The 72089-nt window shown below is 38.5% G+C and overlaps 3 protein-coding genes and 1 long non-coding RNA gene across 6 annotated transcripts in view; 1 reads left to right on the forward strand and 3 right to left on the reverse strand.

The window, feature by feature from the left end:
• Nucleotides 1-8959: 8959 nt before the first annotated feature.
• LOC123758290 (diacylglycerol kinase kappa) lies at nucleotides 8960-22250 on the reverse strand. 2 transcript variants are annotated; one of them, XM_069322588.1, is made up of 4 exons: nucleotides 22148-22250; nucleotides 13538-13750; nucleotides 10960-11172; nucleotides 8960-10262 (listed from the first exon to the last, which is right to left on the reverse strand). In XM_069322588.1, exons 1-4 carry the CDS (start codon nucleotides 22161-22163, stop codon nucleotides 10111-10113), a joined length of 594 nt encoding a protein of 197 aa, XP_069178689.1. In that variant the 5' UTR covers nucleotides 22164-22250; the 3' UTR covers nucleotides 8960-10110. The 2 variants fall into 2 exon arrangements, with proteins under 2 accessions (XP_069178689.1, XP_069178690.1); XM_069322589.1 differs by having other exon boundaries at nucleotides 13583-13750; nucleotides 22148-22248.
• Nucleotides 22251-27689: 5439 nt separating this feature from the next.
• On the reverse strand, nucleotides 27690-30182 carry LOC138363431 (uncharacterized). The gene is made up of 3 exons (XR_011228075.1): nucleotides 29413-30182; nucleotides 29142-29270; nucleotides 27690-28761 (listed from the first exon to the last, which is right to left on the reverse strand). It is a non-coding gene; the product is annotated as an uncharacterized lncRNA (long non-coding RNA).
• Nucleotides 30183-36406: 6224 nt separating this feature from the next.
• LOC123758291 (alpha-ketoglutarate-dependent dioxygenase alkB homolog 6) lies at nucleotides 36407-43219 on the reverse strand. 2 transcript variants are annotated; one of them, XM_069322590.1, is made up of 5 exons: nucleotides 43024-43219; nucleotides 41528-41580; nucleotides 39030-39206; nucleotides 38076-38180; nucleotides 36407-36861 (listed from the first exon to the last, which is right to left on the reverse strand). In XM_069322590.1, the coding sequence occupies exons 2-5, from the start codon at nucleotides 41558-41560 to the stop codon at nucleotides 36487-36489; spliced, it is 690 nt and encodes a 229-aa protein (XP_069178691.1). In that variant the 5' UTR covers nucleotides 41561-41580; nucleotides 43024-43219; the 3' UTR covers nucleotides 36407-36486. The 2 variants fall into 2 exon arrangements, with proteins under 2 accessions (XP_069178691.1, XP_045598451.1); XM_045742495.2 differs by lacking the exon at nucleotides 43024-43219 and adding an exon at nucleotides 42804-43017.
• Nucleotides 43220-48128: 4909 nt separating this feature from the next.
• The window catches only part of LOC123758292 (CD109 antigen), a 40605-nt gene continuing 16644 nt past the window's right edge, over nucleotides 48129-72089 (forward strand). The window contains exons 1-23 of the mRNA XM_045742497.2: nucleotides 48129-48581; nucleotides 50790-50970; nucleotides 52017-52185; nucleotides 52479-52549; nucleotides 53263-53445; nucleotides 54480-54653; nucleotides 55442-55666; nucleotides 56286-56408; nucleotides 58471-58692; nucleotides 58781-58924; nucleotides 59074-59178; nucleotides 59492-59692; nucleotides 60591-60778; nucleotides 61717-61880; nucleotides 62498-62614; nucleotides 63790-63903; nucleotides 65711-65829; nucleotides 66556-66621; nucleotides 67470-67634; nucleotides 68009-68140; nucleotides 68898-69098; nucleotides 69938-70173; nucleotides 71244-71436. Of these exons, the coding sequence (XP_045598453.1) occupies nucleotides 48406-48581; nucleotides 50790-50970; nucleotides 52017-52185; nucleotides 52479-52549; nucleotides 53263-53445; nucleotides 54480-54653; nucleotides 55442-55666; nucleotides 56286-56408; nucleotides 58471-58692; nucleotides 58781-58924; nucleotides 59074-59178; nucleotides 59492-59692; nucleotides 60591-60778; nucleotides 61717-61880; nucleotides 62498-62614; nucleotides 63790-63903; nucleotides 65711-65829; nucleotides 66556-66621; nucleotides 67470-67634; nucleotides 68009-68140; nucleotides 68898-69098; nucleotides 69938-70173; nucleotides 71244-71436 (3669 nt within the window). The 5' untranslated portion in view covers nucleotides 48129-48405. The remainder of the gene's footprint in view (nucleotides 48582-50789; nucleotides 50971-52016; nucleotides 52186-52478; nucleotides 52550-53262; nucleotides 53446-54479; nucleotides 54654-55441; nucleotides 55667-56285; nucleotides 56409-58470; nucleotides 58693-58780; nucleotides 58925-59073; nucleotides 59179-59491; nucleotides 59693-60590; nucleotides 60779-61716; nucleotides 61881-62497; nucleotides 62615-63789; nucleotides 63904-65710; nucleotides 65830-66555; nucleotides 66622-67469; nucleotides 67635-68008; nucleotides 68141-68897; nucleotides 69099-69937; nucleotides 70174-71243; nucleotides 71437-72089) is intronic.

Consider the following 72089-nt stretch of genomic DNA (forward strand, 5'->3'; position numbering starts at 1 on the left):
ATTTTTATGCATTTTTTTTATAAAGAACTGTGTTTGCTAGGCTGTCATTTAGAACCGGCATTATGCTTCAATGGTAGTAAACTTTAAAACTTTAACTATTGAAATGTGTTTCGAACAAACCTTGGTACCAAACTGGAAGTTCTGTTTTTATATTACTTTTAGGAAAGCAATACTGTAATTCACATTCAGATTATCAGTTTACAGTCTATGGCAATAAAGTGCAAAGACAAAGCACAAAGATGCAAAAAGGAAAAAAAAAAAGGACAGTGATAAGAATATTAACAAGTGTACATAGAATACTTTTAGTGAGTGTTATTGTTAAGAATCATTATTTCAACATCTATGTCTCCAGGTGGTTATAACTTTCACACATTTCAGTATCTTTCATCTGTGTGCCAAAGGTCACGTGTACGTTTTTACAACTGAGTGGAATAAATGAATGATATTTTACTGTTGGGTATGTTAGTGGGGGGAACAACTTTAGATAGGATTTTTACATTATAAAATAATAATGGGCATATTTATAGGAACAAACTACCTCTGACAGTGATTTGGAAATCTACTTGTAAGACAAAAATAACTGGAACTTGTATGTATAATACCCAAGTATACAGGGACTACTGTAATAGTCTCAATTTTTTAGAAAAAGTGAAGTTGTCCTGATTTGGTAACTTCTTGTTAACATAGTTATTGAATAAAGCATTTTAGGAGAAATTATTTTGATACTGAAACTCATATCATAATCCAATGATATTTTTGTTTCATCATAATTTGAATATATGCAGTGAGATGTTTCTCTTCAAGATATTTTTGAAGATATTATTTCATCTTCAAATATTTATGTTCATTACTTTTGGGGAGTTGGGAAGGGGCATTTTGATGTGCTATACTAAATATTTATTAAATTCCTTTTCTTATTTACTTACTTTTCAGTTTTTATTAGCCAATGATTCAAAATGTGTTGTATGAATGTTTTGACATGGTTTAGTTAGAGGTCTGCTAAAATATATTTTCCCTGATGTAAAGCTTTAAAAGCATTTCTGAATCCCATAGGTGCCTCATGATGAAGACTACTAAATTACCTGCTTAAATAATTACAATCTTAGCTCCCTTGTATTTTGTGAAAGCATATTTTGCCACTTTATGTCTTGGCACCTCAGGTAACGTTACTGTTCGTCAGCTCATGATGGAATGAGTAAAAAGGTTCTTTAAAGTTATAATTGTGTGAATATGTCGTGGGCCAATTTCAGCATGTTACGTAATTTTTACCAAGTGTAATTGATACAACTGTTACATTACAATATTTCATCATAATTTAAATTTCATCATATACTATTACATTACAATTATATTTAGCATGCATTCCACAAGGATGGCCAATTATTCAATGAGTGGGAGCAATGAATACTATTACTTGATAGAAGTTGAACTGTTGACTTGACAAGTATACAAATAGTTTATAAAATTAAGTTATTAAAGTGAACTTGCACCATTTTCTGAAAAATCTTTCAATATGCTATTATTGTTAGTTGTTTTGGTTGAAAATTAAGAAAATTACATTTAAAGTTAATGCTTTTCATTTAAAGATATGTTAAAGATGAAATTTAATTGTTATTTACCTAGCATTTTAAGGTGTTCGAGTTCTGAAACATTTTTACTAATTCTATTGTGAGAGTCAAACATTAATAAAAACAAAATACTGAACAGGGGATATGAGGTCACAAGGGATTAAAACGTCTTTGAATTAGGTTCTATTTTTACTTTTAGTCATTACTTGTATTTCACTTTTTTTTACTGTACTTATTAATTTAAGTCAATACAAAATAGGTTTTAGCAAAAAAATGTTGAATAATGCATGGATAGTTATTGTGAGTCAGTTCTTTGTAATTTAACTTTAATTCCTGTAACATATTGTAATTTTATAAGGAGTACTGCATAGTAATTTTGGCTGCTATATAAATATATGTGCTACTCTGGTGTTGAACATGAAGGCCATCCTGGACAGTGCCAGCTCTTGCAAAGGATACTTTCACCCCCCCTTAACTCCCTCCCACTTACACTTTTCTCTCTCATTTTTTATCTAACTCATATTTGAACATCAGAGCATCTGTGTTTATCTCATATTCTGCCTCACATACTTTCTTCCGCACAACTCTATTTCTTAAATTCTAGCTTGTTTTTTCTGGCTATATCTCATCTCTGAAGTTTGCATAGCATTTTGTATAGCATTTTTTCTGTCTCCCTCTCTGCATTTCAGTCATTCACGTACCTACTGTATTTGCCTTTTAGGATGTAAATTATATTTGTGTTCATTTTTTAGGTTTTAAATTTTTATAAAATTTTCAAGAGCTAGCTAGGGACTGCATTATAAGAGATGGTAAATGTAATATATGTCCTGTTAACTCATTTAAATAATAAAAAAAGATATGTTTGCCACAATTAAAAATGCAATGATGGAGTTTGTATTATTTGCCTTTTTGCCACATCTACCATGTACAGTAATTACATTCAGTGTCATATTTGAAAGATGGTTCAACATGAAATAGCATGAGCAAGGTTATATTGGTTGCTTCCCTAAACCATAACCATGGGTTCATCTAAATCATTGTTAGCATTGTGCATCAGGCCGGAATCAACTTTGGGCCCCCCACCAAGAGAAGTAACTTTTCCAATGATTTTGTCCTCTAGTCCAGGAGTGAGGAACAAAGTGAAGAGCATAATTCAATAAACCATCCAGAAAAATCATTTGCTATGATATCAAAGAACACATCAAAACACTCAACACCTACCCAAATAATTATTGAGGCACGAGTCCCCAAAGCACTGTGGTAACACACTTGGCCGGCACTCGTATCCTGGCCTGGGAGGATTGACTAGGTGCCAATCCTCAGCTGTATGCCTCACCCAGCTCTTTAGCTGTTCACCCAGCAATGAATGGGTACCTGGTTGTTAAATATAGGTCGTATTAACCGTAAATTTAAGATTAAGGACCTGTCCATAATGCTGTGTGTATGTTAGTTGCTTTACAAGAATGTAAGAACTTTTGTGTGTATATATATATATATATATATATATATATATATATATATATATATATATATATATATATATATATATATATATATATATATATATATATATATATATATATATTATTAAATATGACCGAAAAAGTAAGATTAATAATTCTAACACGAATTTTCTCAATCTTTCGTACATTACGCTTCACTGTTGGAGGTAAATCAAAAATCACTTCTCCAAAATTCATTTTTATTTCTAGTCTGACGCGACACGGGCGCGTTTCGTAAAACTTATTACATTTTCAAAGACTTCACAAATACACAACTGATTAGAACTTGCGTTTCCCTGATTTTATATCTACATTTGAGTGAGGTGGGAATTAAGGGTGATGTGGCATTACATTTGAGTGAGGTGGGAAGGGTGATGTGGCATTAACACAAGACAGAACACTAGGGGATATTAATAGGGTATTAAAAGTATCAACACAAGACAGAACAGAAACAATGGGTATTGAATAGAAGTGTTTGTAGAAAGCACTTATATATATATATATATATATATATATATATATATATATATATATATATATATATATATATATATATATATATATATATATATATATATATATAATGTGACGGTAACGCGTTGGTGTTCGGCTGTTCAAAGCTAGGGGTATGGCCTCGTCACATAGTATTAAAAAAAAATAGAAAATCTGGAACTTCGTCTGTGGTAAGATAAGGAGAAGACACACAAAACACAAGTAAACTTTAACAATGAAATTTTAATTACGTTAAATAAACAAAACATGAATAAAATGGACAAACAAATTCGTATAATAAAATCAATCAAAATAATAAGAATAAGTAAATGACACAATGAAAAGTTACGTTAAGACAAGTGAGCAAAATAACAAGAAGTGCAATATACAAAAAATGAGAGGTGCTGGAATATTGGCTTTAAGCTATCACCTCTCTTAGTACACGTACGCCAAAGCTTACGTCTAGCAGGGAGAAGTGTTAACTGTGTGAAAGCACGGAATATTCTGAGGACTGAGGTCGTGGCGGCCCCAGACATCAAGTAGTATGGGGGGGGTGAGTGCAGTTGCAGCCAGACCGGCAACCAATCAGCAAGGAGCCGGCAGTAAGACAGGTAGTTTGGCGGTTTGAGTCTGAGCAGGTGTCCCTGGCTGCATACGTTTTGCGCTCTGGCAAACCTTGGAGATGTTGTCGTTGTTGGACATTTCTTCCATAGTAGTTTTATATATTTGTTGCGACGTATTTGTGGAGGGAAGAGCAGGCTCAATCTCTTGAAGGAGATTATCGTCACAATATATATATATATATATATGTCGTACCTAATAGCCAGAATGCACTTCTATGCCTACTATTCAAGGCCCGATTTGCCTAATAAGCCAAGTTTTCATGAATTAATTGTTTTTCGACTACCTAACCTACCTAAAGTAACCTAACCTAACTTTTTCGGCTACCTAACCTAACCTAACCTATAAAGATAGGTTAGGTTAGGTTAGGAAGGGTTGGTTAGGTTCGGTCATATATCTACGTTATTTTTAACTCCAATAAAAAAAAGTTGACCTCATACATAATGAAATGGGTAGCTTTATCATTTCATAAGAAAAAAATTAAAGAAAATATATTAATTCATGAAAACTTGGCTTATTAGGCAAATCAGGCCTTGCATAGTAGGCTGAGAATTGCTTTCTGGCTACTAGGTACGACATATATATATATATATATATATATATATATATATATATATATATATATATATATATATATATATATATATATATATATATATATATATATATATATATATGTATATATATATATATATATATATATATATATATATATGTCGTACCTAGTAGCCAGAACTCACTTCTCAGCCTACTATGCAAGGCCCGATTTGCCTAATAAGCTTAGTTTTCATGAATTAATGTTTTTTCGACTACCTAACCTACCTAACCTAACCTAACCTAACGTTTTCGGCTACCTAACCTAACCTAACCTATAAAGATAGGTTAGGTTAGGTTAGGTAGGGTTGGTTAGGTTCGGTCATATATCTACGTTAATTTTAACTCCAATAAAAAAAAATTGACCCCATACATAATGAAATGGGTAGCTTTATCATTTCATAAGAAAAAAATTAGAGAAAATATATTAATTCAGTAAAACTTGGCTTATTAGGCAAATCAGGCCTTGCATAGTAGGCTGAGAAGTGAGTTCTGGCTACTAGGTACGACATATATATATATATATATATGTCGTACCTAGTAGCCAGAACTCACTTCTTAGCCTACTATGCAAGGCCCGATTTGCCTAATAAGCCAAGTTTTCATGAATGAATTGCTTTTCGACTACCTAACCTACCTAACCTAACCTAACCTAACTTTTTCGGCTACCTAACCTAACCTAAACTATAAAGATAGGTTAGGTTAGGTTAGGTAGGGTTGGTTAGGTTTGGTCATATATCTACGTTAATTTTAAATCCAATAAAAAAAAATTGACCTCTTATATAATGAAATGGGTTGCTTTATCATTTCATAAGAAAAAAATTAGAGAAAATATATTAATTCATGAAAACTTGGCTTATTAGGCAAATCGGGCCTTGCATTGTAGGCTGAGAAGTGAGTTCTGGCTACTAGGTACGACATATATATATATATATATATATATATATATATATATATATATATATATGTCGTACCTAGTAGCCAGAACTCACTTCTCAGCCTACTATTCAAGGCCCGATTTGCCTAATAAGCCAAGTTTTCCTGAATTAATATATTTACTATAATTTTTTTCTTATGAAATGATAAAGCAACCCTTTTCTCTATGTATGAGGTCAATTTTTTTTTATTGGAGTTAAAATTAATGTAGATATATGACCGAACCTAACCAACCCTACCTAACCTAACCTAACCTATATTTATAGGTAAGGTTAGGTTAGGTAGCCAAAAAAAGCTAGGTTAGGTTAGGTTAGGTAGGTTAGGTAGACGAAAAAACATTAATTCATGAAAACTTGGCTTATTAGGCAAATCGGGCCTTGAATAGTAGGCTGAGAAGTGCGTTCTGGCTACTAGGTACGACATATATATATATATATATATAAAATATATATAAAATTGGGAAAATATCCCAATTACTGAAAACGGCGAGGGGTCATATTTTGCCCAAACCCCCCTGCAGTTTTCAAAATATCAGAAATGTCGGAAATTTGACTCTTGAGCGTGATTTTTCAGCCGAATTATGACTCTCTGCACCTATTTTCATTTTCAAATTACGACTTTTTATATCGAAAAATCCCAATTACTGAAAACGGCGATGGGTCATATTTTGCCCAAACCTCCCTGCAGTTTTCAAAATATCTGAAATGTCGAAAATTTGACTCCTGAGCCTGATTTTTGAGCCGAATTGTGACTCTCTGCACCTATTTTCATTTTCAAATTACGGCTTTTTATACCGAAATTATGCCAATTACTGAAAACAACGATGGGTCTTTTTTTGCCCAAACCCCCCCTGCAGTTTTCAAAATATCTGAAATGTCGGAAATTTGACTCCTGAGTGTGATTTTTTAGCTGAATTCTGACTCTCTGGACCTATTTTCATTTTCATATTAAGAATTTTTATATCGAAAATTTGTCAATTAATGAAAACGGCGATGGGTCATATTTTGCCCAAACCCCCCTGCAGTTTTCAAGATATCTGAAATGTCGATTATTTGATTCCTGAGCGTGATTTTTGAGCCGAATTCTGACTCTCTGCACCTATTTTCATTTTCAAATGACGAACTTTTATACCGAAAATATCCTAATTACTGAAATCAGCGATGGGTCATATTTTGCCCAAACCCCCCTGCAGTTTTCAAAATATAGGAAATGTCGGGAATTTGACTCCTGAGCGTGTTTTTTTAACCGAATTCTGACTCTTTGCACCTATTTTCCTTTTCAAATTACGACTATTTATATCGAAATTATGCCAATTACTTAAAACGGCGATGGGTCATATTTTGCCCAAACCCCCTTGCAGTTTTCAAAATATCTGAAATGTCGGAAATTTGACTCCTGGGCGTGATTTTTTCCCCCGAATTCTGACTCTCTGCACCTATTTTAATTTTAAATTTACGACTTTTTATACTGAAAATATGCCAATTACTTAAAATGGAGATGAGTCATATTTTGCCCAAACCCCCCTGCAGTTTTCAAAATATCTGAAATGCCGGAAATTTTATTTCTAAGTGTGATTTTTGAGCCGAACTCTGACTTTCTGAACTTATTTTTTTTTTCAAATTACGACTTTTTATACCGAAAATATCCCAATTACTATAATCAGCGATGGGTCATATTTTGCCGAAACCCCCCTGCAGTTTTCAAAATATCTGAAACGTCGGAAATTTGATTCCTGAACGTGAATTTAGAACCGAATTCTGACTCTCTGCACGTATTTTCATTTTCAAATTACAGTTTTTTATACCGAAAATATGCCAATTAATGAAAACGGCGATGTGTCATATTTTGCCCAAACCCCTCTGCAGTTTTCAAAATATCTGAAACGTCGGAAATTTGATTCCTGAACGTGAATTTAGAACCGAATTCTGACTCTCTGCACGTATTTTCATTTTCAAATTACGAATTTTTATACCGAAAATATGTCAATTACTAAAAACGGCGAAGGTCATATTTTGCCCAACCCCCCTCCCCCCTGCAGTTTTCAAAATATCTGATATGTCGGAAATTTGACTCCTGAACGTGATTTTTGAGCCAAATTCTAACTCTCTGCACCTATTTTCATTTTCAATTTACGACTTTTTATACTGAAAATATGCCAATTACTGAAAATGGAGATGGGTCATATTTTGCCCAAACCCCCCTTGAAGTTTTCAAAATATCTGAAATGTCGGAAATTTGACTCCTGAACGTTATTTTTTAGCCAAATTCTGACTCTCTGCACCTATTTTCATTTTCAAATTACGAATTTTTATACCGAAAATATGCTAATTACTTAAAACAGCGATGGGTCATATTTTGCCCAAACCCCCCTGCAGTTTTTAAAACATCTGAAATGTCGGAAATTTGACTCTTGGGCGTGATTTTTAGCCGAATTCTGACTCTCTGCACCTATTTTCATTTTCAAATTACGACTTTAAATTACGACATGAAAACTGCAGGGAGGGGGGGGGGTTGGTAAATTGTGACCCAGCGCCGTTTTCAGTAATTGGCATATTTTTGGTACAAAAAATCGTAATTTCAAACTGCAAATATGTGCAGTGAGACAGAATTCGGCTCGAAAATAACGCTCATGAGTCACATTTGCGATATTTGCGATATTTTGAAAACTCCAGGGGGGTTTTGGGCAAAATATGACCCCCCATCGCTGTTGTCAGTAAATGGTATATTTTCGGTATAAAATATCGTAATTTCAAACTGCAAATATGTGCAGTGAGCGTGAATTCGGCTCAAAAATGACGCTCAGGAGTCAAATTTCCGACATTTCAGATATTTTGTAAACTGCAGGGTGGGTTTGGGTGAAATGAGACCCATCGCCGTTTTCACTAATTGGTATATTTTCGGTATAAAAAATCGTAATTTCAAACTCCTAATATGTATTCATGAAACCTTACGTAACGTAAAGTAACATAACGTCATTCTCTCCAAAACGACTCTATATTTCAATTGGAGGGTAAATCTCCCAAGACACAAGTTATTCGATAGAACTGAGGACTTGAGGTAAGGTCTATTAAGGACCTTCCCGAAACGCTATGCGTGTTAGTGACTTTGCAAGAGTGTAAAAAATCACTCTGTGTAATCTCACAAACCCATTGTACCTTCTTACAAATAAAATATTTTTAGTAGTGGTATTATTAAGTGTAATATCTGAAAAAAATTAAGAAATCTTAGGAAAGTGAAACAATCATGTTTATTTTAGATGGTATTATTTTTTTATCAAAGTTCTCCTTCACTTTACAGATAAAGTATTTGAGAGTATTATGAATAGAAAGAAAGAGGTGTCCTCTTTCTCAGTTATCATTATCATTACTGATATCTCAGACACATCAGCAGTATTACTGAAAAAGTCATAGATATGATCAGATCGTGAAAAAAAAATAATAACGTGGCGTGAGGATCCTCAGCGACCACTGACGATTCAGTCTTTACATCAAGATGGACTGGGCACGCTGACCCCGTGGACCAGCGTCCGCGGGGTCGGCGTCCGGCCCCGCGAACCAGCGTCCGCGGGGTCGGCATCCGGCCCCGCGAACCAGCGTCCGTGGGGTCGGCGTCCGGCCTTGCAGACCAGCGTCCGGGTCTTGCTCGACGCACCAGACTGGGCCACCCTGGCCCCAAGGATCTCCCCGCCACCTCTATAAGACAGCTTGTGGTGTAGTATTTAAGCTGAAGTGGCTGTCCACGCACACGCGACGGAATGACACTACGCCACGGCGGCTGGGGTTACCGTGGGGGCGTACTTGTCTATACACGCCAGCGATGTGAGGTCAGCTGAGTTGGGGCGAGCCGGCACTAACACACACACCCTCACAAAAGTACACATACAACACCAATACGTACATGCACAAGTATGCACACAGAAGGAGGACACTATTGGAGGATACAGACACAAAGATAGCGACAGTGTGCATCGCTTAACATATATACCAAAAGAAGAGAATCTGATATTAAAGGAATAGTTATGTTAATAATAATTACAAATTAACCGAAGATAATAGATGCTAATTTATGATGATGATCTTATTTTAAAAAAATGGCGCCCACAATTTGCAATCTTTTATGACGAAGGAGCTCCTGATGGAGGAGTGTGAGTGATGGCGTTGTCTTGAACGTGAAAGACAAGAGGTCTTGAGAAAAGGTATCCCGGTTTTGTCCCTTTTCTTCCCTATTAAGAGCAACATGACTTGCTGGTGACCGTGAGGCGTTGAAGGTGACCGTACGGGCGCCATGATGACGCAAGCACAACTGTGGCAGCAGTCAGATAGTTTTCCCTCTACAACACAGGATGATCTGTTTGGATGACTCGTTCAGCTGATAGCAGGAGTTGGGGGACTGGTTCTTTACTTCATGTAGGTCTTCTGAGAGAGCTCAAAGTTCCTGATAGACTTCCGGACGTCGTCGAGGAGCGAGGCGGTGCGGGTGTCGGGCACGGTGCGGCGGATCACGTTGCTGCGGATGCCGCGCTCAGCGAAGGCCATGCGGCGGGGCACATCTGTGGACACACGTTACTTATTATTTACCTGATATGCATATTACGACACGAGTTTAAAATTTACATTATACCTGTATCTTTATTACACTTTTAGAGTAGACTTTTGTCTATGAAGATGGATTGTGGACCAGAATAATTACTCTCAATTAGTCAATCTAGGAATCTCATTCTTGTATATGCAGTTTAAACGTGTCGAACACGAGTTGAAGGGTCACATATGCTGAGTTTTGTTCCTTCAGGTGAGACCTGCAAATATTCGGGTGGTTCCTCTATAGAAAATCATATCTAGTTTTGTTTATTAACTTGTGCCGTGTTCTACAGTATACTGCTGTTCAACGTCCAGTGAGACATGATATGAGATAGTGTGAGCCAATCGGACATGAACAAGAGAAAGTTCCGCGATATCTGCAATGTGTGAGATATGACTCCTACCGTTATGTTGGGATAATGAATATGAAGCACTAGAGTATTATGATTATCATTCATGGCTTATTAAGCCGAGTAACACAGAGAAATATCAACTGATTATTAGTTTCCTTGTGAAAACAAAACATTTTATTCTAACTTTGCTAGCAGTAAGAATCATTAGGGTCGGCTGTGGTAGATTCTTTCACAAAGAACATAATTGTTGGTTTAAGAGAGACATGAGAGACGAGGTACAGAAGGACACCGGTGAAAGAGAGCAACATGAACTCACCACCAGACTTGGTGTCCATATACTTGACGAGCGAGCTGTAGTAATTGTCCCCGTAGTCCCAGTTGTAGTCGTAGAAGCGGGGCTTGCGCCTGTTCCAGTGCACGAAGAACTTGGGCTTCTTCTTAGGCGCTGGAGGCGGTTCAAGGGCCTCTTCACCTTCCAGGGGAGCCTCGCCCTCAGCAGGGGCGGGTGCCTCTTCAACTGGGGCAGCTTCTGCGGGTAGGTAGTCAGAGATTAGTAGCTGAAGGATGCCATTCACAGTATCCATGGGGGCCTCCTCAAATATACAAAACCAAATAACCTCACACTAAAGCTGCATTAATACATATACAATGGGATGATCTGTTATGAAGCCTTAATCTGTGGAGGTGACTAAGTCAGCTGACACAATGAGAGGTTCCACTGAGACATTTATTAAAGGGATATAATCTGCTGAGACACCTAACGTGACGGAAACAATTTGATTGGACCGATGCCAGAAAAAAACTATCTGCTAGAACACATTAAGTTGGAGGGTAGGGAGAGGTGTGTATGCGAGAGGTGGTGTTTGTATTTGATAACCCTTCCCCTGCTTATATTCCTCTCTCTCTCTCTCTCTCTCTCTCTCTCTCTCTCTCTCTCTCTCTCTCTCTCTCTCTCTTATTCTATCTGTCAGTGCATTCTCCCACAAATCATCTCATGTATACAAGACCTCTGTGACATACATGCCTACACACGTACATGTATATGAATACAAATAAACATGAGCGTACACACACACACACACACACACACACACACACACACACACACACACACACACACACACATGCAGGTACACATACCAAGCTAAAGTGCCTATCTAGAGAGGTCTGGATAAGTCGTGTTGTGTAGTTTTCCTGTTTGAAAACTAGTGAACTAAATCAAACCAAGCCACTCTTGAACTAATAAGTTCTATGCATAACATAATTAGTATCCATTAGTTATAACGTATATTTTTGTATACTAATTTACATAAACATTGAACCATATTTACGATCCATGCAAACTATAAAAGAAAACATTTGTATGTTTATATATTTCTACGTAAAAAATGTTGCCCTTAACAGTCATCAGTGAACTCTTACGTTTTATTTTATGTTTTCATAAAATCCATTAAGCTAATATATTACTTAGTAAATTACAAAAACAATAAAACTAAAAATTTCAATGTTAGGAAAATAACATAAAATAGCCTGAAAAAATGTGTAGTTTTCCCAGCCGGCAAAATGTGCAAACGAAATAAATAATTTTTCACCAACAAACATAATATGTGAACAGTATTCTGAAATGAGGCGTTTTTGGGGTAAAATATTATGTTAAGGGCACTTAAAACTGTGGGAAGTAAAGTGTTGTGGTGTGTGAAGGACATCTCTAACTAACATAGGCATGTTGGGATACTAACATAATCTAATCCTACATTCTAACACACACCTCAAGAGACAATGTGGACATAAAACACAATGACAGAAATTCTTTCCTAAGGAAAGTTAGGTGGTGAGGACACCTTGAGCCAAAAAATCAATATGTGAGATAGGGGTTTAGAAATTGCCTAAGCTGCTCTATCTCTTTGAGATGTATTTTTTCTTGTCTCAATAAGCATACTTGAACTTGAACTTAAATTTGAGAGAGGGAAGGCTTAGAGTGAGCCACAGATCACAGTGGCATCATACTTAGAATACTAAGGCATGCAGACAAATGCAACAGCGTTGGGGGGGAAAATTACGATGGTTTTAGACCACCTAAGAGAAGAAGAGGCTTTTGGCTCAAGGGATTATATCAGATTTGAGACTAGAGGAATGAGGGAACATGGGGGTAAACTATAGCGTGGGACAATAAGACATACGAGACATCCGCTGCTACATCCTCCTGCTACTCTGCAGAGGGTAAGACATAAATATGACGAAGTTAAATGTTAATGTAGTTAAGTGTGGAGAGGCATTAGCTAGCAGCATTCTGGGTATGTAGAACCGTTGGTCAGGTGGTCCGTCTCCACGCCGAAGTTCCTCTGTCGACCGCCTCCTGCACTCTCCTGCCCATCTATTTTGTGCTCATGGCTACTCACCATTTACTAGAATGACAGTTCATTGCCAGCATTTATGCTGGAATAATTGTTCATTCTTAGCTAGGTGTATAATGCTAGCTTAGCCGTTCGCTAGCAATCGCAGCAGTGTAGCATTTGGCATAGGCACTACTCAACTACTGTGCAAGTTGGTTGCAACATGGGTGTACCAATGGGGACATGTGGTGACGGGTGCGGGTCGCCACATGGTCGGCGTTGGTGCAGGCATGTCGACCTAGTCGAGGGGGCGTCGGCCTGGCCCAGAATATGGGGACGGGTCCAGGGCGACTAAAACAAGAGCACAAGCTACTTGCAATAGTACCCCCGCAGAAGCTTGCGTCCCACCTCAACCTACAGCTGCCGCTATTGTACTCTGCGTCGAGTACACTGAGTACACTACAGGAGCCATGAAAGGGGAGGCGTAGAGGCGAAGCACCAGTGGTATAAATGTGACAGTTGCGGCAGAGGGCGAGAGGCACACAAGACCGCCGGTACGACCTTCTTCCCAGTAGCTGACGACCACGTCCGCGTCTTCTTGTTCACCTGTGATGCAATCGGGCTCCGGCTCTTGCACCGGCTCCGGCTCCGGTTCCGGCTCGTGCACCGGCTCCGGCTCCGGCTCCGGTTCTGGCTCCGGCTCTGGAGGAGGAGCTTCCTTCTTTTCCTCCTCCTTCTCTCCCTTCTTGCTGCTCTTCTTCTTCTTCTTTTTGTCTTTATTAGAGGAAAACAAAAGTGAGTGACTGAGCCTCGGGCGCGACACCCGGCGCTGCTCGCCTACCTAACGCTCTCCCACCGCTCATTGTGTTGACAAACAAACAACAACACACATATAACTCTTAAGGCAGCATAAAGAAAGCAACATTCATATTAGAATACAGTATTAATTATTAATGGCTGTACCAGTGACTCAAAAGACCGAGACTTGGCCAAAGTAACTCATCATGCTGACGGCTTCCAGTTATAGGATATGGATTATAAACATTGGTCATGGGGGGGTCATAATTATAGATCACTTGAAGGTATGTCTGGGTTTGCTGGGTGATTGGGTCGACTCGAACACGTGTGTGTGTGTGTCCGGATGTCTCATGTGTGCAGTATTACGTGTCTCAGTATGTGTCACTGTGTATCACATGTCACTATCATGAGGTTATCTTGAGATGATTTCGGGGCTTAGTGTCCCCGCAGTCCGATCCTCGACCAGGCCTCCAACCCCCAGGAAGCAGCCCGTGATAGCTGACTAACTCCCAAGTACCTATTTACTGCTAGGTATCAGGAGCATCAGGATGAAAGAAACTTGGGAAAATCTTAATTAATGAAATATTCAAAAAATAAAATAGTAGGCAATTGACTTTTGAAGCTGTGGATGTGTGAAGGTTGGGTCTGGAAGTGGTGGGGGCAAGGGGGGGGCATGTGGGCTGGGGGGAGGTGGGGATGGGGGCAGGGGTATGGCGGGTAGAGAACTTGTAGGGGGGGCAGGAGACTAGGAGATACTGATATCTTTATAAGGTCTATGTTTCCGCTGCTAGGATGGGGGGGGGGTGGAAGTGTGATGAGCAGAACATTTAGATAACTTCCCTGAAATCAGTACCTACTGTTTGATAATACTTCAAGAATAAAACAATGTTGTTGTTTTTTTCAAAGTGTGAAACCTGACGCTATCCAGTCGCCAGTGCCAACATTGTCATCGGGGACACAGTACTGGTCCACCGCCCCCCCCCCCAGGTGCCTCGATGAGCTATATGTGCTGGTGTTGGCCTGTGGTAGTGGTGGATGGTCCGCCCTCTGGTGGCGAGTGTGCCAGAATGTGTCGTTGGAAATAGGCCAGGGCGTTGGCGGTGTCACGGGCTGCGACTAAACAGATTGATGCATTAGGGCCAAGGCAGGCACTGGTTAGTGCCATTGCAGGCACTGGGTGTGTACACAGGTCACTGCCAGGGCAGGCACTGGGTGCTTACACAGGTCAGTGCCAGGGCAGGCACTGACCATGGAGTACGAGGCTATACGTTCCAATCTTATCACTGAAACATAATCTTTTCACAAGTCAGTAGCTGGGTTACGTATTCTCTTTGGATGCACAAATATATACACTTGGATGCTTGATCAACGCCGCCAAGTAATCTCTTCTTACAGAAAAAGATAAGCAATTACATTTATGTAACCATTCAAATACTAACACATACAAATAGGAGGCTGTATGAGAAACCTTAGTAAACAATGGGAAACCAGTTTCAAAGCGCTAAATAGATTTCACATTATATATTTAAATACTGCTGAATTTACTAACCGTTATAGTCATCGCATTAATTTACATGTACTACTAATTAGTGTTGATGTTGACGCTACTGAGACCTGACCTTGTACGGGGATGCAGAGCAAGTCCCTGGCACTACCATTAGGATAAGGACACTTTAGTTCGACAGTTTCTTGACGTTAGGAAATCTTAGGAGGATGGGTTAGGTTTTATGTGACAGTATAAGTAAATTAAAATGATGTGGATTGATCTCATTATGTTTTACCTGATGACTTACAATTCGTAAAGACCACAACATGAATTCACTCAATATGATGCACTAATGCTGGGTCTCTTGTGTGGAATATAGCAATGTGCACAAACTGGCCTTCTTTTCTGGGAGAGTTTAAACTCTCTCTTAACGATAATGTATCAAATGTGGATGAGTACACCTTCATATCTTGACGGGTTACTGAAAGCTGCTCCAGAAGGCTTAGAATTACCCATCACTGCTGCCAACCATGATCATGCAAACAAATAACCTTAGTGACAATTAAGTCAGTTCAAGGCACGGCTAGTTTATAAATTATACAAAAGCCTTTCTGCTTAAAAGGCTTAGCAAATTATGCAACTGTTGATGAGGCCAGCGGGCTCATCAGCTTAAAAGCACATTGCCAGCTGCCAAGTGTGACTATCAACACACATGTATTGAATTTCAGAGAAATGTCTGATGGTCATCAAACCTCTGAACAATATTGATACAAAATCATGATTCATTTACATCTTCAAGTAGGAGACGAACTCCAAAGTATAAAGTAACAGTAAAAAAAACATCTAGACACTCTAGAATCATGACAATAAGCTAACATCGAGTCCGTCCTGATGCTGAATCTACTGTGAAAAAAGTAATCATGCACACAGCCTATTGCAACACAAGGTGGGAACCCCTTCCTTCAACGAAATGCTTGTTCTCTCCAGACTCGTGTCAATTATATGTTTCAAAAAAATCTATCGAGACTTCTAAGTCTCAGATAGTTACAGATATGTGAAACGTTGATTGGTAAACATACAGTAGAGTATATTGCCTCACAAGACACTGTGACGGCATCACCACCACCAGACAATAACCTCATCAGAAGCAGACGAACTGTAACAAGTCCGTGAGGCAATGTCTGATCAACACACTCACTTATAACTTCATAATTATGGTGTTAATGATAAGCAGGAACATCACCAAAGCGTTGAAAAAATGAAATTAAAATTTAGATGCAGGGTCATATTATTTAAACTGGTTATATGACATTTTATCGTTTAACTATAATGTTGATCGGTAATGATTACCTCCTATGACTCTCTAGTACAAGAAATAAATGGGTGAACTTGTTAAATTTGCCAGTATAGATGTGCTCCATCGTCAAAGACTTCTTACTAATTATAGTATGGCCCTCGGCCAACTGCAGTCACAACTGCGCAAGTCTCCAGAGACTTTTTCTGGATACTCAAAATGTAACATGTTCAAAATGTTGTAACATTTTGATACTCAAAATGTACAACAACTGGCGACAAATAACTTTATATATGTTATGAACGAGCCTCAGTATCAGGGAGGTATTTCACTAAGTTTATCTGGCCATTTATTCGAAAAGTTCAGCGGGACAGGTTCCCCTTGCTCTTTGTGCCGCGTCATGTCTACAGCTGTTGCAAGTGACTTTGGACACTCACCTGAGCGAGTCTAACAGTCAGTATACGAACACTTTAGATATAGATTATATGGCGATAACTTTCAATATAACATACCATAACTTAGAGTAATGCAAGCTATTTATAAAAAAGTAAATGCAATAATTGCCACTACAAATTTGGACTTTCAAATTGCTTTACTAAATGAGCAAATAGAGTCAGATTGTCGAGTTACAGGTTATCCAAATTCATAGACATTCTGAAAATCCAATGGGATATCAGGAGAGTTTACGTGCCAAATTGACTGGAATGAGATTCTGCCTCAGAACATTCAGGATGCCTGAGGGAAATTCGCATATGATTAAACTCTAGTCCTGTTCCACAAACTAAAGTTTCATAGAACAGTCTCAAGCCGTCGACTGAGTCGTGTAATGTTGCACGTAGTGGGCGAGGCTTCGCAGCAAGCACATATATGACAACGGGCCAATGTATAAGCATTCTTGGCACTTCATGTGCCACAGTGCCCCCTGTTAAAATTGTTCTCTTTACCAGAATTAGACTTTAATGCTGTACTAGTCAGCATGAGGTTACTACTATACCGGAGTTGAATACCGACCCCATCATGTGTGTTCCGAGAACGAGGCTGCGCTACGAAGAGTTTGGAATGATGACAGTATAGATCATTCGAAGGACGGCCTTTGCATGTTGCCAGGAAAAACAACCGGGCTTGTGGATCTTGAATATCAGGGGATGTCCCTGGCTCAAATTCAAGATTAACAAACGATGGTATTATGACCCCGTACAATGGTCATTGAACATGTGTAACGATGACTGAAACAGAAACCTGAAGTGGCCGTTACAGTTGTGGTTAACAATAACCAAGGTTAGTGATATAATGTAAATGAAATTCAACTCTTAATCATTTACTGAGCAACCTCATTGATTACTAAATTTCTCCAGTCTGCTAAAATACAAAACTTCTTATCAATGCAACATTAATGCTAATACGTTTCAGAGTATGATAATTCTGTGATGTTATCGGCAAATGGAAGTCTCGGTATATTACTGTTAAAGACATTATTAATTAAATGTTCATTATGTCCTCTCGAGCGTTCCCAACGTCACTAAACTGATGCAATAAATAATACATTAAATTAATATGTCAATAATATGTAAAAAAAAAATATGTTATATAAAATAATGTCAAAATAATACGTAATATTGGAGAGAACGAGCTGTAACGGGGTACTGGAGTAGCCTCTCGAGCGGTCACAAAATCACTAAATAATAGTGACTTTGGCTTGGACCTTGGACCCGATTTGGCTAATCGGCTTGCGAAAAGTTCTATTTTTCTTGAGAATTAGCAGACTGAAGGTAAGTTTTGGGTGTAATATTCATGTATTGTATATTGCTTTTACAGTGTCAGTGAGGTGACTGCCTAGTTGCCAGCCTTCAGTATCGCCAACATTACTTTAATATGGTAAAGTGGTTGTTGGACTGAACTGTCAATCTAGTGGCAAAGAACTGGAATCTCCGCAGAGTTGCAATTAAAGCTCAAAACTGATTCTGAGATTGTTTATGTAGTATGGTTTCTAAGATCGGAGATCTAATAGGCATACCAGAGTACCCCCTAGACCAACGACTGACTTTTTCCCTGTTAGCAACAGTTGGTTCGTTTCCTTATAAGCCACTTCGACCATTCAGAATGGGCAATCCTCCTCTTGCTGGCCGAAACCATCACAAAAACCTTCCTCAACACTGAAGTTGTTCTAGCTTGAAAGATATTCTCTGCAATGTTAACATTACTGTTTATGCTATTAATCATTTGCTTTTGATCTGCTTGTCAAAACAACTTCACTAGCAAGCAAAATAGCACAGCCACCGTGTAAATAGTGAGTCACTGGCAGGTTAACCTCCCAGAAGTCACCCGCCAAGGCTAGCCTCATATATTCTGGCGCTGAAGGTGGCAGCCAATGACGTAAGCAGCTGTCGGTCACAACCATATGCTCGCAAGTAAATTTCTACAACATGGTCATCAATAAAGTAACGTTTTTCTCAGTGCTGTGTGATGAGTTAATACGATGAGCCCTCTAACTCCCCCCATATGCTGTTGATTAATGGGTATTCTCAAATAGGTTTTATTCCGGATATATAAATTTATACCGATAAATGAAAAATGTCAGGTGTGCCTAATAGGGTTCGCTGTGGATGGGACATAATCTGGCTGAGTACATGTTTAGTCTTACTCTGTAGTGTAGTCTTACTACACACTAAGAGTAGTCTTACTCTTAGTGTGTTTGATGTGTAGGTATTAAGCTACGTTTTAGTGTCACCATATCTGTCGAATATTTTAGCGTTACTCTTCAGTATCTCTTGTGATGGTTTGGTCCTGTGTTGAAATAATCTGAACTGTTTTGAATTCTTGTTGTCTGTGCATAGTCGGGTAATTATATACTGAGAGCTTTGGGTCTGACAGTCACTGTTATCTAGGCATAGACAATACTGTTATCTTAGCAAAGTGTTTCAGCTTCAACACCAAGTACAAAATTTATTGTTGGAAAGTTCCTTTTGTTAACCTTCTACCCCAGTGAAGAGCCTAAGATATATATATATATATATATATATATATATATATATATATATATATATATATATATATATATATATATATATATATATATATATATATATGAATGACATAAGAGCTGATTAAATACATTATATGACTGTGGTTCCATCATAAGGACTTAGTAGGCTATCTGGAGTATGTTACCTAAATGGTGTTACACAAGACTGTAGTGTCTTACTGAGTGATCAAGACACGTGACCAACTCGTAATCAGGAAACAGGATTGTAGATCTATGGAACACATTACCAGTAACTCAATATACTTGGGACTGATGCATTGTTTTAAGCGTAAATTAGACATATAAATGAGTTTGGGTAGATGTAAATAGGAGCTGCTTCTGGTTCAATAGGCTTTCTGTAGCTTCAAATATTCTTATCATAATGGAACAGGCTTTCGTAAAGTCACTGACACAGCCATTAAATAAATTACACAATCATTAAATCACCGACACAGTCATTGTTAACATAATGTCAGAAAAACGTACATAGATAAACTCCCATGAGCAAAATTATATAAATTAAAAGACCAAAAATAACTGAAAAATAAAGTTATGCAGTTAAAATAAATTAAAACACACTGGAAATATTAACGAAACGGGCAGAGATAGACATTTAGATAAACAATGATAGCAATATAATGGAGATATTGGTTGACAGGCAAGCTAAGGGGCTGACGAGATACTGGTGAAGTATGCGGTAGATGTTGGTAAAGTATGTGGTAGATACTGGTGAAGTAATGTGGTAGATGTTGGTGAGATATGTGGCAGATGCTGGTGAATTATGTGGTAGATACTGGTACAGTATGTGGTAGATACTGGTACAGTATGTGGTAGATACTGGTGAAGTATGTGGTAGATACTGGTGAAGTATGTGGTAGATGTTGGTGAGGTATGTGGCAGATGCTGGTGAATTATGTGGTAGATTCTGGTGAAGTATGTGGTAGATGCTTGTGTTGGCATGAGTATGATAACGCCAATAACAGGGTTATACTGTGAAAAATATAATTATCTGACAAAATTTTGGAGAGGGATATACTGGTGGTTAGGAGACGGATATACTGATGGTAAGGAGAGAGATATACTGATGGTCAGAAGAGGGATATACTGATGGTAAGGAGAAGGATATACTGATGGTAAGGAGAAGGATATAATGATGGTAAGGAGAAGGATATACTGGTGATGATTGCACCATCAAAAATACTGGTGATGGTACCTTTGTGTATACAACACTGCCATACTGATGATCCTAGGATGATAATGTGAATATTTGCAGAAGGAAGATTTATTAATAACAATAATTAAATAATAACAATTCATTGTGCCGGGGGACAGGAAGCCAGCGTGTATTCATACACGGTAGACTTGGCAACCACATAACAAGCAGACTAACTCCTGCGTACCTACTCACTGCTAGCTGAAAGGATATTTGCCCCAATCATTTCTGTCCCGCGCGGGATTCGAACCCGGAATTCTGGAGTGTGCGTCGAGAGCGAACCCGACTGCACTACCGAGGGTGAGTGTACAGGGTTACTGAGAGCAATATAATGCTAATCATACTATAGGTTGAGAGTGGCCCTTAGTTATGATATCATAAGTTACCCAGTAGGATAAGTGTCTCGAGTGACGATAACATGATAGTTACCGCACTAGGGTGACAGTGCCACTGGTTATGATGATAATATAGTTAACCCCACTAGGGTGACGTGCCACTTGGATAATGATGGCTTTCGGTTAATACTGGCACTAGAGTGAAGGCACTAGGCTGGTAATTATACTAGGATGATGGCATTAGACTGGTAATGATTCTAGGGTGACGGCACTTGGTTGGTACTGACTCTAGGTTGAGGGCACTAGGGTGAAGGCACTAGGTTGGTAATGACACTAGAATGAAGTCACTAGGACAGTAACGACGCTAGGGTGATTATAGTCCACATTAGGTAATCGCACAAGGGTGATGGCACTAGTGATAGTATTACGTTTCCAGTGTGGCGATGGCACTATATTGGTAATGGCACTAGGGAAGTAATGGCACTAGGGAAGTAATGGCACTAGGGAAGTAATGGCACTAGGGAAGTAATGGCACGAGGGAAGTAATGGCACTAGGAAAGTAATGGTACTAGGGAAGTAATGGCACTAGGGAAGTAATGGCACTAGGGAAGTAATGACACTAAGAAAGTAATGGCACTAGGGAAGTAATAGCACTAGGGAAGTAATGGCACTAGGGAAGTAATGGCACTATGGAATTAATTAATGTCACTAGTTGGCATATGACACTATGGTGATGGTGGCACCATGATTGTGGTGCCACTAAGGTGATAGTGGCACCATGTAGTAATACCACTAGGATGATGGCACTAGAGGAAAGGTAACACTAATTGAAGAAAGGCTCAACTATACGAGCGGTTGTTAGTGGTATTTCATCTGGTGAAGAAACAGTTCCCCCCAAGATGTGAGATGCAGCATCAGTAGAACTCAACATATTTTTTTTTCAAACCAAAAGGGACAATTAACCACCAAGGATGAATCAAATCAGAGTGAAGACTTGATGGCGGTCGGTCGGTCGGTGCCTACCTTCGTCACCAGCCATCTTGTGATACACAGAGGAAGACAACGAGAATAACCACACCCACGGGCTACCGCGCCCCAACTAACGCCAACCTGAACCAAGTGGTGCCGGCTATACTCGCATCCGGCACTGTGCCCCTAGCCCGACCTCTCTCCTCCCCCCCCCCCCTAGCCCGACCTCGTCCCCCACCCTAGCCATTTCACCCCACAATCTTCATTTCCAGTTCGCATTTTCTCTATTCTCGTCTTCCGTCCATCGTGTGGATCGTCTCTAAACTGAATACTTCTTAAAGTGTTTTCGAGTTGAAAAACAATATACGGGGTGTAAATAGTGGAGTATACATTATGTTTTTTGTTAAATCTTGCGATGGTTTGTGGAAAAAATGGCAGCGCGGGATGGGCGATGGTGGTGCCAAGTTGCTGGAGAAGGGACGCATGCGCGGGGTTATTTCTGCCCACGCCTGGTGCCAGCCAGTGCCTACCCAGTCTTACCTCTCGACAATTAAGGACAACAAATGCCGAGTGCCGCAGGAAGCTAAGATGCTCTCGTAGTTATTATCAACACAAACAAGTCCATCTGCTCCTGGTCAACCTTAGTGATTAGAGTAGGGTGAAGGATGATATACGGCAGGGTGAGAGGAGTTAGTATTGAGCCGGCGGGGTTGTAATTACCTACAGCTCCTTCCCCCCCAGGACGGTCATGGGGGGCATGCATGCTCGCCACGTACCTATCTCCAATTACACCATCTTTCTCCACGCTCTTACTGTCCTTTGCCATCCTCACTCAACACTTCACGGTAAAATCAAGGACTTTTCAGGCGTTGTCAAGACCGCTGTAAGCTTACCCGACATATCTTGCTATCTACGGGGGGTCTAATGGGTAAATAGGCTACTCATCTCTACTTATTGATACAATTTACAGCCTTATTTCCTTTGTATGACTGTATTTGCTGCTCCATTTGTAGTATATTAACGTATTACGTCAACTCATAATATATGAGCATATTAACATTAATATATTAGCATTAACATATCAACATGACTGACATATTAAGCTGAGGGGAACGAGGTAAAATTGGCATTATCGAGCCTTTGTTACGGTGTTTGAGTCGCAGTTATAACCAATTAATAAATCATTTGACTAATAAATGACTGTACATTTATATCTGTCTTAATCTACAAGATTTTAAATATATTATTTCCTTATAAAAGAATCTAATTATAAAATACAATTATGAAAGAATATCAATAGCCTAACACCACTCATAAAAATTCTACATTTGTTTATTAAATGGCGTCAATATACACACATGCTTAGCATTCATTAATGCTAATTTAGCATATATTAATGTAAATCTTCGTCTTCTGGTGTGTGGTTTGGTCATTATAATTATCATTGACCTCGTTAGGTCTAGGATTTTAGGGTCGTACGCTTATTAAGTAAAACCTCTTCAAATTAGACGCTTTAATTGTCAAATCGTGAGAATGTTCTTGGCAGAAATGGGAGACTTATATAATGGCTAAACTAGTTACATCTTATTTTTATTTATGTGTGATGCAACCTTCGTACTTTGAGGGCAGGTGGTGGATGAGTCACACAGTGAGCTCAGGCTCCGCTCATGCAACTCATCATGAGGCAGGTGATGGATAAGTCACACAGTGAGCTCAGACTCTGCTCATGCAACTCATCATGAGGCAGGTGGTGGATAAGTCACACAGTGAGCTCAGACTCTGCTCATGCAACTCATCATGAGGCAGGTGGTGGATGAGTCACACAGTGAGCTCAGACTCTGCTCATGCAACTCATCATGAGGCAGGTGGTGGATGAGTCACACAGTGAGCTCAGACTGTGTGCACACGCTGCCCACTTGCCAAACTTGGAACACTTGACTAGGATTTTGGATAATATGTCATCTTTAACAACATTGGAATATGGTAAAGTTTTTTCTGTTGAATCCTCGTTACAAAATTTAGGTGAGACTTGTATAATAGAGATAAATGTAGTTAGCTGTATATTGTTGCCCTAGTTACGGCTTTACTGCAACATTGCACTTGCATGATGTTGTAAAACCTTTATTTTAAAGTTTGTGCTGTTCTGTATCACTGTATTTATGTATATCACTTGAGTTACAATGGTCCATGTGTTCTGTAACACACTACATTTCTTCACGTGCTCTATAAAAATTTCGTTCGTGCTTTGCCCGAAACGCTTTGCGTAATAGTGGCTTTAGGCATTGTATATACTAGCTCTATCTTTAAATCCATCAATGTTTTGTATCTCACCTTGTATGTATGTATGTACTTTACCTGAATAAATATTTGATTTGATTTGATAAAGGCATTCACGTTTCTACCAATTACAATGTGTCCTCGAAGCCTACACAAGTCCTGTATCGTCCTTCGAGTGAGCTATACATGCAGTCGTAATTTTTGTATTGCTCTAAAGCCATTCACGTGTTCTAGAGACCCCCCCCCCTCCCTCCCACATGTATTACAATCATCCACATGCTGAATGTTTCTCTACATTAGTTACAATCATCAACATGTCCTACGGCCATATAAATATACATCATTTCTACAAACCTTTTAACGTCTGCATGTCTCACAGTCGTTCACTCTGGCACATGCTTTTTACATTTTCACGGATCGGACGGTCTTCCATGAGTCCTACAATTCTCTATATGTGTCCATGAGTCTTCTGTGCATCTTACAGCCTTACACGTGCTTGTGCCTTGAGTCATGCAGCACAGTATTCATACCACCCGTCCTCGACTCAAGTCCATTACATCCAACGGTCAACCCCACAGACGCATTCATAAATGTTTACATGTTGTTCATTCAAAACGGGAATTTTCCAAAATACAAATTAATATTATAATATATTAGCATAATGTATATATATAGGCATAGGTTAGGTTAGGTGTTTAGGTTCTGTTGGCGATTATTTGTATTTGTAGTACGTGGGTGAAGCATTTATAGCGTTGTGGTTCGAACAAAATTCGTCAGTGAAGCACATGTTCCGGAAGAGTTCGAACGTCATCAGTTGTGAGTCGTGTGTAAACCGTTTTTCATTCATAAACAGGGGGTTTGGCGGGTGCATAGAATCACTTTTAGATTTTTGTTTGGAAGACGGGCTGAAGCATTAGGAGGAGTGTGTTTCGAACACATGAAATGCATTAATCATTTCGATCAAAATTCCAACAAAATCACAGCCCGTCCTCCAAACAAAGATCCAAAAGTGATTCCACGCACCCGCCAAACCCCCTGTTTGTGAATGAAAAGCAGTTTACACACGACTCACAACTGCTGATGTTCGAACATATCCGGAACAAGTGCTTCACTGACTAATTTTGTTCGAATCACAACGCTATAAATGCTTCACCCACGTACTACAAATACAAATACTCGCCAACAGAACCTAAACACCTAACCTAACCTATCCTATGCCTATATATACACAATATGCTAATATATTATAATATTAATTTATACTTGCGAAAATTCCCGTTTTGAATGAACAGCATGTTAAAATTTATGAATGCGTCTGTGGGGTTAACCGCTGAATGTAATGGACTTGAGTCGAGGACGGGTTGCAAAATCAGCAGAATCGTGTAAAATGAATTTATTTCTTACAAATGAGGGAACGACTGCTAGATTGAAGTGCTTCTGTCCTATTTGTTTTTCTGTAGTAACAAGCAATGTTGTTACTACAGAAAACAACAATGTTCTGCTATCCTGTTCAATGTAAAATTACAAAGTGTTGATAAAAAACAGTTCATAATATCATAACAAACAAAAATAAGTTCATCTATCCCCATCTCACAGAATGGTTAGTCGTACATGAAATCAGGAAAGGACGTGAAATGAGTCCAATCTATCAGCCCGCAATGACAAAATCTTGATACAGAACAAGAATATCTTCCAATATTCTTTAGTGTAGTTACAGAGCTAAAAGTGCCTCATACCACATGGTCTAAAATCACTGATAACAAGCCAGTTGCAGGTTTAGTGTTGGAGAGTATGCTAGCTCTTGTTCACATAGTTTAGTAATGAAGTGCATTCATTCATTACAGGGGAATCCCTTAGGGGATTCATTACCTGCAGCTACCTGACATTAAGTATCGATATCCTAGCCTAATTCTGGCGATTATAATGCCCTAATGCCTAGTGGAAGTTTTGTGTTGTCTGTACATATAGTTCTCGGTTTTAAACATATAATCGATTTGAAAATGATCCAGGCCGGACCGAAACGTCGTCGTCCCTTCACCATCTAGTGTGTGGTCTGGTCAACATTCTTCAGCCACGTTATTGTGACTCATCGCCTGCAAACATATAACCCTTTACACTCGTGATTTTTGGCCTGAGTGTCAGTGAATGCTCTTTGTTAATCTTTTGTAACGTATTGATCAACTATTTGGTTGATTAGATACACATGCAGAGTTTAGTGGGGCTTTCATATTTATTTAGTAGTCTTTTTACAGCAACCGGTTTGTTTGCAATGTCGTAGAAGTTGAGACGAATCTTGGAGCAGAGCAGAGAGCTGAGTGAGGCCGGGGGTAGAGAAAGAGCTCGGATGCGGGGTGAGAGTCATAGAGCGTGGCGCTTTAAAATGCAGGCGGAGTCTAGGAGCTCGATGCGGGATGAGAGCCTGGAAGCTCGATGCGCCCAGAGTGTGGCTGTCTTCTCTGTGTGTTAGCTGAAGCGTCTTGTGAGGGTAGGAACTGGATACGTCGCGTGTTACAATGGTGTTGATGATGTGAGGAATCTCTCAAGCGTCTGTATTGAACCACTGTTGAAATTAGACTGAAGATTATTCATTGATTGATTGTTAAAGATTAAGCCACCCAAAAGGTGGTACGGGCATGGTAGGTGGAGGCTCTTTGGAGCCATTACCAGTACCAATAGCTGATACTGGAGATCTATAGATGGATGGGGTCTTCATGGTCGCCCACAGGAGGCTTGGTCGCCAGGTTGCAGCTTAATGTACGAAGCAACTATGTATATCTGAACAGAACAAGATTATTCGTTGTTGTTTTAGATTCGTTTTTAAACAGTCTCCGTGGTGTAGTGGTAAGACACTCGCCTGGCGTTCCGCGAGCGCTATGTCATGGGTTCGTATCCTGGCCGGGGAGGATTTACTGGGCGCAATTCCTTATCTGTAGCCTCTGTTTAACGCAACAGTAAAATGTGTACTTGGATGAAAAAACGATTCTTCGTGGCAGGGGATCGTATTCCAGGGACCTGCCCGAAACGCTACGCGTACTAGTGGCTGTACAAGAATGTAACAACACTTGTATATATCTCAAAAAATTCAACTTCTCGGAACAAAAGTTCCAAGTAGCACGGGCTATGGTGAGCCCGTAGTGGACTTACCTGAAAGGCTGAAACAGGAGAGGGCTGTAGTTGAGAGATTAGTCGATTGACTGATAACGATTAGCCACCCAAAAGGTGGCACGGGCATGAATACCCCGTATAGAGATTATTCGATTGATTGATTGAAGATTAAACCATACAAGAGGTGGCATAGGCATGAATAGCCTGTAAGAGATTATTTTTTTTTTTATTATTTTATTTGAGATATATACAAGAGTTGTTACATTCTTGTACAGCCACTAGTACGCGTAGCGTTTCGGGCAAGTCCTTAATCCTATGGTCCCTGGAATACGATCCCCTGCCGCGAAGAATCGTTTTTTCATCCAAGTACACATTTTACTGTTGCGTTAAACATAGGCTACAGTTAAGGAATTGCGCCCAGTAAATCCTCCCCGGCCAGGATACGAACCCATGACATAGCGCTCGCGGAACGCCAGGCGAGTGTCTTACCACTACACCACGGAGACTGTACTACACCACGGAGACTGTGGTGTGGTTATTCGATTGATAAAGATTAAGCCACCCAAGAGGTGGGGAGAGAGATTATTCGATTGATTGATTGATAAAGATTAAGCCACCCAAGAGGTGGCACGGGCATGAATAGCCCGTAAGTGGTGCAATTTTTTGTTCAGTAAATCTTTTCAGAGTTCTGTGATCGCATTTAATCGTCAAGCTGCTATCGCGGGGGAGGATACTGCTTGACAGTCTTTATGGAGATCTGTGGAGGTGCGACTGCAACCTGCGTGATGGGAGATGTCTCCCGTGGAGATTATTCGATGAAGATGAAGATTAAGCCACCCAAAAGGTGGCACGGGCATGAATAACCCGGAAGTGGTGGCCCTTTTGAGCCATTACCAGTATCAATAGCTGATACTGGAGATCTGTGGAGGTGTGACTGCACCCTGCGTGATGGGAGATGTCTCCCGTGGAGATTATTCGATTGATGAAGATTAAGCCGCCCAAGAGGTGGCACGGGCATGAATAGCCCGTAAGGAGATTATTCGCTTATCGATTCCTTATATAATCGGTCCACACCTCAGCATTCTCTAGCAGGTAGGGAAGGAGTGTAAACTGTAATTAGGGAAGAGGTATGAATTCGTAATTAGTGGACTAAGTAGAATTAACAAACCCATCTCCTTAAGGGGGCGATAGTTAGGGTTCATAAAAGTTGTTCTAGTGCAATGAAAATTTATTGACGTGTTACACGTGAAGAGGGCTGCAAGTGGTCCAAGTTTCAGCATCGCAGCCTAAATAGAGAGGGAGAAAAAAAAAAAAAACTTTTTTTAACCATTTTTTTACATGTTTTAAAGTTGATATAACAAATACAAATATCAACTGATATTATTTCTATGATACTCAGCTATCACAATACTATATAATAAAGGTTGTCTAGTGGCATTATTATCCCAAACCTATTTAGTGCAATAATACAAATTTTCAAAGTTCACCCAAAAAATTATGCAACAAAATGATGTTTATAAATATATATAAAATCAATAAATGATCTTAGGGGAAATATATAACTTGAGTTTTTAGAGGCACAGACTCTACATATAATGTGCAAGTTCCATGTAAATTGAATAATAAATAAAAAAGTTATTCAACCATATAGTTGCAAATTAGTTACCTGTAAAAAATGAAGGTCAAAGTTCAGCCACCTTTGGCTGAGGTTGATGAACTACCAATTTCAATCAAAATTACCACCCTTGTAGATTGGCATTCCTTCAGTAAGGTGTGTAAGTTCCATGAAGATTGCCTGATAAAAAAAAAAAAAAAAAAATTATTAAAAAAAAAAAATTAAAAAAAAAAAATAAAAAAAATTAAAAAAAAGACAGCAGCTTTATATTTACAATTATTTATGATATAGTATCAAGATATAAAACATAATACATACTAACCTAATATAATTGGTCTGAAATATGCAACATCTTGCAACATCAAGAGGGAGAACGTCTTGAGTTGCAGGTCTAAGATCTTGAGTGGCAGGTGCCGCAGGTGGTGTGGCAGGTGCCGCAGGTGGTGTGGCATGTGCAGCAGGAGGTGTGGCAGGTGCCACAGAGGTGTGGCAGGTGCCACAGGAGGTGTGGGTGCCTGGGTGTGAGGCGAGGTAGTGTGTTGTGGGGGCGGGAGGCTGCCCTCTCTCTTCACTCAAGGGAACTCTTGTTTTGCCTCAGTGTGGCTTTACGCTCCTTCTTTACTTGGCTAACGCGTAGAGCTCTTGCCTTTAGAGCTTTCTTCTTGTCCGATACTATATCCATTGTGCAGTATATGCAAGAAAATACGATCTGTGCGAGCGCGTCAGGCATGCGACCGCCGGCACAGACACTGAGAGGGTGACTAAGCCAGTAAATCGGATTATAGCCCCTCCCTCTCACAGAAGACAGTTGCCAGCGAGTGTGTTTATAATTTGTATATGCATAACAAGATATTCTCCACTCTATTGCGAAATACTAGACGCTTACAACGTATGACGCATCACCCTACGGCGCACCCGAGCCGCGAGGACCAGATTTCGGGCAATTGCGGCTGGAAAATTTGCTGTAATTACGTTATTTATTATCATAACATTAAACGGTTTGCACCACGGTGTTGCCAGAACGTTGTAGTATTTTTATAAATTTTTCGTGTTTGGCCGAATTTTTTCGGCCAAACAATGATAACGCCCTCTTAAGCTGATGAGAGTTTGGGGCGAGTATATTATTGACATAATATACTTGCAGTATTTACTTAAATAATTTACTATTATTATTATTTACTATTACTATTATTTACTGAAATACTGCGTTTTTTATCAAGATTGCAATTCAAGTTCAAGTATGTTTATTGAGATAAGAAAAAATACATCTCAAAGGGATAGAGTAGCTTAGGCTATTTCTACCCCCGGAAAAAAAATTACAATGCCAAGATGTAACTCAGTTTCAGACATATCACATGCAGTTCTGTCATCATGCTGAGCACCAATGTGAGATGATATCCATACATACGAGGCTGAAACTCTTGCTCTATGTATTAATGTTTATAATAGATATTACAACATTTTTAGCATCTATTTTGCATGTTGGGTTTACAAGTGCATGAGGAGCTGACACTGCCCAGTGTTGTGTGGACCTGGAGGGACACACACGTGGTATTTACCTATCAGTACTTGCATACCCAACTACTTTGGATGGTAGAGCGACAGTCTCGCTTCATGCAGGTCAGCGCTCAACCTCCGACCGTCCAAGTGCTTGGGCGCCATTCCTTTCCCCTGTCCCATCTAAAATCCTTTTCCTGACCCCTTCCAAATGGTATAAAGTCAAATCAAATCAAAATCAAATCAAATCAAATGTTTATTTAGGTAAGGTACATACATACAAGAGATTTTACAAAGAGTGATGGATTGATGGCTGTACTGTGCACGACTAACATGGTTAAAGCAGACACACGAATGAAAAGTATGCGTAATGGCTTGGCGCTTTCCCTTGATAATTAAATTAATTGCATTAAATGATCTATTTATATTCCTATTGTTATACTTTTCATTCGTGTGTCTGCTTTAATCACGTTAGTCGTGCACAGTACAGCCATCATTGGTCATGTGCACCCGCCCAGACATCCTATCTCGTGTGTGGAGAAGCGGAGGTCTGCACTTAGCGTCGCGCCAGCCATGAGAAGTCATGATAGCGGAGCGTAAATCCTTAAATCCAATGAGCCGAGAGAGCATCGTGAGGCACCTCTTAACTTTTATTACCTTTTACTTTTTTTCATCTTCATGAGATACGATCACTCTTCCGTCACTTAATATTATCTTATACTGTATCACAGTAGTTTATGTGCTCGCCTTATAATCTACGGACCCGGGTTCAATCCCCGGTCCAGAGAGAAACGGGTAGGCAAGTTTCCTTTTCACCTGATGTCTCTGTTCACCTAGCAGTAAAATAGGTACCCGAGTTAGGCAACTATTGTGAATTGTATCCTGGGGATATGGTCAATAGTTGGCATGTGGGTACCTCCCTAAGTATAAGGAATTACCATGTGATCAGACCGACCTACAGACAGTCCTCACTGCTCTTGTTTCACACAAGTCTGGTAGCTGAGTGGACAGCGTGCAGGACTCGTAATCCTGAGGCCCGGGTTCGATTCCCGGTGCTGGCAGAGACAAATGGGCAGTTTCTTTCACCCTGATGTTCCTGTTACCTAGCAGTAAATAGGTACCTGGGAGTTAGACAGCTCTTACGGGCTGCTTCCTGGGTGTGAGCGTGTGGGGGGGGGAATAAATTAAAAAATAGTAGTTAGTAACAGTTGAGAGGCGGGTCGAAAGACCACAGCTCAACCCCCGTAAGCACAACTTGGTCAGTACACTCACTTTTCGGGAAGACATGATCACCACTTACACAATTCTCAGGGGAATTATTTAACACGGGTGGTCGGGTGGTACACGCACAAGGGTGGAAACTGAGTACCCAAATGAGCCACAGAGACATTAGAAAGAACTTTTTCAGTGTCAGAGTAATAAGTAAATGGAATGCACTAGGCAGTGATGTGGTGGAGGCTGACTCCATACACAGTTTCAAATGTTGATATGATAGAGCCCAATAGGCTCAGGAATCTGTACACCAGTTGCTTGACGTTTGAGAGGCGGGACCAAAGAGCTAGAGCTCAACCCCCGCATGCACAACTAAGTGAGTGCACATGTACTAAACATATTTTCCTCAACAAGCACTCAATCAATCCCTTACGTACATTTGCATAAGTTACCATATATCATTTATATTTAATAATACTTCCTAAGCTTCAAATACGTATTTGTATGTGTATTATTAAAACATAACTTCATCTGGCGACGAGGTGTCTGTCCTGAGAGATCCCTTCACCCCCCCTCCCCCCCCCCCACCTCCACTATCATGTGGCTGTTGTTGTTGCTTAAGATTCAGCTTCTAGGAACAAAAAGTTCCAAGTAGCACAGGCTATGGTGAGCCCGTAGTGGACTTACCTGGCACAGGAGCGGGGCTGTAACTGTCGTTTCACGTGGCGGAGGCGTCTGTGCTGGGAGATCTCCATTCATGTAGGGTCCCGGTAGTACAGTCGGGGTTCATTCTCGACGCACAATCGAGAATTCTGGGTTCGAATCCCGCGCGGGACAGAAATGGTTGGGCACATTTCCTTTCACCTAGCGGTAAGTAGGTAATCAGGAGTTAGTCAGTTTGTTGTGGGGTGGCATCCTAGGCGGGGTCTTGAAGGAAGGAGGGACCTCGATAAAAGCCTAAAGTGTATGAATACACTCTGGCTTCCTGTCCCCTGACAAAATTAATTATTATGTCCTGGGGAGGCGTCCTCCCATCTCACTCCTCGGTAGCCATTGATAGGTAAGTACTGGCAGGTGAGCACCACACACCTGGGCCACACACCTGATATACCACCCACACGGTCCGCTATACTCCACGTCTGGCATCTAACATTCAGCTCCTGTTGCATCTCTCAAGCCTCACATGTCTCTTTCAACACACTGACACATTTGGCATGCCATACCTGGGAATCGTATCCCCAGGAGATGATCAGTAGTTGGCTTGTAAGGACCTCCCTCTGTATTGTAACCTTGATATATATGTACTTCCGCCTATAGTTTAGACCTATTGTTTTATGTATACCCTTTGTCCTGTGTGACAGTGAACACCAGAATTATCCTCACTTAAGACTTAATCGAAATCCTCAGATTAGGCAAAATTGTAATTAATTTTGTCAATAAAGATGTTAATAATAATAATAATTCCTATGTATAAGGAATTACCTTGTGATCAGACTAGTGATCCACTTGTGCCACACCAGTACTACACCAGTACCATATTTGTATTACATGTCTACCACATGTAAACCTTAAAACCAAGCTTGCCTCTCATACACTTGTCATTTATACACATATGTCTATAGCACAATTCATCAAACTTCTCACACAAACCTGGAACACTACATCTGTTCTCTATAGAAACCTTATACACAACATGTGTCCACAAAGCCCTAACGTGCAGCACCGGCCCTCACCACCATAACTGTACTTCAAAGCACCCCTCTAATTTCACCTCACCTGTCCTCTCCTCCCTCAGCAGGTACACCAAATACCTCCCCACTCCCTATCCAATACCCCTCTAGTGGTCCCAAGCACCATTCTATTTGCAAACAAGTAGTCATCTGGATGAGCACATTCACTCGGTGGTGAGTAAAGGAGGTCTCGCTATAAATATAAACACACGCTTGCCAAATACTTGTGGCTATTTCCACCTCCGGGGCCTTGCTGGCCGGACCCCACTGTGCTTCAACTCCCTTGTTCTCTGTGTTAAACCACCAGTACCACCACCACCACCACACGTATCTCGCTGTATCTCTACCATATTAGCACTAGTACCACCATCAATACCACTACCACACACGTACCTGGCTGTATATCTACCATATTAGCACCAGTACCACCATCAATACCACCACCACACACGTACCTGGCTGCATATCTACCATATTAGCACCAGTACCACCACCACACACGTACCTGGCTGCATATCTACCATATTAGCACCAGTACCACCACCACACACGTACCTGGCTGCATATCTACCATATTAGCACCAGTACCACCACCACACACGTACCTGGCTGCATATCTACCATATTAGCACCAGTACCACCACCACACACGTACCTGGCTGCATATCTACCATATTAGCACCAGTACCACCATCAATACCACCAGTTCCACCACCCGTCACTACCAATATCTCTCCCAGTCAAAACTTGTGCTACCAGTACTAACAAAAGTATCACCACCAGCACCAATAAAAAAAATATTGTATCAAGTGTCGATACTACAATTAAAGGGAGAAGGCCCTGATACTAGAGGGTTAATCTAAGTTATTTCAGGACATATACTTCCGGTAGCTACGTCTACCGGAAGTCCTTTGTCTGAAAAACCGGTTACCGTTTCCAGAAATGTAAACAGGTTAGTAAGGCAGGATCTATTTTCAAGAAACCCATGTCGCGTTGATTTTACAAGATTGTTCTCTGCGAGATGTATGATTTCCACCCTTAGGATTCTCTCCGTGAGCTTGCAGATGTGTGATGGCTGATCAGACGTTAGTTTCCTGCAGTTTTTTTTTTTTTAAATAGGGGTAACATTTGCATACTTCCAATCCAGGGGGACTAGCCCTTGGTCCAGGGATTTTCTGAAAAGACGTTTCAGTGGTTTTATGATGTTTCCATACCGTGATCACCTATCAGCTCCCTCCATGGGGGTGTTTTGCAATTCCTCTCACATAAGCTGATAAGTTTCCTCGATGGTAATCTAGAAGTCATTATCCTGGACCAATAATATATAATTATATAAAGGTAATAAAATAATTACATATATATACACATACATACATATACAGTATACATACAATATATGAAAATAAAAACTTGCTAATATGAAAACACATGGAAACGTAGACTGAATATTTCAGTCCCAAACCGGGGCAGAAATATTCAGGGTCCTGGTTTGGGACCCTGAAATATTCAATCGACATTTCCTTTTGTTTTCAACATATTAGGTTATTTTTTTAATTGAAAAATGTGCTATTGCACTTTATTCTCGTATTATATATTGTCAACCACACTACCGTGGATATAAACATTTCATTCACCTGGGCACTAGGACTCGAACCACTGACCCATGAGCGAGAGACAGCTCTATCCACCTTGCTATGAGCAGGTTATTATTTATTAATAGCCTCCACCAGCGGTGGGGTCAGTGGTTCGGGTCTCATGGTGCCCAAGCAAATGAAATGTTTATATTCACAGTAGTGTGGTTGACAATTTATATGACGTGGGTGATATGACTAACCACTAATTCATTTGTCCTTAGTAGCACAGGGAAAATATAAAATTTCCGCTGGGCAGCAGTTTGTTGCCTCTGGAATCTTTCCTATTAAGGCTGCCTCAAAGTATGGTGGATAAAGCTGACCTCACAATTGTGGGGTCGAAGGTTCCAGTCTCCGAGTGCCCAGGTGAATAAAATATATACATACAGTATAATTATTGACAACATACATTATGATTGGTCCACATGCAGTGACTGATCTAGTTTAATATCTTGAATTTTTAGTTGACCAAATATTTTGCTGTATAAAATCCTCATTGAATCTAACTCGACCTTGTATTCTCCTGCTCCTGTATTATATCAAAGGACACCTTGAATATTATGGTTTCTGTAAAAAAATTTTTATTATTTATAAGCCTAAAGAGATGTAATGAATTAAATTTAGCACAACTTTAGCACAATTTGGTCTCAAGTTACGTGTCGCTACTACTATAGCGACAAGTAACTGGATATAAGGACTCGACACAAGGACTCGATATAAGATTGAACCAAAAGCTAAGTTAATCCCCAGCTTTGTGGCATAACTGAAAACTTGCAAAGCCCTACAAATGCCTAAAAACATTTGAGTGACCATACTATATCCGCAATACCCTTTTTTAAACTTTTCATGTCTCAACACATACACTTATTTTAAGCATTTATTAAAAGTCAAGGTAAATGTCTCATCTTATTGTTAATATTACTAGCATATATTGTTTGTAAATCCTCTTTTTATCAATACAGTTCTATAAAGACTAGCTTTATTCCAGGTTGTGCGAGGACCTCTTCTATAGCTTCCTGAGCTATGAAAGGTTCAGCCAAGCCCTGGGAAGTTGCACCAGTCCTTTGAGATGCATTAAAAACAGAACATTCTCTTGTACATATTTTATGATTGCGGTGACAATTTAGGACTCTGGAATAGAGTCTAGAAGTGCACATGATGTACATAATTTTATCTTTAACTATGCCTTTTTTTTATAATTACTTACTATTGTATAAAGGTAATGTGGGTTAAATTCAAATAACAGTGATTCTGGCTCAATTAAAAACATTATAATTATTTTTTTTACATTTCCCAGTTAAAAATAACATCTCGTTGCTTATATTATCATCTTCCTCTTCCAAACACTAACTTTGCTTTAAGGACTTTTGGGACATGTCTAATGGTTAAAGAAATTCTCTTTCCTCTTGTTAGAACATCCCCAAGCATAGATGAACATTGTTCAAAATTAAACATATCTTGGGATAAAGTGTCTTGTGTAACTTGACTAATGCCATGCAGATAGTGTGTGTACATATCTTCCTGAAGAATAAGGAGACTTCTTGCTTCCAGAAGGAGAGACCCAATGTGTCGCCTTGAGAGACTTTGGGACTGCTCCATTCCTTCATTTGATGGAAGAGGTGTGTAAAGATCCAACACTGAGTGACTACCTACATTAATGGTAGATATAGTTGGGTAGAACATGGGACCATCTACATGAGGCTGAAAAACAAATATAACAACGTTTCATCATTTCGTATTACAACATACAGTATAGGACAATTCTATACCATATAAAGCAAATATTTCAACATATTTCATTTAAATGGAAAGTCACACTAATACTCTCAATGATGATAAACGGCTCCAATCCATCAAGTATTTTGGCATTTGTTCTACATCATAATAATTCATCACTAAATACCGATTTAAAAAATTAACCTCCAGAATGTATTGTGTGTGTATGTGTGTATATTTGTGTATTATATATATATATATATATATATATATATATATATATATATATATATATATATATATATACACACACACACACACACACACACACACACACACACACACACACACACACACACACACACACACACACACACACACTACATTAGAAAGTTCACTTTTTGCAAACAGAATGGTAGACGGTTGGAACAAGTGAGAAGATGGTGGGTGACAAAACCAACAGTAATGTAGTTTCAAAGTGTCATATGACAAAGTACTGGGAAGATGAGATACCACAACCATAGCTCTCATCCTGTACCTACAATTTAGATAATTATCCATTCCATTCCCTTGCTTACAATCAATTTGATCATTTCTGCTTATATACCTTACCACCAGCAGCTGTCTCTCATTCTGGTGTCTGTAGTGATGAGTGTATCCCTTTCACTGATTTATCTTCTGGTATTCTATATTGCACTCTTCTCACACCAAAAAAATTCCTACAATTAGACTTTCAAAGTATTTTCTCAACTGAGCTATTTTTTTCACAATTATTTCACTCCCATCTGTACTTCCTTTTTTCTTGCCATCATAGAATTGATTTTGTTTTCATCAATTACTCTTGTCACTTCTTATTCTTGTACCTGTAGAGTATGTGCAACCCTATTCACCAGTTTGGTATGACAAACCAAACATTCCTTGTATATCTAACACACAAGTCATCTGTTCAGTTTTTTGCCGAAAGATAATAGTCGATACTCTCTTTATACCCGTCACCCCCACACACACACAACTTTCTGCACCTGTCTACCAACACACGTAACTTTTTGAACCCATCAGTCAACACAACTTTTTGTGTTCCATCAGCTAACACCTAACTTTTCAACTACAGTTCTTTCAGTTATTGTACCTTAATGATGCACCATCATCCATCCACCATTCAATCTTATAAATGTAGACAGAACAGTAAACTGTGTTACCATTATTCCCTGGCCAGGAAGGTACTCATTCACAAGGACGTGGTTCGGTGTCTTGTCTCCAAATGCTCTTAGTGCAGTTATCTTCTCCATTTGTTCCTGCAACCACTGTGAAATAATAAATCAACTTAGTTTTCAATAAAACATGAATGCCAAGGTCAAATATTCATGTGCAAATACTATGTTACTACCCTTTAATGAGAAATTATAGTCATACTAATATGAATTACAGTATGGTGTACTATTTGCATATTCAGTACAGCATAGTGAGAACAGGTACTCCCTTTTTATGAGTTAGAAGAGTGTAAAATTTGCCTAATACAAGCTTTACACTTTAACACTGCAAAGTATGAGTTAGTGCAGTGTTTGTGTTTTACCAAGCTTTCGAACAACATGTCTGCATCATGACAAATATACTTTATGCAGTACAATATATTTGTTGCAGGAAAGTGACAGGAATACTTATCAATGATAAAATTAATAATACATTGTGTTGGCTACCAGAGTGTATTCATACACATTAGGCTTCTATCGAGGTGTCCCCTCCAAGGTCGAATTACAGTACTGACCCCGCCCAGGATACAACCCCACAACAAGCTGACTAACTCTTGAGTACCTACTTACTACTGGGCGAGGAGGAAATGTCCCCAACCATTTCTGTCCCGCCCGGGATTTGAAGCCAGAATTTTCGACTGTGCATCAAGAACGAACCCAACTGTACTATCGGGACCCTTATGTACTGATGTTCAAGGTTGGGTTTTATTGAAAGAATTGTGGTACAGTAGTTGCCATAACAAATAGTGAGAAAATGCTTAGTTTTGTGTTCAGTAAAGATTTAGTAAGGATATGTCATGATATATTACTAGTACAATATTGGAGTTATAGGATATTTCAGATTTCCTCTCTCTTTCTCTCTCATATATTAATTTATATACTGTATTTATTTATGATACTCACCGAAGGAATAGGCTCTGCAACCATTCCCTTAGGGTGTGGCAGTCCTCCCCAGTTCTGCAACCTTCGGTGAGCAAGCTCTTTCCACTTGGGCTTAGGAGCTGCATAAATTTGTTGCATAAGGTACTCTTCTTCCTCTTGTGTGATAAAATTTGGAATGTAGTATGCAGCAGCTGGAGCCTGATGGTGCAAATACCAAGTAAAAAATATTTAATACTGTGTACAAACTGGAATGGGAACCATTTCCTGCTTTACACAAGACATCCAAATCATTTGAAATAGCCTACCTGTACATCTTGTAACTAAACAAATAAAATTAATTTAAAATCTATTTCAAGGTATAGTTTATATACTATAGCTAATTTCTTTCACTTCTTATAATTCATTTTGTATCCTGTTATTTTCTAGTCGGATACAGTAGCTAATTATATCTTTTATAATCTAAAAAATGTACAATGTCAAATAGTGTTCAAATGATGGACAGAAAAAGTTTTAACAGAAAGTAAATACTGTAATTAATATTAAAACTTTCAAAAATAATACAATACACAATACAGTCAGATCTCCACATAAACACGAGTGACCAAATCAAGGATCTTAGAATAATAATGTTAGAATGAAAACTTAACATTTAGAGTGCAACAAAGCAATTATAGCAACAGCCAGATAAATGATGGGTCAGATAATGAAACAATTATAAAAAAAAAGGGAAGCAAAAACTATTCTGGTACTCTTCAAAGCACTGGTACTACTATATATTTTAAGCAATAGTGTTCAGTTCTCACATACTCATTCAAATCAGGAGAGTTGCAGAGCTAGAAAATGTACTGAGAACTTTTACTGCTTGAAGAAAATCAGTGAAGCACTTAACTTAATGGGACCCTCCCTGAAAGCACTCCAAATGTACTCCTTGGGAAGGAGACAAAGAGAGATGTCTCATACCAAAGACATGAAAAATACTGGAGGAGTAGGTTCCAAACCTGTACAATAAAATTACAACATTTTACATTTCAATTCTACTGAAATGAGAGATCTGGTAGGAAAGTGTAAAATATATTCAATGGAAAGATGGAGTACCAAAAGCTCAATTAGAGTACACAATGTAAACATCAAAATTCCAGAACACTTCAACCTCACGCCAACAAATATAGGAACTGCCACTGGAACAAGAGCAACATAATTCTGCTGAAGTTACTGGATCAGCCTGGCAGTGATGGCTGTGTGTGCCTATAGACTACTAAAGCAAACAGCCTCAAAGACCAGACAATCACAACAGGAAAATATGCTAACAAGGAAACACAAGTAAGGGAAGGGAACTATCAGGGGAAAAGCGCCAAGCCATTATGACTATATAGCACCGGGAAATAACTTTGAAATAGGGAATGAGTTATGGAACGGTGATCACAGGGAAATCAGATTCAATATAAAATGGAAAAGCTCTGTTAAGGTATCAGATTTCTGTTAAGCCAATTTTAACTTGTTCTGATTACCTGATTGTCTCATTTCTCAATGGTCCAGTTTTTTTTTCCAAAATCTTTACTGAACTACTTTATCTGAAATTTTTTTCAGAGGATTTATCTTTGCTTGTTCTGCTATACAAACTTCATAATTTTTTTATATTTTTTATTTATATTTTAATATTTTGCTAGTTTGATAGTTGTTCTCCGTAGCCTCCCCCATTCTTAATTCTGCAAGAGTGATCAACTCCTGCTGATGATGACAAAGAAATGGGTGGTATTGTAAGTACAGGTACATTGTATTTACTATATAAGACCACGACATTTTACCTGCAACTGAACAAATCTACATAGGTGGTGAAAAGAATAATTTCAGTTGTTTAGTGTTGACAAGAGAGGTAATTATTAAACAAATAATAAAATTGAAGCCCTCAACCACACAATGTATTTGGAATGTCAAGATGAGCGTAGCGAATTCTTGTATTGCTCATTTAAGAAATCATTAAAGTGAAGCAGAGTACCATAACTAAAAAAAATTCCACTTCTGTACCTATCAAATCCTATGATCATAGGATTTAGTAAGAGCAATTGCTATACTGTACTGTAACTATATATTAAAATTATAAAGGTATATATTTTACAGTACCAAGTGGCATCTTTAAAGCAGTGAAATGGCTGACCTAAGAATATACATACAATAATCACTCTCCATATTCATTTAGTCACACATCTGAACCGGGAATACAGAAAAGTCCGAGATCAGTATAATATTTCAAGTAAGCAGGAAAAGTAATATACATACTGTATTGTTATTGTATTTTACAAACTTTGGAAGGACATGGTCCTACATATGCCAACCTAAAATTTCAAATTTCAGCTGCATGATACAGTTAAGATTTGCATATTATTGAATTACAATACATCAAATTGGCAGTAGAGTATTCACTATACTAGTATTAATAAATATGATTTACAAAAAGTTACTAAACTCTTGTATGTTGAGAACAGTGAAAACAACTAACATTAGAACAATAAGAGACTCACATTCTGTACTCTATACTCCTTGTAAGATATCATGGTGTCCTGTTAGTGGATATCTGGGAAAAAGATGATGCCATTAGAAATATATCCATTCCCTCAAACTGGATTTTTATACTAGGCCAAGAAGGAAGGCTGATCACAAAACTTGTTTGTTGCATTTGAATTATAAATTCTTTATTTTTACATAAATTTACAAAAATTGAGGCTGGATTCAACATGTACATAGGTCTAAATTAAATATTAAATTAAAGTATTAAAGTTTAAATTTATAAAACCAAATTAAATTATAAGACAGGCAGGATATTTTATTTTCAACAATATATAAAACACTAAACAAGCAAAACATATTACATAAACTTAAGATAATGAGAGATAAAATATAGTACAATTTACCTTCAGTCAATGAATAAACAATCTAGTTAGAGAAATAGTGATGGTAAAATAATCAATGATGGTAGATGGGTACTAGTGATGGTACTGTACATGGGTACTAGTGATGGTACTGTACATGGGTACTAGTGATGCCAGAAGGGTGCTGGTGATGCCAGAAGGGTACTAGTATCAATAACCTCTAGTATCTAGTATTAATAACCAGCTAGTATCACTAACCCGTTTGCTGATGATGCCAAAATTATTAGAAGGATTAAGACAGAAGAGGACAGCATCAGGCTTCAAAATGATCTGGACAAACTGAAGGATGGTCCAAGAAATAGCTATTAGTTTAACCTGTGCAAATGTAAAATAATGAAGATAGGTGTAGAGAGCAGGAAGCCAGATACAAGGTGCCATTTGGGAGACCATTTGTGCCATTTATTCCTTCAAGAATAAAGGAGAGACCTGAAGTTGATATCACGCCAGACCTGTCCCTTGAATCTGACATCAAGAGGATATCATCCGTGGCATATGCCAGGTTGGCCAACATAAAAAGTGCCTTTTATAAACATGCATAAAGACTGATTCACAGCCTTGTATACCACATATGTCAGGCCAATCCTGGAGTATTCAACTATATCATGGCATTATCTAGCCAAGCACAAGACTAAATTTAAAAAGGTTCAAAGGACATACCACCAGAGCTGAGAGATATAAGTTAACTACAGGAACTGAACTTTGTGTCGCTGGAAGACAGAAGCGTTAGAAGAGTCATAATCACCACATACAGATTCTCAAATTGATAGGGGTTGATAAAGGTAGTTTATTTAATACAGGTCATATACACACACAAGGGACACAGATGGAAACCGAGTACTCAAATGGCCATAGAGACATTAGAAAGAACCTTTTTAGTGTCGGTAGTTAACAGATGGATTGCAATAGGCAGTGATGTGGTGGAGGCTGACTCCATACACAGTTTCAAGTGTAGATATGATAGAGCCCAATAGGCTCAGGAACCTGTACACAAGTTGATTGACAGTTGAGAGACGGGCCCAAAAGCCGAAGCTCAACCCCCGCAAGCACAATTAGGCGAGTAAAATTAGGTAGGTGAGTACACTACGTACTCTCTTCTATAGCCTGAAGATGTAGGCCACAGCCTATAAGATGGTAAGCACTGTAAGTGAAGCTAAACAGTCTTCTTCTTTGTGGTGCGTGAGGTTTGCGTGAAGGTTTTCTCCTCCCGGTGGCTGCCTGAACCATCTGTCGGTGAAGAAATTTTCAACACTACAATATTTGACAAAACAACAACAAACATGACAAGTGAGATGTGAGATGCGCACTCGTGGTTCATTATTTTGTTTTCTCTACTTCAAAATGTCCTTAAAATATATTTTGACGACTTATATTGAATTTTGTAACTAGTTCATCAAGATTGTAACTTGCTTAGCTAAATGAATTGTAGGGTTCAGTCCCTGAGCCCATTATGTGCCTCTGTAACCCTTTCCACTACCGCCCACAAGATGGGTATGGGGTGCATAATAAATGAACTAAACTAACAAAAACTGCACTTACATTTCTTCTTTTTTTCAAATGTATGATATACCTGTAGCTTGATAACTATTTCATTTACTCGCGGATATTAGAAGATATCAAAAGTTTGCAAGTTGATTTGTTTTATTAACAAAGGTTTCGCGCCTCATGAATGGCTAACCAGCATGTAAGATGGGATTAGGTTAACCTAGCTAGCCCTTGACCTGTGCTGTGTAATCCCTCATAAAGAACATGGTAGCAGTACACTGCTATGAAAAAAATGACGCATACATATATTTTGATACAGTATTTAATTGAATTTGCATTGTTTTAATTTTTAAATTACAAATGTCAGAATCTGCAGCAAGCCCCACTTACCACATCTTCCCAGGTGTTCCACGCACTATCTTATCTTCTTCACGTTATCTTGAGATGATTTCGGGGCTTTAGTGTCCCCGCGGCCCGGTCCTCGACTACTGATATCCAACAGAAACCAAGCAGTTTCTGTTGGCATCCAACAGAAGCCAAATAACTTAACAGTTACACAACAGGTCGGTGCTAACCAAAAAGCAGCAGTCAGAAAAGCTAACCAAACTTTTGGAATAATCAAGCGTACTTTTGACTATAAGGAAAAGAAGGTAATGGTTCAACTGTATAAATCTCTGGTGCGCCCCCATTTGGATTACTGTATCCGAGGATGGAGACCTCATTTTCAGGACATAGCTGCTCTGGATAAGGTTATCTTGAGATGATTTTGGGGCTTTAGTGTCCCCGCGGCCCGGTCCTCGGCCAGGCCTCCACCCCCAGGAAGCAGCCCGTGACAGCTGACTAACACCCAGGTACCTATTTTACTGCTAGGTAACAGGGGGCATAGGGTGAAAGTAACTCTGCCCATTGTTTCTCTCCGGCGCCCGGGGTCGAACCCGGGACCACAGGATCACAAGTCCAGCGTGCTGTCCGCTCAGCCGACCGGCTCCTAAGGTGCAACACCGGGCAACAAAAGTCATTCCAGAGCTAAGTCATCTCCCATATCAGGAACGCTTGAAGGCCACAGGGCTAACAACACTGCAGACCAGACATGACAGGGCTGCGCTTATTGAAACTTTTAAAATACTGAACAAGTTAGAGGATGTTGATCTGGATTTTTTCTTCAGAAGGTCAGATGTAACACAAACAAGGAGCAACTGTTTCAATCTCAACAAGCCACAATGTAGGACTGAGAACATGAGATGCTTTTTCACCCACAGGGTTATTAATCCACGGAACTACCTACCCGCCGAAGCCGTAACTGCCAAAATTACGTTGAGTTTTAAAATATACTTAGAAAAGATCAAGGCAAATGGGGGGGTGGGACCTTCGACAAGCCGTCGGCTTGTCGAAGGTCCTGTCCTCCTGTCCTCGTCGAGGCCACCAGGGTTAGTGGCCCTCAGGTAAATCATTTTCCCATCAGTCAGGTGGACAGGAATATTGAGCCCATTATGTGCCTCTGTAACCCTTTCCACTACCGCCCATATTATTGGTATGGGGTGCATAATAAATGAACTAAACTAAACAAGGACCGCCAGCCAGACGCCGCCACGCACCTCCACTACATACACCAGGATTCAACAATGGCATTACAGGCTATTCATGCCCGTGCCACTCTTGGGTGGCTTAATCTTTATCAATCAACATTGGCACACTACGGCTCACCCCGTCACAACGTGCAGGTGGTGTGGCGTTGTGACGGGTTGAGCATCATCAACCTCTGCAACCAAATGCAGGCGAGGAGTCACAGTAACGTGGCTGAAATATGTTGACCAGACCACACACTAGAAAAATGAAGGGACGACGACGTTTCGGTCCGTCCTGGACCATTCTCAAGTCGAGTGTGAATGGTCCAGGACGGACCGAAACGTCGTCGTCCCTTCATTTTCTAGTGTGTGATCTGGTCAGCTCTGCAACCAAGTTATATAAAATATATATTAGTTAATATACTGTGTGTTTGTGTCATCAAAGTAACGTTACAAAGTGCCATAAGTGGGAGAGGGAAAGGAACAGGTGGTGGAAGGGAATGGAGCACAGGTGTAGGAGGCAGAGGAACAGGCGTCACAGGTGGGGGAGAAAGGGAAACACATGACTGTGAGTGGGGAAAGAGGGGAGAGCAAGTGCTACAGAGGGGAAATGGACCTTACACACAACTGTAAGCACTGACTGCAAGTCGACTTACAGGCTCACCATAGCCCGTGCTACATGGACCCTTCGTTCTGAGTAGCTAAATCTACAACAACAACAACATGCAAGTCTCTTACTGACCTCATGGCTACTGTAACATGTGAAATTATAGTATTTGTAATTCCCAAATTCACTTGAAATAACGTTCTCTTTGATCAGAATATTTGTTACCATTTTCAGTGTTTAATGCAGTGTTTTTCCTTCTGATTCGGATACTAATTTATAAGAGGCTTTGGGGGTTCTCGTCCTAATGTATTGTACTTGAGATTGGTGTTTAAATTGTATATTTTTCGATGTTTTGGCTGTAATATATTTTCTATAACAATTTTATTTCTGTGTATTCATATCTGTTACTTTCATCTATATCGATGTTTGTAAGAAGACAACAATGAAGTGTAGCGAGTAAACCTTATAAAACTCGCTCCAGTCTCTCATTATCTTAATGGCATAACTAATTAGCACTAATTACAGAAGCTATAATCTTTTCCCTAATTACAGGTAACAGTTCTTCCATCCTCCTATCTTATTGGAGGAAGCTGAGGTGTAGTCACCAAGCAAGCGATATGAGAATTGCCAACAGACGGGAGACATCTCCCGTCACGCAAGGTGCAATCGCACCTCCACAGATCTCCAGTATCAGCTCTTGATACTGCTAATGGCTCAAAAGGGCCACCACTCACGGGCTACTTATGCCCGTGCCACCTTTTGGGTGGCTTAATCAATCAATCAATCAATAGCCAACAGTACAATTTTCACACTGAGTCAGATAACTCCAGTACAGACGCTTTGGATTTACCTCACCTCTTCAATCGCAAGAATGTAGTACTCGGCGTGTATAGTTCTAATCAACCCCACTACGACCGCATCTAGCTACATCGCTCTTGCTCCTCATCGAGTTTAGACACTCACGATTCCCAATCGAGCCTCCACGCTCTCCCACATAGAGCTTCACGACTCTGGCCCTCACTCTGCTCTCTGCTCTGCTCCAAGCTTCGTCTGAACATCTACGACAATGCCAACGACCGACTACTATAACCAAGACTACTAAATAAATATGAAACTCACTAAACACTGTGTATCTAATCAACCCAACAACGTAATATGATCGTACGTTACAGAAGAAATTGTTAGCAGAGGTTTACGTGTACTTGAGTGTTATTTGATTGTTAACAGCTTAGTTTTATTCTTATATAATTATGTTTGTAAATTAATGTCACTGGATACTTTGTGTTTGTTGATTTGTTTACTGTTACACAAGCAATGACTTAGGTCTTGTATGTCGTGGGAACGTTGTACTGCTGTTGTAGTTATGTCGTTAATTGTGTGAATTACGTGTCCATTGCACACGTTCTGTTGAGCTCTGCATGTATGGAATGAGTGAACTTGTGTTGATTGTATTTATCATGTTTGTAGAATGTCTCTGTTTATTTTGAGTTTATCATGTCTTTATGATTACAGAACGGGTTGTACAGGTATAGATTACACAATGCAGGACTAAGAACAGGTGATACTTTTTCACCCACCGGGTGAAAAAGTATGGAACCGCTTAACTGGCTACCCGTAATTGCCAAATCTGTATTGTTTTAAAATATACCTGGAAAAGATCAAGGCAAATGGGGGAGACGTTCGACAAGCCGCCGGCTTCCTGTCCTCATCAAGGCCACTAGGGTTAGTGGCCCTCAGGTAAAGCCGTTGGCTTCCTGTCTTCGTCGAGGCTACTGACTAGGACCAGTTGTGTCCTCCTCTGTAACCCATGACTATGAAGAACACAATAGCCGTCTCCAGCGGCAACACTGAAAACATTAATTATTCAATTGAGGCCATTTTATAGTGATGGTGTCGACCCTCAGGTTAATAAAAACGCCTAATGTAAAGCTTAATTTAAATTAATAGTAAAACAGAATGGTTTTGGAGCTCAACAATGTTAAAAAAATACTTAATTTTAGTCATATCACCAATAAAAACTCACTTCTATAGATTCAACTTGTAATCATTCACACAATTCTAAATATATACAGCAGCTACAGTATAATTATAATGATTTAAATAATCCGGATCGATCGAGTATTAACGTACATTTTACTATGCTGTGTCTTAAGAGTGCACTAATGTACCAATAACTGTACCAATGTTTAATATATCAATTCTTAATTACGTTAAATATTAATTAGGCTGGATGTAATACTCCTCTAATAACGAAGTTATCTAGAATTACATCAGATATATACTTTTTAATTAAGGAATGAGTTTATTCAGGTAAAGTACATACATACAAGAGGTTATACAAAAATTGATAGATTTATAGATAGAGCTAGTACATACAATAGTACATACGAGTTTGATATATATTGTAATAATTGAGTAGAGAGGAAGAGTGGTGTTATGAGGGTGTGAGGAGGAAGATAATAGGTGTGTGAGTGTGAGGAGGAAGATAATAGGTGTGTGAGAGTGTGAGGAGGGAGATAATAGGTGTGTGAGTGTGTGAGGAGGGAGATAATGGGGTGTGTGAGTGTGTGAGGAGGGAGACAATGGGGTGTGTGAGTGTGTGAGAAGAGACCCCAACGCCCGCCACCTCCCCCGCGCACCTGACCTTGTGAGACACACACAGCCATCAACCACCTCCTCTCTCGCCTCAGCCTCACCTTACTCTGCCTCACAAGACACCGGAGTATAATGTGATACACAAGAGGAGGGTGTGAAGTGTGTGTGTGTGTGTGTGGGTTGACTACACTCAGAGAGGTGTGGTTCGTGGGTGGTGAAGAATGGCGAGGGTGTGGCAGTGTGTGGTGGTGCTGGTGGTGGTGAGTGTGGTGTATGGTGATCCCCAGGACCTGGGTAGGCCTGCTGATGACCCCAGGGGCCTGAAATATGGCCAGGACATCAGCTACAAGGGTGTTCTCCGCAACAGACTAAGGCTGGACAACCGCCACAATCATCCGTAAGCTTGCCTCGGCCTCTTTAACATCTTCCTACTTCACTCTCTGCTCTTAATTACGTCATAACGTTGTTAGACGTTAGAACTAGCCGTTGAAAACCATCTTGACAAGCGAAATCTGATAAGACATTCCTTATGTTAAGAATATTTGAATTAGTCTTGAAAGATAGCTGGAAACTGGAAGGACATAAGTCGTTTCGTACCATAGAAGCTTCGCCTTCAGATTTTAATACTTTTCTAACCTAACTTAACTTAACCCAATCCAACCCAACCCAGCTTAACCCTATTGAACCAAACACCCAACTCAACCCCGGTTGAGTTGGGTCAAATATTATGCACCCCATACCCATCCTGTGTGCAGTGTTGGAGTGGGTTACAGAGGCACATCCAGCCTGAGTTAATGATATTTAGTTTTATATTTTATAAAACTAGTTTTTGAAGTGACTGTGTACAAAGATTGACTACCCTCAACTGGAGTACTCCTTATGGTTAAATCTTATGTGTGTGTTTCACACACAGTTTTCTAATTGTTAAAACTATGTATTGTTAGATTAGACTGGGTTAAGTAATACTAGGTTTGATTAGGTAAGGCTCGATTAGATTGCAGATGAGTTGCAATCAACTGGATTAGTGCACACTGCTTCTAATGCTGCTGGTGTCTACCCTACTTCCTGTTCGTCTTGTCCTCTCCAATACTTTGGCGAAACTGGCCGTACACTGAATGACAGACTTAAAGAACACAAGAGAAGTTTTAAGTCTGCAGACACTAACAATGCTCTCTTCTGTCATGTGAGGGATTCCAATCATCCTATTTTTGTCTTCCTCCAAAATAATCTTTCCTGCCTCTACACAGACGCCGTCTTGTTGAATCGGCTCTAATAGACAATGTACCCAACATGAACTTGAGTCCTAGCTTTGTTGCTGTGGACTCTTCCCTTTCACAGTATATACTCAAATGCTCTAATCTCCAGTCTCCATGGTGCAGTGGTAAGACACTCGCCTGGCGTTCCGCGAGCGCTTTGTCATGGGTTCGTATCTTGGCCGGGGAGGATTTACTGGGCGCAAATCCTTAACTGTAGCCTCTGTTTAACTCAACAGTAAAATGTATACTTGGTTGTAAAAACGATTCTTCGCGGCGGGGATCGTATTCCAGGGACCTGCTCGAAATGCTACGCGTACTAGTGGCTGTACAAGAATGTAACAACTCTTGTATATATCTAAAAAAAAAATCTTTCTAACAAACGTGACCTAACATAGCTTACCCTACCATTTATCTTTCTTTCTCCCTTCTCTCTTTTTTTTCTGTTCATTGTTTTCTCTTACGTTCCCTTACTATCCTCTTCTTATTCCTATTACTATCTCCTTCTCATTCGGTGGTTATAATAGGAGCTGCCTTGTATGGGCCAATAGGCCCTCTGCAGTTCTTATTCCTACTACTATCCCCTCTACTACACCTTACTTTGCTCCTCATGTCTCTCTTGCCTATCTATTGCCTGTCTCTACTTCCTCATCACAATCGACTTGAGAATGATCCAGGACGGACCGAAACGTCATTGTCTCTTCACCTTCTAGTGTGTGGTCTGGTCAACATAGTTTAGCCACGTTATTGTGACTCATCGCCTGCAACTGGATTAGGTTATTCTAGATTAACTTTTCCAAAGAAAAGGAGTTGGATTTTTGTATTTATGTATATAAACGAGTTCTTACATTCTTGTAAAGCCACTAGCACACAGCATTTTGGGCAGGTCCTTAATCCTAATTTTCCCCTGGGATATGACTCGCCAAATATTTAATAACCGGGTACCCATTCACTGCTGGGTGAACAGAGGTGTACAGTTAAGGACTGGCACCCAGTCAATTCTCCCTGGCCAGGAAACGAACCCAGGCCAAGGCGCTCGCGAAGAGCTGGGCGGGTATTTTACCACTGCACCACGGGGAACAGCTAAAAGTAGGTGATAAAACCTTTAGATTAAACTTGATCTACATATTAAAGTGTTAAGCAGTTATATTTTTTTATCAGGTGGAACTTTCCCATTTTGTTGATTTATACTTGAGTAGATGTGATAGTTATATCATAGGCGTATATGTTTTTTTGGTACCCTGTACATATAAACAGTTCTGACAGCTGTTTATGACAGTTTATTATGGCCACACTAGTTCTAAATGTTTTTAGTGTATGGAATATGAAAACTGTATTTTTATGGCCATCAGAACGCACATGATAATGGCATCAAGAATGCTGCGTCCTGGGGCAGTCTACCGGTGTGTAGTTAGCATCTTGCATCTTGATTATCCCGTTGATGTACGAGCATCATTGCAGAAGGATGGAGTGGAAATAGCTTCAGCCAAAAAGGATATTATTAAAGGGTATCCAGAGACATTACTCCTACAGGTGAGCCATGTGTATTTTTGGTATTGTAGTTTTATTTAAGGTTCATTTTGGGTTGAGTATTGTTGTTGTAATGGTATACATGGTGTATTTTATATTAAATATAGTAAATATTGTTTATTTTTGGATTTCCTGTTTTGTGTATCATTGGATCACTTGTTTTTGACCAATTTAAGATGACATGTCTCAACTACTGTATATGTGACCTGACTTAGATTATATATATTATAGATGAGTGTTAGAACACGTTTAAAGCTCTCCTACTTAACAAGTAAATTCCAATGGAAACAGAAACCCTTAATATTCAGTAAGATTGATTTGATAAAATGTAAATATGAAAATGTGTATGTAAGAAGACTGGTGAGAGTGGACAAAAGTGGAACTAACATGTTCAGGAATTTGTGTAAAAGTAATGTGATTGGAGAAGTGCTTGAGTGTGTTGCTCAGTTTAAATATCTAGCTGCTGTTGTATAATGTCAGATAAAGTTGAGTTTATTGTACATACTTTTTGTAATATTTATGATTTTTTCATGCTATTGCTGTCCTATTTTCTCTGGGTTCCATGAATAATGGGAAGTGGAATGGTGATGTTTTGTAAAGGAGGAATTAGTTTAAGGGATTGCAGTAATCTTGTGTAGCAGACTAGTACACTTTGACTGTCTATGGAAGAATGTAATGTGTAAGAAGTAATTTATTTATTTATTTATATACAAGAAGGTACATTGGGTTTGAGAGAATACATAGCATAGTATTTACAATCTTGTAAAGCCACTAGTACATGCAGCATTTTGGGCAGGTCCTTAATCTAACAGATAATTTTAAGTAGGTAAATTCTAGCAGAATTAATAAAATGATAACAAATACATTACAAGAAAAAAAATGAGATGAGAAAGATTAGTAAGTATATTAAAGCACATTGGTATATTAAAGCTCTGATTGATTACATTGACAGCTTGATTGGTAATTTAAACAAGATTAATAGACACTGATTGCACTAGGCAGTAGTAAACATCTTTTGACTATACTCAAACTGCAATTAAACTCGTCAGGTTCCAAGAACAAGTGTAAATGGGCATTACCGTCTGCGCCTGGAGGGCAATGTGCCTGGAACTATCGGCGGTACAGTGTTCTTAAATGATACTCGTCTACATTTCTCGACTCGCTTCCTCACCATACTCATCCAGACAAACCGTCCTGTGTACACTGGTGACCAGATAGGTCAGTTAAAATTTTCCTATGCTCTTCTGTATTGCTAATTCTTATATCATAATCTCTTCCATTGCAAAATATTTGTTTTTAAATTGTACATGGAATATACACTGTCCTTTAGTATACTGCACATGTATATAGGATATTTTGTTATTATGCATTCACATTTTTAATGCTACTTTGAGTTGTTCTAATCACCAGTCATTTTGTCCTCTTGTGGTAAAATATACTATTGCTATATTCATTAGATAACATGTTTACTTTGTGTGTGACATTTGTAATAATGAGATGCATATTTCCAGTTCGTTTTCGAATCATCCTCCTGACCACTGAGCTCAAGGCATATGATGATCCTGTTGATGTGTACATTCTGGTCAGTATTAAATTATGTAAAATATTTACAATGACTTGGCTGTGTTGGTACTGAACATGGGGGAGTTAGATGCAGCACTTAGCAACAAGTGTAAGGTGTGGTGGAGGTGTGAATATCACATTTGGTATTAGATTTTATGGGCATTTTGGTGGAAGTCAGTTTTCATGGTACAGTATAGTGATTACATACTAATGACTCGTCCTGAAATCCCAATAGGTTCACACACACACACACACACACACACACACACACACACACACACATTCATCCAGGTTGGGAGATGTAGTGTTCTATTTCACCATGTCTATGATAGTGGCTCTGGCCATTATCACTGTGAGTGTGAGTGTACTGCGGGTGGGAAGCATAACATCACCCTTTCTGGGGACCTGGCCAATAAAAGAATGGCATGATCCTGTGGAACCTTCCATGCTCATCATGACCTTTATAGATGTGTGTTGTACACATTCCTTTGACAATAACAGTAGCACTTATATTGTGCCAGTTATTTTAGATTTATCTTCACCTGCTCCTAATCTCATTGCAGGACAGAAGTCTATTAGTTGATGTATTATTGGTATGAGTGTTATTTCATTACTCATCTTAAATGTAATATCACTTACTACAAGTAGGGATAACTCAGAGTTTGAGCTGTTAGGTGCTGCAATTAGTCTTTTGATGCATATATATATTTTTTTATTGTTTACTTCTCTCAGGATCCAGATGGGTATGTGATGCGTCGCTGGCCTTCTCGCCCGACCAATGTGGGCGTGGTATCCATGTCCTTCACTCTTCCATTTCTGCCCAAAGTTGGTTGGTGGGGCATTAAAGCTCTTGTTAATGGCCAGGAAGAAATAAAGAGAATTAAAGTGGACAAGTGGTACACCCCACGTTTTGAGGTGAGTGATCAAGACCTGTATTTGCTGATTATTTGTTCAGATACAACAAATTAGATAAAAATGTTGAAAAAAGTAAAAGAGTGATGTGGTGGTAAATTATTCAATGGCGACCTAATGGAATTCTGAGCATAACATTTGGTGTATGTTGATAGGATTATAGTGTGTCATTTCAGTCAAGATACTTGCTTGAATTGATAGAATTAATGTATGCAAGGAATTGTTAAAGTGAACTTGAATTGCTGTTATGGATAATATTGAAAAGTTTGTATTCCTAATGTTTTGTTTTGGGCATAGCTGTAATCATTCTTGTAGTATTATTATATAATAATCATTCTCTGGTGAACCCCCATTTCGACTACTGTACCCAAGCATGTAGAACTTGCCTTCAAAAGAATGTATCTGTTTTTGGGAAAGTTCAACACAGAGCGACAGAAATCATCACAAAACTAAGTCAACTCTCATACCAGGACTAACAATATGGTAAAGCAGGCACGAGATGGCTGACCCCGTCAAAACCTGTAAAATACTAAACAAATTTCAGGATATTAATCCTGACTTATTCTTTAAAAGATCAAATGTAACACACGTAAGGAGCATCAGTTTCCACCTCAGATTACAATGTTGGACAGAAAACAGATGATGCTTTTTCAGCTGTAGGGTTATAAGCCAATGGAACTGCCCACCTGTCGAAGCTGCAAATGCCAAGATATTACTGCAGTTCAAAATCCACTTGGAAAAAATCCTCGGGAATAATTTGTGGGTTGGGGGGGGGGGACCTTTAACAAGCCACTGGCTTCCTATCCCCATCACGGCCACTAGGGAGATGGTGGCTCTTGGATAAATTCAATTCAGTTACGTTGGGTAATTAGACAAGACTTTATATTATTGAAAATAATTGTAAAATGGCTGAAAATGAAGACTTGGCTTGGTGCACACTGTAATGTATTTTGTTTATAAATAATATAAATATATACAGTATATATGTATAATATGTTTTCATTCGCAAATTAGTCATAACCTTTGCATATCTACAGGTGAAATTGTTCATGCCCAAGTATTTTCTGGAGACTGATGAAGCAGTCACAGGTGAAGTGGGAGGAGAATTTGGAAATGATAAAGGTGCCTATGGTAATGCCACCTTGAAACTTTTTGTGCGTAATAAGAACCATAAAGACTGGATCTTCGTAATGCAACAAGAATTTGTTCCAGTAAGTGATTTTTTACATTTGATTTTGAAATTTATAATCCCAGAGCCATTATAATAAGTCAAATTGTGATTAAGTTACTGTATATAAAGTAGGATTATACTGTTTGTACTTCATAAAGATGTGAATTTTAAATGAAATAGTAATGCATATATATATATTTTTTTTTTGTATTACCATTAGTTCCTTCAAGTGAATTATCATCTTAAATGCCCATAATAAAGCTTCTGTCAGGATGAACAATTAGGCTGCTTAATAAAGTGTTCAATGCTTGAAGTATATCAAATTTCAGCACCATTAAAATAGTGCAGCTATAGTGGGACCTCATTCTTACACATGCCATTGTGAGAAAGATGGGCCGGTGTTTACTATATTCTCAAAAATATTTTGTATCTAATGTGGGAAAGATTTTTCTACTCAACATTTTGGTTGATAAAGATCACAGTTATTTGATTGATGTACTCGCCTAGTTGTGCTTGCGAGGTTTGAGCTTTGGCTCTTTGGTGCCACCTCTCAAACATCAATCTACTGGTGTACAGATTCCTGAGCTCCTCAAGCTCCATCATATCTACCTTTGAAACTGTGTATGGAGTCAGCCTCCTCCACATCACTTCCTAGTGCATTCCATTTACTAACTATTCTGACACTGATAAAGTTCTTTCTAATGTCGCTGTGGCTCAATGTGTATGTGTATGTCTTGGGAATGTCATTGGAGGAGTTCTGAACAGGAGCTAGAGGGTGGGTTTTAGTTCTTGCTTATTACTGTATATTAAAATATCTTTGTATTGCAGCTTGATTCAGAGGATGAGTACAGTTTTCCTATGGAGGAAATTTCTAAAAAAGTTCCAGTGTTGGATGGGTCAGAAGTTCGCGTTGAAGCGGAGATTACAGAAACATTTACAATGATAACTGAAAAGGGTTTCTCAATGGCCAAGATCATCAATTCGTCTGTCAACTGTCGCTTCTTGGGCTCTCCTCCATATGTGTTCAAGCCTGGAATGCCATTTGAAACATCTGTAAGTTACAATACATTTTATAGTCTTAAGATGAAACTCTAGTCAAGGTTGTAATATGATTTGCATGCCAGTGGTATGTATTCACTTGGTTTGTCTCTGACACTTGAATATTAATAAACTTTTTGTTTTTCAAAATTTGTTATACATATGTTATCTTTAACCTTTGGATTGTGCAATTCTCTCAGCCCTCCTGCATCACCACAGTACAATTTTTCAATGATTTAAATACTTGGGACTGCTATACAGTCCCAATTTGTATTATTATATGCAATGAAAAGTGTCACCTTGGATTTATAATTAACTTTCATTAATAGAACATAAAATAGTATTTACATGTACTGTATAGATATGGGAAATACTTTATAGGATATTACCATGTTGACCAGACCACACACTAGAAGCTGCAGGGACGACAACGTTTCGGTCCGTCCTGGACCATTCTCAAGTCGATCACAATCGACTTGAGAATGGTCCAGGATGGACCGAAATGTCGTCGTCCCTGCACCTTCTAGTGTGTGGTCTGGTCAACATACTTTAGCCACGTTATTGTGACTCATTGCCTGCATATTAACATATTTCCTGTTCCCAAGTAAAAAAAAAAAATCTTGTGTAATTACAGATTGCAGTTTCCTACCATGACCTGCAGCCACTTGGTGTTGAAAAGCTTCACAGCTCCAAGCTAGTGGTGAAGGCTGAAGCTTTATCAGAATCTGGTGCTAGAAAAATTATCTATAATGTGGAGGTGAGTGAAGTTGTATGGTAGGGCTCTAGGAAACAAACCAGTGACCATAAATGAGCAGCAGCACTGCAGAGGCTCGGCAAAGTGAATATCCTCACTCGCTCACATCCAAAATAGATAACAAGTAGCTGGTGCACAGGGATGCTAGCACTTGGTTTATTGATGTTGGGCAGATTACTGCTTCTCTTGTTTTCATTTTTTCTTTCCTTCCTCAACATAAGTAGTTTGTATTGTTTCGCCTATATAGTGGTACAGTACCTCCGTTTTCAAATTTAATTCGTTCCCAGAGACAGTTCGAAAACTGAAACAAATTTTCCCATAAAAATAATGTAAATTGAATTAATCTGTGTCACACCCCCAAAAATATTAACTTGAAAATACATTTTATACATACAGTACTGCTGCTTATATTTTTCACTACAGTATGTACAAGTATATCTTACCTTTATTGAGGACTCATGTTGTCGTATGGAAGACAGTGAGGAAAGGGGGAGAAGAAGAGGTGTTAGTGACCTTCCATTATAATGGCAGTGATGACATTTATGGTATATTCTCTCTCTTGTGTTTTGTAGGCATACCACTAGGACCTGGTTGTGGCTCATTGCTTGCTTTTCTGTTTTGTGGCTCATTGCTTTGCAAAAAAAGCAAAGCATATTTCTTACTCTGTCTATAAATACTTGTTTTTCCCTTCATTGTAACATTCGTCTTACTTGTCTAGGTTTCACTACAGACATCACATTCTCACTCTGAACGATCTCTTGTTTTTTTTCTCTATTGTCATCCTCACAACTATTTTCTGAGGTTGAACTTTACCACTGACTTTCTTGGAACCCATGGTGTGATATATGTAATAGGAACTTTTATGTTCAGAAACCAAAGAAGTATAATAACAACAAAATTCTTCACAAAGAATTCAAGCGCGGTCGTCACTAGGCGGGTAAACTGAATCGCACCATGCGCTCAGTCGGCCCATATGTGTATCAACAAACTCGTGCACTGAGGCAAACCTCGAGTACAGAGTCAAATTTTCCGAAAAAATTGAGCTCGAAAATGGACATTCAAAATCCAAGGTGCCACTGTTACTTTCTGGGTAGTTTTACTCAGTTATGTGGGTTGATCATAGATTCCTGTGCTCCACTCGCATCTGAACGCACCAAATTATGACCCTGATACTCTGTAGGCTTGTGCAAGTCCAGTGGCTTGGTAATCTTGTGGCAGTCTCCTTGGTACAAGACTTAATGCACCAGGAAACTTGGAGGTGGCCCATGAAAGGGCATTTAATTACAATAAACTTGACTTTTAATACTTAATAATTGGTTGAGTAGGGCTCTAATCTACAGGATGGCAAGAACTTATCTACAGGAAATTCCATGGGAAAAGAGTAAAGCACCATACCTTGAGGTTACCTTGAGGTGCTTCCGGGGCTTAGCGTCCCCACGGCCCGGTCGTCAACCAGGCCTCCTGGTTGCTGGACTGATCAACCAGGCTGTTGGACGTGGCTGCTCGCAGCCTGACGTATGAGTCACAGCCTGGTTGATCAGGTATCCTTTGGAGGTGCTTATTCAGTTCTCTCTTGAACACTGTGAGGGGTCGGCCAGTTATGCCCCTTATGTGTAGCGGAAGCGTGTTGAACAGTCTCGGGCCTCTGATGTTGATAGAGTTCTCTCTCAGAGTACCTGTTGCACCTCCGCTTTTCAACGGGGGTATTCTGCACATCCTGCCATGTCTTCTGGTCTCATGTGATGTTATTTTTGTGTGCAGGTTTGGGACCAGCCCCTCTAACATTTTCCAAGTGTAAATTATTATATATCTCTCCCGCCTGCGCTCAAGGGAGTACAGATTTAGGCTCTTTAGTCGGTCCCAATAGTTTAGGTGTTTTACTGAGTGAATTCTAGCAGTATAGGATCTCTGCTCGTGTGGACAGGTGTGTAGTATGTTGAGAGTTAATTGAATATTCTGGTGATTTTCTGTCATAACTATTTTAAAATTATGGGTCAAGATGCAAATACCTATACAAGCACTGTACTCTACTTTGATTTTTCTTCTCAAAGATACTTTCTTTCAGATACCACAAGTTAATGCAGAGGAAGAGGAAAATGAGTTTCTTCAGGCATCTTGGCTCTACAATAAGAGACTGCAGGCAGTTTTGGCTAAGGATCCCACCTACAAAGCTGAGGACTATGATCCTAAAATTGGTATTGACCCTATTACTGGGGCACGTTATTTGACAGAAAATGAACTAGTGGAGAAAAAGCTGGAAGTTTTCTTAAAAAATGAACAATTCCAGGTAACTAAACTCTTTGTTTTTGCTTGTAATTACAAATACTTTTAGTGCGTTTCACATTTTGTAATGCTGTACCTCTGTATCTTCACAGAAATACCGTGAAAAGGGGGTGTTCCATATTAAAGTGGATGTGCCAGATAAAACAGCAGGGATTGCATTAACTGCCTCATATCAAGATGACACGGGCTCGGTTGCTGCAGCAAGCGCCCAAGCAATGGCATATTATTCATCTAAGGTAAGTACTGTACTACTATGTCTTTGGATACTGAAAAATATTTCTTTTTAACATTTTCATGCTTATGATTTAATGTATTTCATTAAACGTAAATGTTGTATTGTACGCATGCATAGAGTCTACACCAATACATTTTATTTATGTCACAGAAACAGTACATTGGCGTGGAAACAAGCAGCAAGTCAGTTTCTGTTGGTGAATTTGTGGTGTTTCATGTTCGATCCAATTTTAACATGGATTCCTTCCACTACCTGGTAAGTTTTCTGTGGTTTGGTTATTGTTTCTTGATTTGAATACCTTTCTTTCTTGGGTTCATTTTACTCTGCTGCTTCATGAGAGATTTCTACATTTGTTAATGGATGTGTTTGTTATACATGTGTTTATGCTTTCCTTGGTAGTATCCCCCACATGTCTAGTCATCTAGGTCGAGATCCCTCAACCCCCCCCCCCCCCCCACACACACACACACATAGTCACATAGGTTGAGTGTTTGGCGAGGTACACTCGTTTATATGTGCGGTACTATAATTATAGTATTTACTTATATATTTACTTGTATTAACTCAGATTATGTCAAAAGAAATGATAATGTATGCTGCGAAGGAAGTGTTGGAGAGAACCAGCCGAGCCAGCGTCAAGACAATTTCCGTCCCCGTGAGTTCAGAGATGGCCCCAGCATTCAAGATTGTTGTATATCATCTCACCCACAATAATGAGATTATCTCTGATTCACAAACTGTTCCAGTGGATGGAATTTCACGTCACAAGGTAAAGTGTTGCCCTTTTATTGAAGTGGAATTTGTCTTGAATAATGGCAGCTTGTTAAATGTCTATATGCTACATTGTCACTTTGTTTTCCTTGGGAACTCCCATCCAAGGTGGGGCCATAAACAAAAGTAAGAGCCTTTTGTTAGTCATAACCAAACAGGATATTGCTCATTCTATATTCCTTACACCTTCATGATACTTCTACATGTAATCTTTAATTATCCTTTTTCCATGAAGAGGATTATTAATCCATCACTTAACCCCTACTGTACTGTCACTCATATATCAACCTTAAAAGCCTAATATCAGTCATTCTCAGTATGTTCTTTCAGGCCTTCTCTAACAATTGACCTTTCATAATCTCATGTTACGTAATCCTTCATATAACCATATTTACTGATTGTTTATTTGGTAGTTCCTATTCATTAGCCCAAGTCATACATTGTAACTGTCATCCCATTTATTACACGCTGGTTGATTCTACATCAGCAAGAAATATTTGGGGTAAACATTTTAACAATTACTGTATGTGAAAGCAGTTGTTTGCTTGAACTTTTTAAATTCTCCGGTGCCAATAGTTATTTATCTTGTGATGCAGCTGTGTGTAAAGAGTAGAGTAACTAGTCAGTCAGTGAAGTGTAGTATTATTTAGTTTTGCCAGTTGGCAATATTCTGGGTTTTACTTAGTGGACATTCGGGACAAAGAAATTTGGATTTATAGAATTGGAGTGTGTTTCTGACCTTTTTTTTATATACAGTATACCAATACTGCAGGGGAAAATATAAATAATTTACTCTTTATATGTACCTGATAAATGTAAAATACCGGTCATGTGATCATGGAATCTATAACAATTGCCATAGTATACAGATTAAATTGTTTAATGTTTTGTTTCAGGTTAAACTGAATATTAACCAACACAAAGACCACAGTATTCGCTCGGTAGAATTGGGCACATACAGCACACCAGGGGCTTTCTATGGTATATCAGGAGTGCGAGAGTTCACCTATGCCATGCGAGGCGGTAATGAGCTCTCCCATGCATCTGTGCTCAATGCGCTGCATGAATTTGCCAACAGTACCCGGTATGTAATCATTTTCCTCCTAGATTGAATATACAGCTCTGGTATTTTGTTCATCATTGATCTTGTAAATGTGTGATATAGTGTAATGAAAAATATAAACTTTAGCAAATGTGTTTGTATGCTAAATAAATTCTGAAGTGTAAATTATTGATTTAATTTAATTGTTAATTTTTATATCTTAAATGCTGATGGTGTGTATAGTGTTCAAGTTGCAGATGTTCATGAAGCTGATTAGGGGGATTAAGGCAGGGTAAAGCCCAGTGACATTGTCATGAGTGCTTTCATGTATTTAAGCTCAGATGTTCCATCTGAGGGTATGCCCAAGCTATGCCCCAAGGGTCTAGCTTGGGCATAATCCTCTTAGGAAGTGTTGGCCTTGGGCTGTTGTACTGTGTTTTCATATCCAGGAGATATTCAACAAGAAAGTTGTTTGTATAAGTTTTCTTTATGGTAAAAAAAAGGTTTACCAAGGAGAGAATGATTATCATTTGGTTAGGGGTAAATACCCTCCTGCCTTGTCTTATATTCTGTATGAATATCATTTTGGTTTTCCATAGTCCTATTGCCAGATATTTGACTTGCCTCACTTGATATCGTCTTCCTTGATATCAAGGAAACCAATTGGCACATTCAGAGTTATCTTGAATGTAGGATTTTTTTTATTATTATTAATTTTTGTTTATGAATTTGCTTCCATCATTCATGGCTTATTGAGTTTTCACCAGTGACTTGCTGCTCTTGTAATATCCCTCCAAGAATCTTTTGAAAAGTTTGTGACTGTCAAATGATTTTGTGCAGAAAGGTATGTTATATACTGACTTAAACTTTTATCACCTCATTAGTTTTGCATTATGGCATTCTATTAATGTATGTTATGCTGTCAGCATTTGTTTGTATCTTCAAAGACATGTGAAAGTAATTATTAATTTTTTTTCCAGATCAATCCACAAGATGACCTGGCGGTACCGTGAAGGCTACCAGCCTGAAGAAGTAGAGTACTACACTGCTGGCAACTACGGCCCAGATGCTAATAGGACGTTTGATTTTAGTGGAATTGTGGTGTTCACCGATGCCAACGTTGGTGTCATTCCTGGTTATGCCGGTAAGTGTTGTAGTGTGTACTACAGCTTAGAAGTTTGATGTACAGTTCAGGTCTTGGATCAGCCTTGTGCGGGTTTGTTAGACATCCTATTTAAAATGATATCCTGACCTGGGAGATATCAGTGTTTTCCAAAACTAAACCGGCAGCGAAGATTTAGTTTTGTTAAAGTTTAATTGTAATATTAAGCCAAGAGTAATGTAGATGGTTATTAAGGTCAACTGACCTTAATAATGTTAAAAACCATTAACAATGTTAATGGTTTTTTATAGGTCAACAAATAATTCTATTGAGTATTAATTTTGGCCAAAAGCCAAATATGTAAAGTCCTAGAATGCATCTGTATACATACCTAGTTTGTAATTATAAGGCAAAAAGTAAAGTGAGTTAGGAACAAACTTATCTTTATAGTTAAGTAGTGAATAGTTTTCATGGCCAAGATGCTTTGAAATGATGAGAATTTTGTCTTATCTTGGGCAGATGAGCTTAAATTTGTCATTAAAATCATTGAATCCTAACGATTTCATTATTTGGAATATTTGCTCTTTGTTAGAGCAGTTGACAAGTTAACATTGGACTTTGTTGATTTATTAAAATTCTTTCTTACTACTATTTTCCAGAGAGCAAGTGTAATGCGACAGATGGTTATTCTCGATGTCTCATGGGTGGCTGCTATCCATCTAAGAAACGTTGTGATGGTATTCTTGACTGCTCTGATGGCTACGATGAGGTCGATTGTGAGTATGCCAGGCTGTGAGCATTTGTACAGAATGCCATACATGGTTACTGTGTAGTGCAGTGGTAAAATTGCAGTTACAGTACATTGATGACCAGACCACACACTAGAAGGTGAAGGGACGACGACTTTTCGGTCCGTCCTGGACCATTCTCAAGAATCGACTTGAGAATGGTCAAGGATGGACCGAAACGTCGTCGTCCCTTCACCTTCTAGTGTGTGTGGTCTGGTCATCATACTTTAGCCACGTTATTATGACTCATCGCTTGCAGTTACATTACTTTTTTTTATATTTCTTCTATAATGTTTAATGTGTAACTTTTTTCCTCCATTCAGTCCCAATTAAATCCACCCCCTTTCACCCATATACCTATCCCATCTGTTCTTAAAACTTGTTACACTGTCTTAATTAATAATGCTTGTTGGCAATCCATTTCACAACCTTATTCCCAAACTAGTTCTTCTCTATATCCCCACTAAAACTAAAGTTATTCATCGTACCAATTTTTGCGGGGTCTGACCTATTCTGACAGTTTCAGAACCTTGTTTATAAGAAAGAAAAAAAGGTCATTTCACTACTTGTAAGTAGACATTAGATGGGCAGAATGACACAGGTTTTCTTAGTACAGTATGTCTCATTAAATTGTAATATAAATGTAGTATAATTAGGAGGAAGGTCTTCAGGAAGACAGACTGAGATATGAAGCCCCAATAAGTTTATAACTTCTTCAGCTTTTTTCAGGACACTAGTAAATATATTGGAAAAATATGATAATCTAAAAATTACAAGGCCAAATCAGGCTTTGGTAATGTTTCTAGATAGTTTTAATTCTGGATTTCTGTAAAGTATATAAAAAGTATCAGTATTTCAAAGTAAAGTATAAAGTATCTGTAAAGATTTCTGTAAAGTATATAAAGTATAAATAGTTTCTCGGTTTTTGGGGTGCCATTTATAATAATATTTTCATGTTGTACCGTAATTTATACTGTACAGTACTGTACTATATACCGTATACAATACAGTAATGTTTAATTACCTAAACTACCTATATTAAATTTTTGTTTCTGCTGTACAGTATTTGTACATGAGCAAGTTCATTGTTGGGACATTGTGTGTGTAAATGTTTTATCTGCTATTGTCTTTTCATCACACTTACTGTCATTGTTTTGTTTCAGGTTTTGACCCATTGGCAGACAGGGAACTGGAATTCCGTGTCAATCGTTACGCTAAATTCTCAGACTTTTATGATACAGAAGACGGCGATTGGCTCTGGCTTGATATAAATATAGGTAAGGTCATAATATATAAACGTTCATCATGTTATGTATTTTAGATCATAAGTGAATGCTCTAATATAATACAGTGAAGCTTGAGTGAACTATGGTTAGATTTTCTGTCCAATATCTCAGTAGGTAAAGTCTAATAGGCTTTGTGGTATATGTGATATAAGAGTAGTGTAATTACCTAAGTGTAGTTACAGGATGAGAGCTACGCTCGTGGTGTCCCGTCTTTCCAGCACTCTTTGTCATATAACACTTTAAAATTACTGACATAAGTATGTGATATAAGAGTAATGTGTGATATAAAAGTAGGGAGATGAATATCTTCAGTCCTGTGTGCTCACAAGACAATGCTATGTGAGATAAAGTGTAATTGTAAGTAGATGTTTACTCTTCACAAAGATCCAAAAGGTGGAAAGATCCGAGACATTCAAATTAAGAGGGTTGGTTGACAAGTGCAAGATGAACGTTGGTAGCGAGTTTGCAGCAAGAGATTGAACATGTCAATCTGGATGGTGTGTTTAATGAACAAAAAGAATGACTTAAGAATGTTAAGCAGCTGTGTTGTGTTGTACAAATTGATAGGAGGAGTGAGACAGAACTTGGTTTGATGACAAAGGGGCAGGAGCAGTTGGTGACGAGAGAAAGCAGATGATTCTGTGGATACAAAGAGAAGGAAAAAAAAGGGCAAGAGAAAAGGAATGATGGAAGTTAACATTATATGACAAGATTAATTAAACATGAATAAAGTTGAATAATGAGTGAAGATATGAAAGGAATAAACAAAATTAAGACAATGGAAAGTAGTAATGAAGTGTAGCAAGGAGATTGGTGGAAGACCAATAGAAGTGTTAAACAATAGATAATGTCATTTAGAAGTAGTACATTATGTGGATGAGAGTCCAGTATCATGTTTACCTTTCTAAAATAAATACTCTGCTTCCTTTACTATACTTAAACTGTGCCACAGAGCATTTCCTAAATCTAAATTATTAAATTAAATTATGAAATTTAATTATTAAATTAAATCTAAATTAACCCTAAGTTAGCCTATGAACTTTATTGCATTAGGGATTTGTATCCCTATCCACTATTTTAAGTACGTTTTCTTAGCTTTGCGATGATTTGTGTTTGTCATTTGACTTTGTTCTAAGAGTTTTTATACATAAACAATTGTAAAATTTTACTTTTGTTAACATTGTTGTTATCTTTTGAAATTGCTCCTCGTTTCATGTCTTGAAAGTATGGCATCTTTGTTTGAAATTAATGCAGAATAAGTGAATTACATTGTGTTAATAGTCTTGCCAGTGTCCCAAATACTATACATTTATAAAAAAAAGGAAAAACACTTAAATTAGGATTTCCAGTATTACACACCAGGTAATTCTTGCTATTACTCAGGCTTACTAATTAAGCATGACTTGTTTAATGAAGACAAAGTTAGTTAAAAAAAATAATTCCATGTGAAATGGGGTTATTAAAGTTTGCCTCTAACCTGCTACTTATGTAGTAGCAGTGGACTACTGCTACTACTACTATCACACTGTAATCTTGCTTTATCTTGCTACATCACTGTACCCACCATGTATTAAGCTGATACATGTAGTGGATTGACTCTTGTCATCCCTCATTGCAAAGGGGATTGCAATCATCTTTTTATACCGACAACTTTCATTGTATAATATCTTTTTTATTTCTTATTTTATAACATTTCAGAAACTGGGATTAAAATGATAATATTTGTGTTCATTAGTCATTTAGTATGCAAGTTATTTCATTAAGAATTGTTTACATATTAACCAGTTACCATCTGCAGGTCACAAAGGACATGAGCAGAATGATATTGAGTTGCCCAAAGTGGACGACCCGTACGTGCTTAATGCCTTTAGTGTCAGCAAAGAATATGGCTTTGGCCTCATTGATTTCCCACAGAAGGTAAGTAAACCTTATTAAATCTTCACTGATTTAATCAGTGAGAGCTTTTCTTTAATAGCTAACCTTGTTGTATGTCGGTGTTGTTTGTGTCATATAAAGTAGCTTTGTGTCATATGTAAGGCAACCTTGTGTCACATATAAGGTAGCTTTGTGTCACATGTAAGGTAGCCTTGTGTCACTTGTCAGCTTTGTTTCATTTTAATCTGCATCACATGTTTAGTTTTGCCTCTGATGCGGTGGATTTATTACTAGTGTATTTCTTCAAGTTTCTTTTTTTTTTTTATGAATTGATTTGGGAAATGTTACCTTTTACAGAAATCTGCATGTTCTTACTAGGCTCATAAGATCAAATGTAAAGGGAACCATTAAGCTTCTAAGATCAGCTTTACTGAGAGGTTGTATTCATTAATAATTTTATATATTTTTTTTTTTTAACATATGGAGGATGTTTGTGACCTCCAGAGGTGTTTCTCCATCTCACCTTCTTGTCTTAGACAGAGGGTTTAAGTAGTAGTCACTGGGTTACAGGAAGTGGTAATATAGTTGGGCAACTAATATTTTTTTTATAGGCTTTGTAAGTGGTAACAAAAATTGTTATATTAATAATTATGCAGTATTAAGAACCATATTCCTTAAAATGAAGGAAATTTAGTGTAGTGTATTTAATGTAGTGTATCATTATTCATGGGTTTTGAGTATAATACTTTAGGAGACTTTATTTTTCAGTACTCAGCGATGCCAATAATGTACATCAGCTTGGAGATGCCCGATTCTTGCCGACGAGGAGAGCAGGTACAGCATTTGTCTTTATAATTAATATTATATAACAGGATTTACTTTTTTTTTTTTAAGATCATTATTTAATTCAAAACTATTGATGAAGAAAGTGAAGTGTTGAAATTCACAAGACATATTGTTGAAATAGATATATTTCTATTTTAAATATTAGATGCTATACTTTGAAAATAGTAATGACAAATTTATAAAAATTACAGTTCATTCCTATCAGAAAAGAAATTGCATTTGTGGAGGTGGTGTGTAGTGGTCGAGGTGGTGATTCACATTCAGATTGTGACATTGATGTAGTCAGGTTGACCATTGGAGTTGGTGTCCTCTCACCGGCACCCACAATTTTGTGACTTTTTAGGTCTTAAAATTATTTTACAGCTTATATTCCACTGGTATTTGAATAATCCATACGCAAAAATTTCAGTGAAGATTCTATTGGATATGATAATGAGTCACTGTATGCAGGCGATGAGTCACAATAACGTGGCTAAAGTATGTTGACCAGACCACACACTAGAAGGTGAAGGGACGACGATGGTTCGGCCCGTCCTGGACCATTCTCCAGTCGATTGGGAATGGTCGACTTGAGAATGGTCCAGGACGAAGTGAAACGTCGTTGTCCCTTGACCTTCTAGTGTGTGGTCTGGTCAACATACTTGAGTCACTGTAGTTATGTTTCTCATGCATTACTGATTTCTTGCTAGCACATGTCCTATTTCTCATACCTTACTGGCTTCTTAATATCATGTGCAATTTTATTTCTCATCTTGCTCTGTCTCACCTTCAGTTGTATTGTGCATTATTTGTTCAGTCTTTCCATAATATACTGTATCAGAAGTGATTCCTTACAGATTGGGATGCGAATCATGGTATTCAACAATCTACCCCAGGAAATGATGATTTTGTTAGTTCTGCACGGGGCTGATACTCATCGTTTTGTGTTGGTGGAAGAGCACGGTGTTGTTGACTTCTATCGTCCACGCACCAAAGCTGGCGACCACCAACATCTTGTTTCAGTGAGTGGTGGTGAAGGGGCAGTCATTTATTAATATTTTAAATAGTTAACAGCACGTCAAGCCTTTGACTTTCACAAAAATTCAAGTGCTCTCCATTTTGTTTTCTTTGGAGCAAATGGAAGGTACTGTATCTTAATATTGAATGTGTCTTATTTACCTTAGTATATTGTACTCTTGGAAATGGTGTTTGAGATTAATTAACCTCCAATTTCATTTATTACTTATATCTTTTACGTCAGAGTACAAATATATTTATCATTTGCTTGTTTTAAGAATTGATGAAAGAAAGTTATTTAATTTGGGAAATTATCATGAATCATTTGTTGTAATGATATAATAATATTTAACCAAAGTATTTATATACATATTTACAGGTTAATGCTGAAAGCTCAATGGAGATAATATTCCCAATAGTTGCCACCATTGATCAGGGAGAGATTGAACTAACTGTGTCAGCACTTACACAAGTGGGCAAGGATGAAGAAACAGCCACTCTAGTGGTTGAGGTCAGTATGAGATTAACCCAATGCTTACATTTCGGTTTTCTGGTGTACCTGTAGCTCTTCACTTCCTATTGCTCTTCAAACTTTAAAGCTAAAGATACCGACTAATGAAAAAATAATTTAGGGGGTTCTTCCATGGTAAAAATATTGGGAATGTTGGGAAATACCAACAAATGTTGGTATTTTACTTATGTGTTTGTTAGGATGGTCATTTGTAGTTGTCTTAGTATTACAGGGTAGCAAGTGCTATTGTGCTGTCCTCTTTATTTAATTTATTAAATATTTATAAAGTTAGTATTTATGCTTGCTTTATCCCAACTGTCTGTGAGGAAATGAGGTTCAATTCTTGAGTCCCAACTTTTAGCAGTGAGGTAACTGATGCAAGTATTCTAATTTTATACAGTGCTTTGTTGTACCAACTCATGAAGCTGTGAATGGATATGGTTTCTGCTACTTTTGCTTCCACCTTCTTCCACTTATTCCTCTGCCATACTTCATACAAGTACTTTCTTGTGTCTGTCTGACTTGTGTTTCTGACATCAACTTGTGCTTCCTTGTGTACAAGTAATTGTGTATTAGGGGCTGTTGTTAACAGATATTAATTTTACAGTGAGCTACATTATATAGTCATTGTTCATTGCTATGAAATTACATCTTGGGTGAAATTTATTTTGTCTTCTCTATTTCACCAAACTTCTCTATTTTTTGTTGAGTAAAACATATGAAAAACATACATAAGTAAAAAAAAATATTTTGTCAGCCTGAAGGAGCCACAATAGACCGCCACACCTCCATCTTACTTGACCTGAAGAACAGAGCTGTTGTTTATGAGTACATGGACATCATAGTTGAGGAATCTTTTGTGATACCTTTGGACATTCGACGACGTTTTGTTGCTGGATCGCCAAGAGGTCATGTTTCCATCTGTGGGGATGTTGTTGGACCGTCCTTTCCAAATGGGGTAAGTTGAAATGGCCTTTGATTTGTTCTGGTGAATACAGGAATACTTGTACGGCACATTTGATCTGCAATCTCTAAAGGCATTTTGTTTCCATTTATTAATTAAATTCTTCACTTTTTAATGGTTGTGATAAAATAAATTGCAGGATTTCATTCTTATTTAAATACTGATTTTTATACATGAGTGTCTTGTCTTGATTTCATGAATTGGTAATTTATTCAAATTTATTTCTGTTATTAGTCTCTAAAAATTCTTGCTTTTAAGTGTGCTTAAAAATGTACAGCTATTTGTCTGCATTCTGTAGCAATAATATCAGTACAGTATAAACAAAATCATGCTCTAAGGGTGGATGAAAAGGTCATTATCGAGCAGGACCCCTTGGTTGTCCCTTGGGCAAGCTCCTACAGGTCCCATGGTCTCAAAGGAGGTCAACATGGTGATATTAAATAATTTATGAAAGTGGTAATATTAAATCAGAATGTAAATGGTTATACAGTACAATAAAATAGAGTATGTTTTCACAGTAAATTAAACAGTAATGAAATATACTTTTATGCACTGATTGATCTATTATGTTTATTTACTTATCTCTAAATGGTAAAGCATATTGTGCTGCTCAAGCAAAGTCTTATTTAATCTGTGTTTATAGCCCCAAAACCTTTTCCCACTGCCCCGCCTCTCTCTTCCTCTCTAGTTAAAAGGAAACTTTTTTGTGTGTTGGACATTGTGTCATTAGCCAATAAATATGATCTTAACAAAAATGCCTATAGTTGCTTAAAAGGTCATATAAAGCTGATAACTGATTGTAGATTACATAGACATTTTTTTACATTTCACAGGGTCCAGTAGACTCTATGCAGATGTTACGGAAGGAGCTGAGAGGAACAGAACCATCCACTTTTAACTTTGGTGCGAATCTGTGGACCTTGCACTACCTTCGACTCACAAATCAACTTGATTATGCAGAAGTTCGGGATGTTTTCGACCAGTTGAATGTAGAGTTGGCAGCCATCATATATAGATTTGGTGCTGATGGGTCCTTCAAAATGTGGGACACTGCTGGTCCCAGTGTTTGGTAAATACCTAAGCTAATGGATTTTATTGATCAATATGTCTATTGATTTTATTTTTATTGACTGGACTATGCATTTACTATGGGTGTGTGTGAGTGTGTGTTGATGGTGTTAGAGAATGATATTGCCATATATGTGATGAAAGTTGGGGGGTAAACAATAGTTTTCAGATGAAGGGTAACCGTTGTCACATAAAAGACAGCAATATTAGACAGTCATCGAATACAAACGAAGAATCGATATTCGTATTTGAATTAGATATTGTGAACAAGTGGACATAGATGGTGTTAACAGGCAATCTGAGAGTAGTGTAAGGTTGGGTTTCTGGAAGGGAAGGGAACTATCAGGAGGAAGTGCCTAGTTATTACAATTATATAGCACTTGGAAGGGGGTCAGGATAAGGATTTGGTATGGGACGGGGGAAAGGAATGGATTCCAACCACTTGGACGGTGAAATTCCAAAGAATTTCCAGAAATTCTGTGAAAGGTTCGATCTGGTCCAATCAAACTTACAGGCCTTGTATATTAAAAAAATAGTGTTACATTCCAGAGTCCTATAATTTTTTCCATTTTTTTTCTTCTTTTTTATTGAATACTCTAGCCATTTTTTTTTTTTTTTTTTTTTTTTTTTTTAGATTCAATTTTGAGGAACTTGATTGAAGATTCCAGGAAGCTCTACACAATTGAGAAAGAAAAAAATTGAGAACTGAGGAGGGATGAACTGAATTAAGCAGCACTGGAGAACTTTTGAGAGAGTTAGAGTAGGAGATGGACGGAGCAAGGATGATTTTGGAACAAAATGGGTTCCTCAAATCAGATTTTTGTCTAGAATAGATATTAAAAAGTTTCTAGCAATGGAGGAAGAGAGTAGTTTGCGGCCTTTATGGATTTAGAAAAGACATATGACAGGAGTGATCAGTAGAGTTGGAGGAAGTTTATTAAGAGCAGTGAAATCCTTCTCTATGAATAGCAAAGCATGTGTATGAGAGTTGGAGAAACTAAGAGAATTTTGATCAGTTATATAATAAAGTTTGCTTTGATCTCTGATGCCTTGTTCACATTTTGTTGTCAGGTTGACAGCATGGACAACACGTATCCTCCAACAAGCTCAGTTCCAAGACTGGGAAAACATACTTTTCATAGAGCCTCGGATAATCTCCAAGGCTATTGAGTGGCTTGTCAAGTGGCAGAACCCTTTTACAGGAGCCTTCAGGGAAACGCCGTCATATGAAAAAATACCACTCGACAAGAAGGCCAGCGGTTATGTATGTCATTTATCACTTTGTTACATTATATTCTATGCATGTATATATTTAAGTTATGTATATTTTCTTGACATAAACTGTAATTGACAAAATTCCTATTGTATTTCCTTGCTATATTGAAGTAGTTAGATTTAACATGTTTGCGTGTCATCTTTCACCTCAATTACAATTTTTCATATATTTATTTTATGTTATCTTCAGTTGATATTTTTAGTTACAGTAGTGTAAGTTTATGCTAAATAACCAGGAATTGCTACATAAAATTTAACCAAAATTTTTAATACCCAGAGTTAGTGCCATTCTTTCAGCCACAGACTGTAATTATGCATGACCAATAGTCGTCTCAGGTTTTTATTGGACATGGACAAGAACATGTCCATGGTACTGTATCATCCTTTGCAGATGACACTAGGATATTTATGAAAGTAGACAATATAGAAGACAAGAGTAAACCTCCAAACTGATGTAAATCAGATTGTTCAAAGGGGTCACAGAACGTAATATGTTTAATGAACATAAGTTCCAGTTCCAGTGCTATGGAAAATAAAATTAAGAAACCACATATAAAATGCAGTCAAATCACACCAAAGAACTAAGTAGCGTTTTAAAAGATTTGGGAGTACTCATGTCGGAAGACCTTACTTTAAAGGTCT

Source organism: Procambarus clarkii, chromosome 11, assembly GCF_040958095.1.
Source record: "Procambarus clarkii isolate CNS0578487 chromosome 11, FALCON_Pclarkii_2.0, whole genome shotgun sequence".
In the NCBI taxonomy this organism is placed as follows: Eukaryota; Metazoa; Arthropoda; class Malacostraca; order Decapoda; family Cambaridae; genus Procambarus; species Procambarus clarkii.

Excerpts from the sequence above, each read along its gene's own strand:
- LOC123758290 (XM_069322588.1), bottom strand. Across the intron at positions 11,173-13,537 it reads CGTCAGCTACTGGGAAGAAG|AAGCTGCCCCAGTTGAAGAG; the intron begins GTCGTACCGGCG and ends ACCTACCCGCAG. Across the intron at positions 10,263-10,959 it reads TATGGACACCAAGTCTGGTG|ATGTGCCCCGCCGCATGGCC; the intron begins GTGAGTTCATGT and ends GTGTGTCCACAG.
- LOC123758291 (XM_069322590.1), bottom strand. The coding sequence starts at position 41,560 with ATGATATCTTACAAGGAGTATAGAGTACAGAAT. Across the intron at positions 39,207-41,527 it reads AGGAGTATAGAGTACAGAAT|GCTCCAGCTGCTGCATACTA; the intron begins GTGAGTCTCTTA and ends TTGCACCATCAG. Across the intron at positions 36,862-38,075 it reads TTCCTGGCCAGGGAATAATG|CCTCATGTAGATGGTCCCAT; the intron begins GTAACACAGTTT and ends TTTGTTTTTCAG.